Genomic DNA, 70,529 nt, shown 5'->3' on the forward strand with positions numbered 1-70,529 from the left:
GGAAGAGATGGAGGGGGGCTTCAGGTGGGCAAACATGGCAGTGCTGAGGAACAGGGAGACCACGGCCAGGTGAGGGAGGCAGGTGGAAAAGGCTTTGTGCCGTCCCTGCTCAGAGGGGATCCTCAGCACGGCCCTCAAGATCTGCACATAGGACACCACAATGAACACAAAACACGTAAAAAATAAACAGGCACTGAGCACAAGGAGCCCAAGTTCCCTGAGGTAGGAGTGTGAGCAGGAGAGCTTGAGGATCTGGGGGATTTCACAGAAGAACTGGCCCAGGGCATTGCCCTTGCACAGGGGCAGTGAAAATGTATTGGCCGTGTGCAGCAGAGCATTGAGAAACCCAGTGGCCCAGGCAGCTGCTGCCATGTGGACACAAGCTCTGCTGCCCAGGAGGGTCCCGTAGTGCAGGGGTTTGCAGATGGCAACGTAGCGGTCGTAGGACATGATGGTGAGAAGAAAATACTCTGCTGAAATGAAAAACACAAACAGAAAGAGTTGTGTAGCACATCCTGTGTAGGAAATGACCCTGGTATCCCACAGAGAGTTGGCCATGGATTTGGGGACAATGGTGGTGATGGAGCCCAGGTCGAGGAGGGAGAGGTTGAGCAGGAAGAAGTACATGGGGGTGTGGAGGTGCTGGTCCCAGGCTATGGTGGTGATGATGAGGCCGTTGCCCAGGAGGGCAGCCAGGTAGATGCCCAGGAAGAGCCAGAAGTGCAAGAGCTGCAGCTCCCGTGTGTCTGTGAACGCCAGGAGGAGGAACTGGGTGATAGAGCTGCTGTTGGACATTTGCTTTTCCTCAGCATAGGGCGCTGTAATGAGGAAAAAAAGAAGTGCCTGTGGGTCAGTGCAGAGTGAGGGCAGCTGCTCTGTCCCTCTGTCTTGCTCCAGCTGCCCTGGGCTGGCACCTTTCTGAGATGGGGGCTGATCACACTCCCATGTCACCCTGAAAAGCCACCAGGCACTGCTGAGAGCAGAGGGATCCACCTCAGACCATGACAGGTCTCACCCTTTCCTAAGGTCTCAGCACCCAACGTTTAGCCCAGGACACACTCAGCTCATTCCCCAGCCCCACAGACTGCATTGCCCACAGCCCACAGGTCAGAGCAAAGCTGGGACACGTGTGCCCATGGACACACCTGCAGGAAAGGACCCACAAGATCAGGCTGTGACTCTGCAGCTGAAACTGCCATCCCCAGAGAGCCTGACAGCAAGAACAAGATCCCAACAGCAGTGACCCAGAGCAGGGGAGCAAGAAGGAAAATGTGGTGAGGGTGGGTGTGAGAGAGGCCAGGGCAGAGGCAGCCGGGCACTCAGACAGCGTCACCCTTCCCCAGCTGTGCAGCACCTCCCAGACACCAACACTGCCGGGCAGCTGCTCTCAGCCCCTGTGCTCTGCAGAGGAACTGGAGCTCTGGCTGCACAGGAGCTGCTTCATGCCCTGGAGCCCCCGGCCCTGAGGGCAGAGGCTTTGCTGGGTGGGAGAGGAGGCCAGGGGGCTGCTCACAGGAGGGATCTGCACTGCAGGGGATCACAGGCACTTTTCTCTGTTCTCCCTCCCATAACCATTCCGGGTTTGGTTTCCTCTCATTTCTGATCATTTCCCTGCTGCCTGGAGATTCTCCCCTGGGAGGTGTTTCCCTGTCCATGTCTCTTCCCTGTCAGTGCTCACAGACCATCCCACCCTCTGTGCCCTCCCCCTGGCCCTACAGATCCTGCCTGTTCACAGGCACTGCCTGGGGGCATCTTCCTGTCTGCAGGCTGGAAAACAGGACAGGTCAGACTAAGGCTGACGGGTCCAGCCAAGGTGATGCAGGTGCTGTGCACAGACAGAGGGGTGGGGAAGGGATGTCATGAGCCTTCTGGCAGATGGACTGATCACTCACAGTTGCAGTTCAGGAGTCTCAGTGACTTGTTTAAGCATGAGAGCTCCTTTTCATTTTATCCTTTCCTGCACCCCCCACCCCTTGGGAGAGGAAACTGAAAAGACAGGCTCAGGAAAGCTCCCTATCTGTCTGGCAATCCTTGCATTGATCTTCTCCTTGAGGCATCCACTTGGAAAAATGCTGGGGGTGATCTGCATCTGTGTGAGCAACCCTGACCCACACAGCACCCTCTCCACAGCAGAGGCACCTTTCTTGCCCAATAGGGTTTGCTCCTCCACCACATCTTCTCCCCTCAGTGTTGCTGGGATCTCCCGGGCAGGCTGAGCGCTGACCCTGGCAGGCGGCAGAGTCCCTGCCCGGCACAGCCCTGGGGTGCAGGGACCCTGCTCTGCAGGACAGCCCTGGGCACCCCTGCCTGCACATTTACATTTACACCCCACAGCCACCCTGGGGAGAACGCAGCATTCACGTCTTGTCACTCTGACAGTGCAGAAGGCAATCCCTTCTCTGCAGCATATCCTCTCCTCTGATCAGAGAATCCCTGAGAGCTGTACTTACATCTCTCGCAGGCTCTGCAATGTGACAGCTTTTTGAGATCCTACCATGATTTGCAGATGCAATGCCCTGCAGCCACAGGCTTCATATCTGAGAGGATTTCATTTCCAGTGAACTCTCAGCATCCTCCCAGCCCAGGCTGCGTTTCCCTCTCTGTGCCTGGCTCCTGTGCCCTCGGTGCTGCAGGCAGAGCCCTCAGCCCTGCTGCGTGTGCAGAGGAGCTGCTCCTGGGCAGAGCTGTCTCTCTGCAGCGCTGCCGCTGCCATGAGCTCCCTGTGTCCCAGGAGCCCAGCCCAGCTCAGCAGCACAGGAGCAGCCCAAGGCGCTTTAATGACCCCTCTGCTGGGTTTGGTGCTGAGTCCATGGACCTCAGACCCTGGAGGAAGTTGATGAAACCTCTCAAGAAGTCAAAGTCAGATTCAAACTCCAAAGTTTATTGTACGGTTTATGTGTTACACTGAGGGACACTACTGAGAAACAATACTCAGGTTTGTTTAGAGCAGAAAACTGGAGGCAGAGATGACAGGTCAGGAAAAGCAAAGTAAAGGTCTCTCTGATGCTGAGTAAAGCTGGATGTGTTTCATTAACCAAAGGGCCAAGATCTGACCCCCAGCCCTGGGAACGCAGATCCTGTCCCTCCCGCATTGCCCAGGGCCCTTCCTGGAACAGTGTGATGTGGGGCTGTGCAAGACCAAGGGCAGGACTATGGTCCCACACCTCCCAGGTTCCTGGCTGGGGACAAGGAGGGTTTGGAGCTCATTGACAACGTTTCCTGACATGGGTGACTGAGGAGTCAGTGGGGTGAGGTGCCCTGTGGGACTTCACACTTACAAACCAGAAAGAGTTGGTCAGGATGGCACAGTCATGGATGGAAAGTGGAGCTGAGGCTCCTGGGAGATGAGAACAAGGCCAAGAGCAGGATTTCAGGAGAGCAAGATTTGGCCTGCTGAGGGACCTGCTTGGGTCCTATGGGATATGACCTTGGTGTCTGCAGTGCTTTTCTCTCCCATTTCCTCCCTCCTCTCTCCCACCTGCTGTTGTGCAGCGTTTTTTACCCTTTCTCAAATACAATATCCCAGAGGTGCTGCCAGCATCACTGAGTGGCTCAGGTTTGGCAAGGAGTGGGTCCATCTCGGAGCAGCTGAAATCGGCTCTGTCTGACATTGGTCAAACTCCTGTTGTCTTCCCAGAGAGGTGACAACTGTAGCACACCCACACCTACCCCCAGTTCCAAGAGTTTGTCATGTAAATCCAATAGAGAGTGACAATGTGTTGGGTGTTACAAACTACATGATCATGTAGAAGAAATGGACAAGATCTTCTGTCCGCAACTCAAGGAGGAAGTCACCAGTCAATGAGCAGGTTCCTATGGGGAACTGTAATTGCTCTGACATTAACTGGCCTGGCAAAGTGGCAAGTGCCATCAGTCCAAAGGATCTTGGGCCAACTGCTTAATGTGTCTGCATTGTGGGCCAATGAGAGTGATGCTCAACTGGATCTGGAACTGGGAAACAAGGAATAGCTGGTGAGGGATGTGAACATCAGTGTCCACCTTGGCTGTTGTGACCCGGACTCAGTGGGGTCCCAGGCACCAGAGGGGAGGGAGGAAGGCCAGCAGCAGAGCACAGGCTGGTGGGCTCCAGAGGAGAAGACTTTGTCAAACTGGGGGTGCTGATTCAGGTGGTGCCATGGGAAGCAGATCTGAAGGGTGAAGGAGCTCAGGAAATCTGATCAGCCTTTCAGGACAGGCTGCTCCAAGCACAAGAATGATCTATCTGAGAACCAGCGAAATGAAGCATTTATCTCGTGAGGGTGTATGTCTGAACCGATGGAGCTCAGGGCACAAAGGCAACACACAGAGGTGGAAGCAGGGGAAGCTGCAAAGGAGGAATTTAGAAACCTTGTCCACGGATGTGGGGATGATGCCAAAGCTGCCCTGGACTTGATACCTGTACCTGAAGGGCAGCAAGATGAGCTGACAGAGCTTAACTTGCAGTAAGAGAATAGACAGGGAGAATGTGGGCCTGCTGCTGAAATTCGTAAGAGTAGAATCAGACAGGACTGAGGTTCTTCATGGCTTCTTTGCCTCCATCTTCACCAGCAAGGTCTCCTGGGACTTTGTTCCTGAAGGCAGGAGTCTGGAGAACACCCAGCAGTGGATGGGGGTCAAGTCAGGGGTGACCTGAGCAAACTCAGACACCCTTACAGAACAGGAGATGGGTCACTTGACCAGCTCCCTGAACACAAGTATCGTTGTGCTGTGGCACCTGAGACTGCTAGGGACACCTACCTTTGATCCAGAGTTGTGTGATTCCTCCTGAGGTGTTCTGGACTATCTCCTCATTCAAGTGGTGATTTAGGCACCCACTTTTCTGACGTATTCAGTCTTTATCAGGAGACACTCCATATCGATATGAACTGGAGTCTGCTGATACCACCTGTTCTGGAAAGGGAGGGAAGAGCGAGCAGGGAAGGGAATAGAAGAAATTTGGCTTTATTGCTATTTATTATGCAAATGCTCTCTGTTTCGCTATTCTTGAAATGTCCCTAATCATCCACACCAGACTTGAAGCCTTTAGGATAATGATGCACAGACCCTTGTCTTGTAAGAGCATTTTAGATGTTAATGAGCCCTCTGGTGCCATGATCCTGAACTGCAGCTATATAGAGAATGAACAAACCTCTAATGAAGTGAAAGGCAGAAGCAAACCCCAAGTTTCTGAGGGTGTTTGGTCCCCATGAAGGGCCATCACTGACACAGCTGTGAAGGAAACAACCAGTGCAGTCCCTGTCCCTGGAGGATGGTGAAGGCAAGACTTGGAGACGCTGGTTACAGGCGGTGAGGGCCATGTGGAGGTGGCTCTGATGCCATGTCAGCCCTTGATGCTTGTTCATCACCAGAATGGCTGAGCCTTGACCCCTGGGACCTGGCAGATCTTTCTCCAATGTTTTTCAAGGCTTTTCCTGTGGTCAGTGTGAGTGTTTTGTGTTTTGGGGTGGGTTTTATGTCAAGTGCTGTTGCTTTAACTGCAAGACTCTGGTTTTCTGTGGAGTTGGAAATACCTGTGAGTTCCTCACAACACATTCAGCTTCTTTCATACACCTGGCAATGGTCACCAGTCACCTCAATGTCCCAATCCCAAACTTGCTTGAATCCTCTATTTGGATCCATAGCTCATCACTCCAGGAGGTTCATGGATCCACCAGGCTCATGGATGATTCCTGAGGACCATCCAAGTGTGGGCAGTATAAGAGAGGAGCAGAGCAGGGTCAGCTCATGGGCCATGACTGAGCACAGCCACCCCAGCAGCAGCCGTTCCCCATCTCCCAGGCACAGCCATGCCCACAGCATGCAAATGGCACTGCCATACATGATTAGCCCAAGAGAGGCCTTTCTTCCTTCCGTATTCCCAGGAAAATCTTCCTCCTGTTCCTCCTCCACCTGCAGACATCAACTGCTTTCCATTTCTGGGCTCAGACATGGCTGGAAGGGTTCACTGAAGCCATCAGCCATCTCATTGCTTCTCCCTGACATGCCCTGACCCTCTCCCACACCTACAATGGCCAATCACAGCTGCTCAGGCCTCCCGCTCTTCAGAAGAGGCCTCGAGCTTCTTCGTTCTTCCTGGTGCTTATTATGAACTTCCTCGCTCTCTGCAGAGTTCACGATGAGCTTTCTTGTCCATAACAGCCACTTTATCACCACGTCTCACTAAATGGTTGTGTTTGTATGATCATTTGTGCAGAAAGGGCAGTCACAGGACAGCACCCAATATGTCAAACTGATGCCGAGTGAAATGCCGTAAAGCCCTGATGAGTTCCCCCTGTGTCTGTGTCTCTCCTGGAAGGAGTCTGTCCCGAGAAGGGGATCCAGCTCCTGCCACTCTCTGCAGAGGCACATGAGCAGTGTCCATCACCTGGGGACACAAAGGGTGACGTTTGCCAGACACCCGTCATCTGAACCACTGAGATGTGTGCTTGTGGATGAGGTATGGAGCTTTATAGTGCAAATACCTATTCAATTGTCATTGCCAGAGGGGCGACCACAGATGCAGTGTACTATTTTACAAATATGTAAATATAAGCATATGCGACTGACATTCCTAGACATATTACACAATCACTTGAAGGATTATTCATGCCTTTTAACATGATTATCCACAGAAGCCCCACCAGCTTTCATCTCAGGAAATGGGATCCAGAGTCCAAGAGCAGGATGGTTTGGGCTCTGTGCTGGGATCTGGAAACTGAAACGTGCTCCCCTCTCCCAGCCCCCTGCCCTCCTCAGTGAGGGTGTGAGACATTCTGCCAGCGAGGGCTGAACTCACAGCCATGACCAGTATCTTATGTCCAACTGCAGCCAGTGGTGTCCTGCCAGCTCAGGATTGGAGCTTCCATTGCGGGAGGTGTTTAAAAGACTTGGAGATGTGGCGCTTTGGGACATGGTTTAGTGGTGAACTGGGCAGTGCTTGATTTACGGTTGGACTCCATGTTCTTAAGGGTCTTTTCCAGCCTCAATGATTCCATGATTCTCTGATTCTATTATTTGGGTTGAAACCATTTCAGTTCCATCACCTCCAGGTTCCCTCAGTGGCTGCTGTTGTGTGGCACAACTGTCCTGGCTCTCCAGGCAGGTTGGGCACTGGGTTGGTGTCTGCATTGGCAGTTTTCCCCTTCCTGGGGAAAAAGGCTGTTGAGCGGAGACAGTTGTAGAGATTTGGGTCACAGGGGTTTGCAGCAATCCTGTCAAACTCTGAGCAGGATTAGCTTTGGAGCCCAGGAACAATGGAGATGCTCTGAAGGATGTTTGTGAACAGTGGTGCTATCACTAGTAACAGTAACAGGGAACTCCTTATTCTCACTGATGATGATGATGAACTAAAGCTCTTTAATTTCATTCCTAACAGTCATTCTTGCTTTTCAAAACATCTACTACACCTCAGCAGTTGTGTCTTGAAATAATTTCTTAGAACAATGCTTTTTCTCTCACTTTTTTTTTGTTTTAATCATTTAAAGAGTACACCTCTTGGACAGAATTACCCCCAAATTGTGCTTCTTTCATTATTTTTCTACCTTTTAATTATTTCTTACGTGGTGTGATAGAGGTTGCATAGGAGAACAGTTTCTTTCTGAGACAAAGAAGGCCAAGGAACAGATCCCAGGTCAGTGCAAAGGCCCAAGGGAATCCAGAACCTTTATGTGTGTGCACTGACACACACTGTCACCTGCATTTCCAGTCTCTGCAGTCCCAACCGTGCAGCAGAGTCTGCAGTTCTGAGCTCCCTTCATCTGCCCTGTGTGACACGTGTAAAATGGAACTACCCCAGTCCAATGGCTGGTTTTGATTCTCTTCACAGCCTGAAGCACCACATGGGTCAGGAGACAAGCCAGGATACCCAACCAGGACTCACATGCTCTGCACTTACAGTTCAGGTGTTCCCGGGAATCTCAGCTGACATGTCACGCTGATATCTGGGTTCAAGGAGCTGGTCAAGTGCCTCATCTCCATTTATGTAACTGTGGCTTTGCTGCCTGGCTGATGTGCAGACTAGGTACATGGATGCTGACACCTCTTGAACAACATGCTCTGAAAGGATTAACAAGGAGGGTTGTTCTTTCTGCAAGGGCATTAGGAGAGCAAAAAAGACCCTGGATTGGGGCAAATGAAAAGGAATGCAAAAGTTGTGGTCAGGACTGTTTGGAGGCATTTGTAAAGCAGCCCTGCACATGTAAATTATTCCTTTGGTCAGGGAGAACCTGAGAGCTGTCCCTAAACTGAAAACATGAAGGGGAAGGAAGGACAGTGCCATTCAGGCTCAAAGGGACCTCGCCAGGTGTCTTGACCAACCTCCTGCTCACAGCAGGGTCAGACCAGATTGCTCAGGGCTTTATCCAAACACGTCTTGGTCACTTTCTGGGACAGAGTGGGTGCGCACTCCTGGGAAACAGCTTCCAGTGCTTGACTGTCCTCAGGACTGGAAAGTTTCTCCCTTTCTACAGCACCTTTCCAAGCCCAACCATCCAGATTGATTTTTCTCATCTACTTACACACTGACACAAAATATTGTGGGGGATGATGCTGAATGCCTTGCTGACTTCCAGGTAACGGGCCATTGTTGTTCTCCCCCCATCCAGCCACCCTGTCCTTTCCTCACAGAAAGCAAAGAGGATGGACAGACACAACCTGCCCTGGGTAAAGCCCGTCACCTTCTCTTCCAGACACCCAGAAATGGGGTCCCAGTGGACACGCTCTGGGGCACAGCCCTTAGTTCCCCTGCTCACCCATTGGCCATTTTGAAAAGTGCACACACTGTGTGAGAGCTGCCAGTGGTCAGGGAGTCCCCCCAGTCTCCATGAGCTTTCACAGATGGTCTAGAGTGGCCTCACTGTGACATCGTCCTGCTGTCCCAGCTCCTGGGATGCTGCCCCTGCTGTCCCATAGACTGGAGAGGATTGTGTTAGTTCCAGTGACCCCTGACTTGATCCACATCCACTGCTGTTTTTTCTGCAGATTCCTGTCTCAAGTCATAGAGGCCCTGGACATGTGGCTGGTGAAGAGGGAGGACAAGAGGACACAGGGATTCTCACCTCTTTCCCTAATTAAATTCATCAGTAGCTACAAACTGTCTTTGTTTGTCCTTTAACTATTCCTGTGGTAGGAACAGCTCATTATGGGGCCCTTGAATTGCCTTCCAGGTCTAGACTGAGTTCTGATCTGGACTGTTGGTGTGCTTGGTGGCTGCTGTCCTTGCAGACCAGATGAACTCACTCCTGCCACCCTGCCTGGCAGTTCATTCCATCCGTGTCACAGCTCTGTCTGCAGCACTGACAGCTCCAGCTCCCCCAGTCAGGTCCCTGGCTGAGGACATTGTCTCACATCTGGGCTGAACCACCCCAGCTGTGGCACCAGCCCAGCTCTGACCTGCCACAAGAAACCTGGTACCGAGTGTCCAAGAGCCCATGTGTGCAAAGGCTTTGAATCAGAGCACACATATGACATGGCCAAAGACTGATGAATGTCTCTCTAGACCTGGGAGTATAAAACCAGAATAAAATGCCTAAACTCATTCAACTGAAGATATTCCTCCCCTGGCTTGGAGGAATTAGATCCTTTGCTGTAATATTCCTGGTGTCCTGTCCAATGATGGGACAAGAAAAGTTGATTCTCATACTAATTCATTGTTTAATACAAAGAACACAATGATGTGTCTCTTCAGAGGAGAGAGAATCAACATCACTGATTACTTCGGGTTGTTTGAAAGGATGTGCCCCTGGAGCCCCAGGGACACCTGGAGGAGCCCAGAGAGGACAGAGAAAGGGACATCATGGGCTGCTCCTGTGCTGCTGAGCTGGGCTGGGCTCCTGGGACACAGGGAGCTCATGGCAGCGGCAGCGCTGCAGAGAGACAGCTCTGCCCAGGAGCAGCTCCTCTGCACACGCAGCAGGGCTGAGGGCTCTGCCTGCAGCACCGAGGGCACAGGAGCCGGGCAGAGAGAGGGAAACGCAGTCTGGGGTGGGAGGATGCTGAGAGGTCACTGGAGAGAAATTTCAGAGATATAAAGCCTGTGGCTACAGGGCATTGCATCTGCAAATCATGGTAGGATCTCATAAAGCTGTCACATTGCAGAGCCTGCAAGAGATGTAAGTACAGCTCTCAGAGGTTCTCTGATCAGAGGAGAGGATGTGCTGCAGAGCAGGGATTGCCTTCTGCACTGTCAGAGTGACAAGATGTGAATGCTGTGTTGTCCCCAGGGTGGCTGTGGGGTGTAAATGTAAATGTGCAGGCAGGGGTGCCCAGGGCTGTCCTGCAGAGCAGGGTCCCTGCACCCCAGGGCTGTGCCGGGCAGGGACTCTGCCGCCTGCCAGGGTCAGCGCTCAGCCTGCCCGGGAGATCCCAACAACACTGAGGGGAGAAGATGTGGTGGAGGAGCAAACCCTATTGGGCAAGAAATGTGCCTCTGCTGTGGAGAGGGTGCTGTGTGGGTCAGGGTTGCTCACACATCCAGATCAGCCCCAGCATTTTTCCAAGTGGATGCCTCAAGGAGAAGATCAATGCAAGGATTGCCAGACAGATAAGGAGCTTTCCTGAGCCTGTCTTTTCAGTTTCCTCTCCCAAGGGGTGGGGGGTGCAGGAAAGGATAAAATGAACATGAGCTCTCATGCTTAAACAAGTCACTGAGACACCTGAACTGCAACTCTGAGTGATCAGTCCATCTGCCAGAAGGCTCATGACATCCCTTCCCCACCCCTCTGCCTGTGCACAGCACCTGCATCACCTTGGCTGGACCCGTCAGCCTTAGTCTGACCTGTCCTGTTTTCCAGCCTGCAAACAGGAAGATGCCCCCAGGCAGTGCCCTGTGAACAGGCAGGATCTGTAGGGCCAGTGGGAGGGCACAGAGGGTGGGATGGTCTGTGAGCACTGACAGGGAAGAGACATGGACAGGGAAACACCTCCCAGGGGAGAATCTCCAGGCAGCAGGGAAATGATCAGAAATGAGAGGAAACCAAACCCGGAATGGTTATGGGAGGGAGAAGAGAGAAAAGTCCCTGTGACCCCCCGCAGTGCAGATCCCTCCTGTGAGCAGCCCCCTGGCCTCCTGTCCCACCCAGCAAAGCCTCTGCCCTCAGGGCCGGGGGCTCCAAGGCATGAAGCAGCTCCTGTGCAGCCAGAGCTCCAGTTCCTCTGCAGAGCACAGGGGCTGAGAGCAGCTGCCCGGCAGTGTTGGTGTCTGGGAGGTGCTGCACAGCTGGGGAAGGGTGACGCTGTCTGAGTGCCCGGCTGCCTCTGCCCTGGCCTCTCTCACACACACCCTCACCGCATTTTCCTTCTTGCTCCCCTGCTCTGGGTCACTGCTGTTGGGATCTTGTTCTTGCTGTCAGGGTCTCTGGGGATGGCAGTTTCAGCTGCAGAGTCACAGCCTGATCTTGTGGGTCCTTTCCTGAAGGTGTGTCCATGGGCACACGTGTCCCAGCTTTGCTCTGACCTGTGGGCTGTGGGCAATGCAGTCTGTGGGGCTGGGGAATGAGCTGTGTGTGTCCTGGGCTAAACGTTGGGTGCTGAGACCTTAGGGAAGGGTGAGACCTGTCATGGTCTGAGGTGGATTCCTCTGCTCTCAGCAGTGCCTGGTGGCTTTTCAGGGTGACATGGGAGTGTGATCAGCCCCCATCTCAGAAAGGTGCCAGCCCAGGGCAGCTGGAGCAAGACAGAGGGACAGAGCAGCTGCCCTCACTCTGCACTGACCCACAGGCATCCTCTGGTCTCGCAGGACTCGCTCTGTTCCCCCTGCATGCAGCAGAAATGCTGCTGGTTTCTGACATCCAAGAACATTCCCCAGGGTGGGAGGGGAGAAGGAGCTGTAAAAAACCCCAAACCTCTCAAGCCATCTCATTTCCTTATCCCTGGGAGTGCAGATGCTGACAGGTGTTTCTGGACCAGGAGCAGCTTCATGTGACAAAGCTGAACCCCAGGACTGGCCCCTGCCCCCTGTTCCCATGACCCCACTGCTGCAGAGCAGGGCTGACTCCTCAGCATCAGCGGGCACAGGCCCTGCTCCTCACTGCACCTCCAGCCAGCACCACCCAGGGCTCAGACAGGGAGCTGAGGGAAGGTCTGGAAAAGGACAAGGGGTATGGAGCAGGGGAGGGTGTGTGGGAAATGGCTTTGATTTTGCTCAGAGAAATGTCCCGTAACTTGTCACTGTCTTTTCTCCTTGCACAGGTCCTCATGCCCACAGGCAGCCAATGTCCAACAGCAGCTCCATCACCCAGTTCCTCCTCCTGCCGTTCACAGACACACAGGAGCTGCAGCTCTTGCACTTCTGGCTCTTCCTGGGCATCTACCTGGCTGCCCTCCTGGGCAACGGCCTCATCATCACCACCATAGGCTGGGACCAGCACCTCCACACCCCCATGTACTTCTTCCTGCTCAACCTCGCCCTCTTTGACATGGGCACCATCTCTACCATTCTCCCCAAGTCCATGGCAAATTCCCTCTGGGATTCCAGGGCCATCTCATACTTGGGATGTGCGACACAGCTCTTTTTGTTTCTCTTCTTGATCACAGCAGAGTTTTATCTTCTCACAGTCATGTCCTACGACCGCTACGTTGCCATCTGCAAACCCCTGCACTACGGGACCCTCCTGGGCAGCAGAGCTTGTGTCCACATGGCAGCAGCTGCCTGGGCCACTGGGTTTCTCAATGCTCTGCTGCACACGGCCAATACATTTTCACTGCCCCTGTGCAAGGGCAATGCCCTGGGCCAGTTCTTCTGCGAAATCCCCCAGATCCTCAAGCTCTCCTGCTCACACTCCTACCTCAGGGAACTTGGGCTTCTTGTGGTCAGTGCCTGTTTAGCTTTTATTTGTTTTGTGTTCATTGTGGTGTCCTATGTGCAGATCTTGAGGGCCGTGCTGAGGATCCCCTCTGAGCAGGGACGGCACAAAGCCTTTTCCACCTGCCTCCCTCACCTGGCCGTGGTCTCCTTGTTTGTCAGCACTGCCATTTTTGCCAACCTGAAGCCCCCCTCCATCTCCTCCCCATCCCTGGACCTGGTGGTGTCTGTTCTGTACTCAGTGGTTCCTCCAGCAGTGAACCCCCTCATCTACAGCATGAGGAACCAGGAGCTCAAGGATGCCCTGTGGAAACTCATATCTTAGTGTTTTCTGAAGCAATAAATCTAAATCACTGTCTGCTTTTATTTTATAACCACTGGTTGTGTAAATGAGGAGCCATGATCTGTGTGTATTTAAACAAAATAAAGGGTTCTGTAGTGACACTGTATCACTATGTCCTTCACTATATCCTTCCTGCAAGGCCTTTTGGATCTGCAGGAACAGTTTCTGTGATGGAAGGAGAAGAAAAGAGTCCATCCTGGCAGCCCTGCCAGGGAGCAGCAGCGCTTGTTCTTCCAGAGCTGTTCTGGTTCCACTCCACACTCTCCTTCTCATCCCTGGTGTTGGCGCAAGGCCTGAGTGCTCTGGCAGCTTGGTCACCGTCCTGCTGTGTGTCAGTGCTGTGAGCGCAGGCAGGGACAGGCAATGGGCACTGCTGTGACAGAGCTGGCCTCACAACAGCCTTTCCAGATGGAAAGGTGATCTCCTCAGGGCAGTGCATGATGGTTTATATCTTCTTGCAAAGTTTCTCTCAAGCATATTCCTACAAAAGTCACTCACAGATGAAACACCGGTGTGCAGCTGAACAGTGTGTGTGTGCAGGGCTGGCACACAGCAGTGTCCTCTCACAGCCAGGCTCCTGCCAGAGACCTGCAGGACCAGCAGAGCAGGGGCTGGGCTGTGCCCCTGTGCACTGGACACCCCAGGGAAGGAGCCTCAGGTCAATCACCTGGACTGGCCCCTCACAACCACCATTTTCAATACTGGCCTTTCACCCAGAGAATCTGTTCTTCCATACATGGATGGACACTCAATGAATAGTTCAGCAGTCTGTGTTGCTTTGTACAGATGAGATGTGAGCATGCACATCATGTATGTGAGGTGACATGAACACGAGTATGCACAAACACCATCAACTGTTCCTTGGGGTTCCATGAAAACCTGTGGCACACACAAAGTCCTGAGGTCACTTCCTGTTGGAAGTAACACCCCGCGGGAAACTGCCTGAATGCAGCACTGGCTTGTGCTTCCTTAATTGAGCTCCCCGTGTCCATTCCTCATGATGTAGGACATCTCAGATTAGTGCAGAGCAGGGTGACTCACCATAGCTGAGGTGTCTCCCACCCCTTTGGAGTGGCAACAAGAGGCCAGAGGGACAATGTGACTCCTGCCTCTGTGTGTAAAAGGGACAGATTCTGTCTCTGAGCATCCCTGGGTGCACAAGGAGTCCTGAGACCAACTCAGATCTGGATGCCTGATAGAACCCTGGCATTTCTGTGTGTGACTCCAGGAACAAACCTCGGTGGCCCAGTGAGATTCATCTCAGCTGCTGGGACAGGCTCATTGCAAGTGCTCCTGTCTGCTCTGTCACCCTTGCCTGTGATTCTGGGTTGTGCTCTCAAATGTAAGACAAAGTGGTAAAAGGGTTTCCGAGGTCTTTGGAAAAGGCAGATATCGAACCCATCTGCATGAAAAGCATGAAGGAGAATTAACAGCTGGTCAACCTGCCGCCATACCCGGAATTTTGCAGGGTCACAGACATGGTGTTCCTTGGTGTCCTAGTAGCCAGATCAGTGATCTCTGGGCTGGAGAATTGGAAGCTGGGTGGGAAGTTGGCTGGACAATTAAGCCAAATGTCATCAGCGGTACAAAGCCCTCCGTGCAGCCAGTTACTAGTAGCATCCCTCAGTGACCAGCACTTGGACCAGCACTGTTAAACATCTTTATTCTCCATCTGTATGATGTGACGAGTGCACTTTCAGCTTCTCTGTGGATGATGCATAGTTGTGAGGAACCCTTGAACAACCTCGCCTGGTTAACCCTGCCTGGAGCAGAACAGTGAGACAAGTGAGACAAGGGCTCTCTTCAAACCTGAAGTTATTCTGCAATTCAGTGAATCTTTCCCTTTGAGAGGATTTTGAAGGCAGAATAGGCAGAGGAAGAAGAAAAAGAATAAAAGACAGAAAAGGAGTTCTAAATGTTGTCAACAAAAACCAGCAGTTCCTCTGAAGAGTGTTTTTCAACTCAAATCTCTAGTAGGGAATATATTTGATAAATTTGATAAAACAAGTATACTTTTACCTGATCAGGTCCTGGGCCATAAAAAAGGTGATGGATAGTTATGGTATTATGAGTTCAGTTGTGTCTCGGACACTCATAATCCAGTCAGAATCCTGTGGCTGTGAAGGGGACAGTGAGGTCAGTTCTGTGTCTGGAGGTGACAGCCCAGCAGCAGGGACATGGCTGGGAAAGAACCTCAGCCTAAATATGACAGATCCTACCCAGGAAGAGATCTTGGAGACAGGTTGTCACATCCATCCCACCTGAGAACATGGTGGGACAGCAGCAGGGACATGGTCGTGTGTATCAGAGAAGCTGAAAGGCCAGCAGCACTCATGGGATTTAGGAGATCATGGTGAGGTTACTTCTCTCTGGTCAACTGCAAGACGACTAGAAGAATAACAGGTTGGGATCTCTGCTTGATGGGCAGTTTCTGAGGTGGTAAAGCTTTCTCACGTAGTGGGAAAAAGCAGCAGAGAAAAAAAAACAAAGCCACTAAGTGCAGATGGGGAAGTGGAGACTGGTTATCAGGAGTTAAAAATGTCACTGGAAGAGCAGTGCTGTGGAGCAAGAGGTGACCCAGAGGGAGCTGGATCAGCCCATGGTTTGTGTTCCAAAGAGCAGCCAGTGAGGGTGCAGACACAGCAGTGAAGGTGCAGAAATGCTGGGGTGAGAGCAGGTGGGGAAGCGAGATGGGTGTCTGCAGCCTGCAGGGAAAGAGGGGCAGGGGTAGCACCGTGTAGAACAGCCTGTGGTGGAGATGGCAAAGGGCGCTGTAAGGCTGGAAGGGACCCACAGAACCCAGGTCTGTGTCCCCTTGGCCAGAGCAGTTGTCTCTGCCACTGAGGCCCAGGAGAAGACATGTTGTCCTCATGGCACTGGGGCCTCGGTGCCTCCTTGCAGCCCCATGGGGAAGCTGGAAGTTGTTGTCCCAGTGTTGTCCTTCCCTGGGCCTTGCACACCCACATCCCACGGTCCCAGGAAGAGCCCTGAGCCGTGTGTGAGGGACAGGATCCCCCTTCCCATTGCCTGGAGGTCATGGCTCCTCCTTTCTGCTTCAGAAAACAAACCAAGGGGTTTCTGAGCATCAGAGCTGAAGAAAAGACTCAAAGGAGACCTCATGGTGGCTACAGCTTCCTCACAAGGGGAGAAGGAGGGGAAGGTACTGATCTCTTCTCTGTGGTGACCAATGGTAGAACCCGAGGGAATGGAAGAAGCATGTGCCAGTGGAGGGTCAGGTTGGACATGATGGAGAGGTTCTTCACCCAGAGGTGCTGGACACTGAACAGGCTCCCCAGGGAGGTGTCACGGCCCCAGTGTTCAAGAAGAGATTGGACAACGTCCGCAGACACACGAGGTGACCTGTGGGGTGTCCTGTGCAGGGACAGGAGTTGGACTTTGTGATCCTTGTGGGTCCCTTCCAACTCAGGACATTCTATGATTGTATGAAATACTAGGTCAAAAGTCCATGTTTCCGTTGTCCAGATGAGATGTAAACATACACATCATGTGCATGTCCAGTGTGTGCATGTGGTGAGTTGAACCCAAGTGAGCACAAATGCCATCAGCTATTCCTTGGGGTGCCATAAAAGCCAGTGGGACTAAGATGGTCTTCAGGGGTCTCTTCCAACCTGTGTTATTGTAGGATTCCATGAATCTTTTCCTTGGAGAGCTCTTTCATGTCAGAATAGACAGAGGAAGAAGAGAAAAAAATGAAGAGGCAGAAGCAGAGATGTAAAATGTCCCAAAGTAAATACAGCAGCTCCTCTGAGGAACGTTTCTCCACTCAAACCCTTGATAGGAAATCTATCAGATACATTTGATGAAAGCAGCTTAGTTTGATCTGCTCACACACTGGACCACAAGGAGGGTGATGGTGGGTACGATGTCGTGTGGTCACTTGTGTCTCAGGAACTCATAATCCAGTAGGAACCAATGGCTGTGGAGGGGACTGTGAGGTCACTTCTGCCTCTGCAGGGGATTGGCCAACAGAAGGAACAGGGCTGGGAAAGTACTGTGAGGTCACACAGACGAGACGAGCAATCGGGCCCAATCAGCATGGCTGGATGAAAGGCAGGTCCTGCTTGACCACCCTGATCTCTTCTGTGACAAGGTGACCGGCTGAGCAGATGAGGGAAAGTCTGTCGTGGGGAGTGAATCCGCCACACGGGCTGTGGGTGTTGTGTCCTTAGACTGCAGTAAAGCCTTTGACACCGTGTCCCACAGCATCTCCTGGAGAAGCTGCAGCTCATGGCCTGGATGGTGTATGTGCGATGGAGGGCTGGACCAAAAGAATTGTGGTGAACAGAACCAAATCCAGTTGGCGTCCAGTCACAAATGGTGTCCCCAGGGCTCCATATTTGACTCAGTTGTATTTAAGCTTTATCAGTGATGTGGATGAGGGGATCGAGTGCACCCTCATTAAGTTTGCAGATGACACCAGGTTGGGTGGGAGTGTTGATCTGCTGGAGGGTGGGAAGGCCATGCAGGGGGATCTGGACCCACTGGATCATTGGGCTGAGGCCATTTGTATGAGGTTTGACCAGACCAAGGGCCGGGTCCTGCACTTGGGTCACAACAACCCCAGGCTCAGGGAAGAGTGGCTGGAACATTGCCTGGTGGAAAGGGATCAGGGGGTGTTGATCGACAGCAGCTGAACATGAGCCTGTGTGTGCCCAGGTGGCCAAAAAGGCCACCAGCATCCTGGCTTGTATCAGCAATGGTGTGGCCAGCAGGAGTAGCGTGATTGTTCCACTGTTCTCAGTGCTGATGAGGTCGCATCTTGAATCCTGTGTTCAGGTTTGGGCCCTTTATCATAAGAAGGACATTGAGGCACCAGAGAGAGTGCAGAGGAGGGAACGGAGCTGGTGTGGGTCTGGAGCACAAGTGTGATGAGGAGCAGGTGAGGGAACTGGTGGGTTCAGCCTGGAGAACAGGAGGCTGAGGGGAGACCTTCTCGCTGTCCACAACTGCCTGAGAGGAGGTTGAACATGGAGGGTGTTGGTCTCTTCTCCCAAGTAGCAAGTGATAGGACAAGAGGAAATGGCCCCAAGTTATGCCAGGGGAGGTTTAGATTGGATATTAGGAAAACAATTCTTCCTAGAAAGCATTGTCATGTGGTGGAACCGGCTTCCCATGGCAGTGGTGGAGTCACCATCTCTGTAGGTGTTTTTAAGGCATTTAGAAGAGGTTCTTAGAAACACGGTTCAGTGTTAGATTTAGGTTGTGGTTGGACTCGATGGTCCTGAGGGTCTCTTCCAACTGAAATAATTCTATGATTCTCTATTATCAACTAGAATATTCTTCTACCACATCTTCTAAGTGCTCTTCACATATCTGCCTCTTCACCTACAGTCCTGACACTTATCTAATTAGATGCACAAGTGTTGAATACTAATTGTAAATGATGAAAGCACCATCGCTCTATCAGTCTGGTCTGATATCTGCCAGTCCCAGGCAAACACCTCAGGTACACGGGGCCTCTCGAGGTTTGCACTGAATGCTTATAGAGAGACCATGGAGCTCAGCCCGAAAACTTGAGAATTCCCCTCAAAACTGAAAACCAAACCAAAAACAACAAAAAGAACAAAAAATCCCACAATCTTTTTTTCATCAGGTGAAATAATTCCATTTTTCCAATAAAATGTCTGCGGAATTTCTATCCTGCCAAAATACAAATTTTCAGAATGTGTACAGACTGTGGGAGATGAAACGTTGGCCTTTCCCTGTGCTTGCAGTGCCAGGACTCTGTCTATCACTACGTGTATTTAATCCCCTGCACATCCAGGAGTTTCCACCTGTCCTTACCCAGCTCCCCGTGTCTGAACTCATCTCTTCAGAAGCCTGTCTGGACATTTGCACTTTCCATGGCTCCCCAGAGGTTCTTCACCTCTCACTCTCGGCTCATTCAGAGCCTCTCAGCTCTCACTCTGCTTTGAGCTTCAGGCAGGTCAAGTCTTTCAGCAGTTGCTCTCCTACTCCCTACAGGCAACTCTTCAATTATGGCAATGGACCTCGCTGGAAACTACTTAATTTAACCACAGAACTGAGAAACATAATTAAGTTCTATTGTGTTTTCTTTTTTTTTTTCCTTTTTGTTTCCTCTAATTAAAAATTCCCCGGTGCCTGTTTACATCCAGTTCTCTAAGGAAACATGAAGCAATCCTGCGAAGAAGCTGTAACAATCAGTGCAAACTTCAGTGCAGAATCTGATGTAAAGAAATGTGCTGTAAATCCCAGGGGCCAATGAGCAGAACAGGGAGTTTGGGGAGCTGGTTATAGATTTCCTGCTAACAGTTTGAGTAGAGCCACATTCTTCACAGAACTGCTCTGTTTATTTGGCACCTTTTAGGTCTCCTCCTCTGCCTGTATTTTTATTTTCTTGTTCCTCCACCTCTTCCTTCTTCCAAAACCTTTCCAAGGGAAAGATTCCTGGAATCAGAGAGCAACGCAGGCAGGGGGGTGGCACAATTCAGGAGGGGGTGGGAGGGCTGAACTGGCAAATGCCCCAGAGAAGAAAATACCGGTGAACAGCTGAAGTGTGTGAGTGTGCAGGGCTGGCACACAGCAGTGTCCCCTCCCAGCCAGGCCTCCTGGGAGAGCCCTGAAGCACCAGCAGAGCAGGGGCTGGTGTGTGCCCATGTTCATGGGACAACCTGGGGAAACTGGCCTAGCACAGTCACCACAGACCAGCCCTTCAAAACCACCTTTTCCTGCACTGGCCCTTCACCCCAGCTGAGAGAGGTTGTTCATCCCTCAACACAAGGACACTGAATGAGTCAGAAGCCAATGTTTCCACTGTATGGATGAGATATGAGCATGCATATCATGTACATAAGATGAACCCGACTCAGTACAGACACCATCAGCTATTCTTGCATGTTCCATGAAGGCCTGAATACAGCACTAGGATGTGCTGCCTTGAACTGAGGTCCCCATGTCCATTCCTCATGACGTGGGACATGAGGATGGCCATGCCTAAGGATCTGGACATGCTGGATCATGGGGCTGAGGCCTATTGGCTGAGGCTTAACAAGGCCAAGTGCTGGGTCCTGCACTTGGGTCACAACAACCCCAGGCAGGGCTAGAGGCTCAGGGAGGAGTGGCTGTAAAGCTGCCTGGTGGAAAGGGATGTGCGCGTGTTGAGCGATAGCTGGCTGAATATGAGCCAGAATGTTTCCAGGTGGCCAAAAAGGCCACAAGCATCCTGGCTTGTATCAGGAATAGTGTGGCCAGCAGGACTAGAGAAGTGATTGTGCCACTGTGCTCGGCACTGGTGAAGCTGCACCTTGAATCCAGTGTTCAGTTTGGGGCCCCTCATCTTAAGAAGGGCATTGAAGCACTAGAGAGAGTGCAGAGGAGGCGACAAAGCTGCTGAGGGGCTGGAGCACAAGTGTGATGAGGAGCGGCTGAGGGAGCTGGGGCTGTTCAGCCTGGAGAACAGGAGGTTGAGGGGAGACCTTCTCACTGTCCACAACTGCCTGATAGGAGGTTGGAATATGGCGGGTCTTGGTCTCTTCTCCCAAGCAGCAAGTGATAGGACAAGAGGAAATGTCCACAATTTCCACCAGGGGAGGTTTACATCGGATATTAGGAAAAAATATTTCCTCGAAAGGGTTGTCAGGCATTGGAACAGGCTGCCCAGGGCAGTGGGGGAGTCACCACCCCTGGAGAGGTTTAAAGGTATTTAGACAAGGTTCTCAAGGACGTGATTTAGTGCGAGAGCTGGGCTGTGGTTGGACTCAATGATCCCAAGGCTCTCTTCCTATGAGAGTATTCTATGATTCTATGATTCTGCCTCAGCTGAGAGTCCACAAAGCCAACTGAGTTATGGACACCTGGCACAACCCTGACATTTCTGTGTGTGACTCTGGGAACAAACCCCACTGACCCAGTGAGATTCACCTCAGTTGCCCTGTGATTCTGGATTGTGTTTTCAAAATGACAGTGCAATCGAGGAGGTCCTGGCATCCGTCAAACCCATCTTCAAGAAAGGCAGGAAGGAGAATGGGGAGAATCACAGGCTGGTCAGCTTGTCTCTGTCCCTGGGAAGGTGATGGGACAAGTCCTCCTGCAGCCATCTGCAGGCACTTGAAGGACAAGAAAGAGACTTGTGAACCAAACTGGGCAGGGGAAAGACAGGCATGTTGTGTGTATGAAATTGTGCCAAGCCTTGGACATGGTCTCTCGTGGTGTCCTTATAGCCCAATTGATGCTGTTTGGGCTGAAGAAGTGGATGCTTGGTAGGAAGTTCACTGAAACATCAAGCCCAAATATCATCTGCGATGCAGTGTCCTCTGTGCAGTTAGTGTGTCATCCCCCAATGACCAGCGTTTGGGCCAAAACTGCTGAAGGTCTTTACTCTCCCTCCTGTGCTGCGATGGAATTGACGCAAACCTGAGCGAAGACCTTGAAGAATCTCATCTGGTCACCCTGCTTTGGGAAGGAGAGTGAAACAAGATGTTCAGGGCTCTCTTCAAACCTGACTGACTCTAAGATTCAACAAATCTTTCCCCTGGACACGTTTTTGAATATAGAATATCTGCAGAAAAGAAAAAAAAAGAGAGGCAGAAGAGGAAATAGAAATTATGTCAACATAAAACCAAGAGTTACTGCAAAGAAAGTTTCTCCACTCAAACATTTAGAGGGAAATACATTTGTTTAATTTGATACAACAAGCACACTATTATCTGGTCAGGCCCTGGGCTATGGGTGAGGGGATGGATGGGTTCGGTATTATGAGGTCAGTTGTGTCTCAGACACTCATAATCCAGGCGGAATCCTGTGGCTGTGAAGGGGACAGTGGGGTCAGTTCTGTGTCTGGAGGTGCCAGCCCAGCAGCAGGGACATGGCTGGGAAAGAACCTCTGCCCAAGTGCCCACAGGTCTTACCCAGGAAGAGAGACAGGTTGTCACGTCCATCCCACCTGAGAACATGACGGGACATCAGCAGGGACATGGTCGTGTGTGTCAGAGAAGCTGAAAGGCCAGCAGCACTCATGGGATTTAGAAGATCATGGGGAGGTTACTTCTCTCTGGTCAGGTAAAAGACCACAAGAAGCCTAACGGGTTGGGTTCCCTGCATGAAGGGCAGTTTATGAGATGGTCGAGCTTTTCTTGATAGTGGGAAGAAGCAGGAAAGAGAAAAAAGAAGTCTATTTGGAAGGTGAGGAATGGATATGAGGAGGGAGAAATGTCACTGGAAGGGCAGTGCTGAGGGGAAAGAGGTGACCCAGAGGGAGCTGGATCAGCCCATGGTTTGTGTTCCAAAGAGCAGCCAGTGAGGGTGCAGACACAGCAGTGAAGGTGCAGAAATGCTGGGTGAGAGCAGGTGGGGAAGCGAGATGGGTGTCTGCAGCCTGCAGGGAAAAAGGGGCAGGGGTAGCACCGTGTGGAACAGCCTGTGGTGGAGATGGCAAAGGGCGCTGTAAGGCTGGAAGGGACCCACAGAACCCAGGTCTCTGTCCCCTTGGCCATGGCAGTTGTCTCTGCCACTGAGGCCCAGGAGAAGACATGTTGTCCTCATGGCACTGGGGCCTCGGTGCCTCCTTGCAGCCCCATGGGGAAGCTGGAAGTTGTTGTCCCAGTGTTGTCCTTCCCTGGGCCTTGCACACCCACATCCACGGTCCCAGGAAGAGCCCTGAGCCGTGTGTGAGGGACAGGATCCCCCTCCCCATTGCCTGGAGGTCATGGGTCTCCTTTCTGCTTCAGAAAACAAACCAAGGGGTTTCTGAGCATCAGAGCTGAAGAAAAGACTCAAAGGAGACCTCATGGTGGCTACAGCTTCCTCACAAGGGGAGAAGGAGGGGAAGGTACTGATCTCTTCTCTGTGGTGACCAATGGTAGAAACCAAGGGAATGGAAGAAGGATGTGCCAGGGGAGAGTCAGTGGGACATGAGGAAAAGGTTCTTCACCCAGAGGTGCTGGACACTGAAGAGGCTCCCCAGGGAGGTGTCACGGCCCAACCTGACAGTGATCAAGAAGAGATTGGACAACGTCCTCAGACACATGGGGTCAACTGTGGGGTGTCCTGTGCAGGGACAGGAGTTGGACTCCATGATCCTTGTGGGTCCTTACATCTCAGGACATTCTATGATTCTATGAAATACTATGTCAAAAGTCCCTGTTTTCATTGTACAGATGAGATGTAAACATACACATCATGTGCATGTCCACTGTGTGCATCTGGTGAGATGAACCCAAGTGAGCACAAATCCATCAGCTATTCCTTGGGGTGCCATAAATGTCAGTGGGACAGAGATGGTGTTCAGGGGTCTCTTCCAACCTGCGTTATTGTAGGATTCCATGAATCTTTTCCTTGGAGAGCTCTTTCACGTCAGAATAGACAGAGGAAGGAGAAGAAAAAATCAGAGGCAGAAGCAGAGATGTAAAATGCCCCAGAGTAAATACAGCAGCTCCTCTGAGGAACGTTTCTCCACTCAAACCCTTGACAGGAAATCTATCGGATACATTTGATGAAAGCAGCTCAGTTTGATCTGCTCACACACTGGACCACAAGGAGGGTGATGGTGGGTACGATGCCATGTGGTCACTTGTGTCTCAGGAACTCATAATCCAGTAGGAACCAATGGCTGTGGAGGGCACTGTGAGGTCACTTCTGCCTCTGCAGGGGATTGGCCAACAGCAGGAACACGGCTGGCAAAGGACTGTGAGGTCACACACACGAGACGAGCAATCGGGCCCAATCAGCATGGCTGGATGACAGGCAGGTCCTGCTTGACCACCCTGATCTTCTTCTGTGACAAGGTGACCGGCTGAGCAGATGAGGGAAAGTCTGTCGTGGGGAGTGAATCCGCCACACGGGCTGTGGGTGTTGTGTCCTTAGACTGCAGTAAAGCCTTTGACACCGTGTCCCACAGCATCTCCTGGAGAAGCTGCAGCTCATGGCCTGGATGGTATATGTGTGATGGAGGGCTGGACCAAAAGAATTGTGGTGAACAGAGCCAAATCCAGTTGGCGTCCGGTCACAAGTGGTGTCCCCAGGGCTCAGTATGTGACTCAGTTCTATTTAAGCTTTATCAGTGATGTGGATGAGGGGATCGAGTGCACCCTCATTAAGTTTGCAGATGACACCAGGTTGGGTGGGAGTGTTGATCTGCTGGAGGGTGGGAAGGCCATGCAGGGGGATCTGGACCCACTGGATCATTGGGCTGAGGCCATTTGTATGAGGTTTGACCAGACCAAGGGCCGGGTCCTGCACTTGGGTCACAACAACCCCAGGCTCAGGGAAGAGTGGCTGGAACATTGCCTGGTGGAAAGGGATCAGGGGGTGTTGATCGACAGCAGCTGAACATGAGCCTGTGTGTGCCCAGATGGCCAAAAGGGCCACCAGCATCCTGGCCTGTATCAGCAATGGTGTGGCCAGCAGGAGTAGCGTCATTGTGCCACTGTTCTCAGCGCTGATGAGGTCGCATCTTGAATCCTGTGTTCAGTTTTGGGCCCTTCATCATAAGAAGGACATTGAGGCACTAGAGAGAGTGCAGAGGAGGGAATGGAGCTGGTGAGGGTCTGGAGCACAAGTGTGATGAGGAGCGGTTGAGGGAACTGGTGGGTTCAGCCTGGAGAACAGGAGGCTGAGGGGAGACCTTCTCGCTGTCCAAACTGCCTGAAAGGAGGTTGAACATGGAGAGCGTTGGTCTCTTCTCCCAAGTAGCAAGTGATAGGACAAGAGGAAATGGCCCCAAATTATGCCAGGGGAGTTTTAGATTGGATATTACAAAAAAATTCTTCCTGGAAAGGGTTGTCAGGCATTGGAACAGGCAGCTCAGGGCAGTGGTGGAGTCACCATTCCTGCAGGGGTTTATAAGATGTTTAGACGAGGTTCTTAGGGACACGGTTTAGTTCTAGATTTAGGTTGTAGTTGGAATTCATGGTCCTGAGGGTCTCTTCCAACTGAAATAATTCTATGATTCTCTATTATCAATTGGAATATTCTTCTATCACATCTTCTAAGTGTTCTTCACATATCTGCCTCTTCACCTACAGTCCTGAAAATTATCTAATTAGATGCACAAGTGTTGAATAGTAATTGTAAATGATGAAAGCACCATCGCTCTATCAGTCTGGTCTGATACCTGCCAGTCCCAGGCAAACACCTCAGGTACACGGGGCCTCTCGAGGTTTGCACTGGGTGCTTATAGTGAGACCATGGAGCTCAGCCCAAAAACCTGAGAATTCCCCTCAAAACTTGAAAACCAAACTAAACCAACAACAAAAAGAACAAAAAAACCCACACTCTTTTTTTGATCAGATGAAATAATTCAATTTTTCCAATAAAATGTCTGTGGAATTTCTATCCTGCCAAAATATGAATTTTCAGAATGTGTGCGGACTGTGGGAGATGAAACGTTGGCCTTTCCCTGTGCTTGCAGTGCCAGAACTCTGTCTATCACTACGTGTATTTAATCCCCTGCACATCCAGGAGTTTCCACCTGTCCTTACCCAGCTCCCCGTGTCTGAACTCATCTCTTCAGAAGCCTGTCTGGACATTCGCACTTTCCATCGCTCCCCAGAGGTTCTTCACCTCTCACTCTTGGCTCATTCAGAGCCTCTCAGCTCTCACTCTGCTTTGAGCTTCAGGCAGGTCAAGTCTTTCAGCAGTTGCTCTCCTACTCCCTACAGGCAACTCTTCAATTATGGGATTGGACCTCGCTGGAAACTACTTAATTTAACCACAGAACTGAGAAACATCATTAAGTTCTATTGTGTTTTCTTTTTTTTTTTCCTTTGTTGTTTCCTCTAATTAAAAATTCCCCGGTGCCTGTTTACATCCAGTTCTCTAAGGAAACATGAAGCAATCCTGCGAAGAAGCTGTAACAATCAGTGCAAACTTCAGTGCAGAATCTGATGTAAAGAAATGTGCTGGAAATCCCAGGGGCCAATGAGCAGAACAGGGAGTTTGGGGAGCTGGTTATAGATTTCCTGCTAACAGTTTGAGCAGAGAAACATTCTTCACAGAACTGCTCTGTTTATTTGACACCTTTGAGGTCTCCTCCTCTGCCTGTATTTTTATTTTCTTGTTCCTCCACCTCTTCCTTCTTCCAAAACGTTTCCAAGGGAAAGATTCCTGGAATCACAGAGCAACTCAGGTGTGAACATCATCTTGTCTCACTGTCCTGCTCAGGGCAGGGTGACCCAGGTGAGCTTGTCCAAGGCCTCTGCCCAGCCTTGCACCATCCACTAAGGAGCTGAAGGTTCACTGTGTCACATCATACAGGGGGAGAACAGAGACGTTCAACAGTGTTGGCCCAAGTGCTGGTCCCTGAGGGATCCCACTGGTAACTGGCTCTGTGGGCACTTTGTACCACTGGTGACATTTGGGCTTCATCATCCAGCCAACTTCACACCAAACATCCACTTCTTCAGCCCAGAGGGCACCAATCGCATTATAAGGACACCACGGGAAACCATGTCTGACACCTTGCGAATTTCCATGTGCACAACGTGCCCTTCTTTCCCTGCACATTTGGGTTCAGCAATCCCTTCCTTGTTTTCCAAGTGTCTGGACATGGCTGCAGGAAGACTTGTCCCATTCCCTTCCCAGGGATGGAGCTGGGCTGAGTAGCCTGTAATTCTGACAATTCTCATTCCTGCCCTTCTTGAAGGCAGGTTTGACAACTGCCTTTTCCAAGGACCTCAGGACCTCTCTGATGGCTCTGGCATGTTTGAGACCACAATCCAGAGTCATGGGTAAGGATGGTGTAGCAAACAGGAGCAGGTGAGATAGATCTGCCAGGGCCAGTGGGGTTTGTTCCTGGAGTCACACACAGAAATGTCAGTGTCTGTCAGGCATCCATGTCTGAGCTGGCCTCATGGATTCTTTATGCACCCAGGGATGCTCAGAGACAGAGTCTGTTCCTTTCACACACAGAGGCAGGAGTCACAGTGTCCCTCTGGCCTCCTGAGGGAGGCACCTCAGCCCTGTGGTGTGTCACCCTGCTCTGCACTCATCTGAGATGTCCCACGTTATGGGGAATGGACACGGGGACATTGGTTAAAGGAAGCACAGCCCAGTGCTGCATTTAGTTTCCATGTGAGGTTCCTCCCAATGTAAAATGACCTCGGGACGCTGTCTGTCCCACAGGCCTTCATAGAATCATACAATGTCCTGAGCTGGAAGGGCCCCACAAGGACCATGGAGTCCAACTCCTGTCCTTACACAGGACACCCCACAGTTCACCCGGTGTGTCTGAGAACGTTGTCCAGTCTCTTCTTGAACACGGTCAGGTTGGGGCTGTGACACCTCCCTGGGGAGCCTGTTCAGTGTCCAGCACCTCTGGGGGAAGAACCTTTTCCTCATGTCTGACCCCGGCACATCTTCATGCCGTTCCCTTGGGTTCTGTCATTGGTCACCAGAGACAAGAGAGAAGAGCTCAGCTCCCTTCTGAGGAACCTGCAGCCCCATGAGCTCTGCCCTCAATCACATCTTCTCCAGCCTGAGCAAACCCAGGGACTTCAGCTGCTCCTAATACGGCTTTTCCTCCAAACCCTTCAACAAATTTGTAGCCTCTTTTGGGCACTCTCCAGTAGCTTTATCTTCTTTTACCCTGTGTCCCCATCCCTGCACACAGTGAATGCTGCAGGTGAGGCCACCCCAGCACAGAGCAGAGTGGGACAATCCCCTCCCTGCCCGGCTGGCCGTGCTGTGCTGGCTGCACCCAGGACACGGTCCCTCTTGGCTCCAGGGACACTGGTGGCTCATGTTCAACTTGCTGTTGACCAGACCCTCAGATCCCTCTCTGCAGAGCTGCTCTGCAGCATCTCATCTCCCAGTCTGTATGTACAGACAGGGTTGACGTGTCCCAGGTGCAAAATGGCACCCCTGAATACCTGACAGCATTGGCGCTCACTTCGGTTCATCTCACCTCACATACATGATGTTCACACCCACATCTCATCTGTACAATGCAAACATGGACATCTGACCTACTCATTCAGTGTCTTTACAGGTAAGGACAAAGAACCTCTCTGAACTGGGGCGAGAGGTCCGGGCTGGAAATGAAGGCTGTGAGGGATTAGTCCATGATGATTGGGGCAGATTTGATGGGGTGTCCAGTGCACAGGGGCACAGCCCAGCCCCTGCTCTGCTGGTCCTGCAGGTCTCTGGCAGGAGCCTGGCTGTGAGAGGACACTGCTGTGTGCCAGCCCTGCACACACACACTGTTTATCTATACACTGGTGTTTGAATCTGTGGGACACTATCGTAAGGATATGCTTGAAGGTATAAACCATCGTGTATTGCCCTGAGGAGATCACCTTTCTATCTGGAAAGGCTGTTGCGAGGCCAGCTCTGTCACAGCAGTGCCCATTGCCTGTCCCTGCCTGCGCTCACAGCACTGACACACAGCAGGACGGTGACCAAGCTGCCAGAGCACTCAGGCCTTGCACCAACACAAGGGATGAGAAGGAGAGTGTGGGAGTGGAACCAGAACAGCTCTGGAAGAACAAGCGCTGCTGCTCCCTGGCAGGGCTGCCACGCTGGACTCTTTTCCCCTCCTCTCATGAACACAGGAACCATCCCTGGAGCTCTAAAAATGGCCTTGCAGGAAGGATATAGTGAAAAACAAGTCACCAAAGAGACTTTTATTTTGTTTAGAGATAAGGAGAGCACAGCTTCTCGTTTACACAGCCAACAGCTATAAAAAAAAAGCCAACAGTGAATTAGAAAGGGCATGACAACATAAGAAAACAACTAATAACAACAAAAAATACAGATGACAGGCTGGACCTGTAATTAGCTACATTAAAACGCCTATGTAGAACCAGATGGGCAATTTATTGCTTTACAAAACAATAAGATATGAGTTTCCAGAGGGCATCCTTGAGCTCCTTGTTCCTCATGCTGTAGATGAGGGGGTTCACTGCTGGAGGCACCACCGAGTACAGAACAGACACCACCAGGTCCAGGGATGGGGAAGACGTGGAGGGGGTCTTCAGGTGGGCAAACATGATAGTGCTGAGGAACAGGGAGACCACGGCCAGGTGAGGGAGGCAGGTGGAAAAGGCTTTGTGCCGTCCCTGCTCAGAGGGGATCCTCAGCACGACCCTCAAGATCTGCACATAGGACACCACAATGAACACAAAACAGCCAAATGCTAAGCAGACACTGACCACAAGAAGCCCAAGTTCCCTGAGGTAGGAGTGTGAGCAGGAGAGCTTGAGGATCTGGGGGATTTCACAGAAGAACTGGCCCAGGGCATTGCCCTTGCACAGGGGCAGTGAAAATGTATTGGCCGTGTGCAGCAGAGCATTGAGAAACCCAGTGGCCCAGGCAGCTGCTGCCATGTGGACACAAGCTCTGCTGCCCAGGAGGGTCCCGTAGTGCAGGGGTTTGCAGATGGCAACGTAGCGGTCGTACGACATGATGGTGAGAAGGGAACACTCTGCACCAAGCAAGAAAAATACAAAGAAGACCTGGGCAGCACATCCTGCATAGGAAATGACCCTGGAATCCCACAGAGAGTTGGCCATGGACTTGGGGACAATGGTGGAGATGGAGCCCAGGTCGAGGAGGGTGAGGTTGAGCAGGAAGAAGTACATGGGGGTGTGGAGGTGCTGGTCCCAGGCTATGGTGGTGATGATGAGGCCGTTGCCCAGGAGGGCAGCCAGGTAGATGCCCAGGAAGAGCCAGAAGTGCAAGAGCTGCAGCTGCCGTGTGTCTGTGAACGGCAGGAGGAGGAACTGGGTGATGGAGCTGCTGTTGGACATTGGCTGCCTGTGGGTATGAGGACCTGTGCAAGGAAGAAAAGGCAGTGACAAATTAGAGGGGACTTCTCTGGGGAAAATAAACATGCTGTTTCTCAATGAAAACCTCTTGCCTAATAGAAGGATGTTTCAGCTCATTCTCTCTTCCTACCAGCTGAGAAAAACAGCTCATCACAGTTTAAAATGCAGCTTGGGCATCTCGTTTTCATGAACGCACATCTGGGGCAAGACCCCCTGAGTTGGTATCAGAACAAGAAGTGACCCACACTCCCACCCCAACCCCAGAGAGCAAGAGCACCAGGGACAGGTGGAGAAACAGGGAAGGACACTGCAGTGCTACCAGAAAATAAAGCAAGGACAGAAAGGCAGACGGGCATGCTGTGGAACCTTCTCCTTACCAGGCTGTGCTGCTGCCACTCACATGATGACACTGGAGAGCAAGTACTTTTAGCACCTTTTTTGTGTACCCCGTTCCAGGAACCCTTCACCTGGAGGTCCAGCTGCTGAGGTGGAGACTCGTGACCTGGACCCCATGGCTTTGGGGCAGAGGGTCTGCTGGGGAGGAGAGGAGACCAGGGGTTGCACTGCGAAATGTGTCTGCAATCGAGAGCATGTGAGAGAGGTTCCTAAATCCCATCCCCAGCATTTCTGGTAGCAGTTAACTCTCCCTGCCCATGTCTGTGCTGCCTGCAGCTGTGTCTCTGTCCCTGGTCTGCTCCCTGTCAGTGTCACAGACCCCGTCCCACCCGCTGTGTGCTCAGCTCTGTTCTGCTCACACCTCCTGGCACTGCCCAGGGGCAGCTCTGTGTGTGCAGGGGCTCAGGAGCAGCTCAGACAAGTCCTATTGAGAACTGGGGTCTCAGTGTCTGCTCCGCACTTGACATAAAACCCATCCCCAAAACACAAAACACCCACACTGACCACAGGAAAAGCCTTGAAAAACATTGGAGAAAGATCTACCAGGTCCCAGGGGTCAGGGCTCAGCCATTCTGGTGGTGAACAAGCATCAAGGGCTGACATGGCACCAGAGCCACCTCCACATGGCCCTCACCACCTGGAACCAGTGTCTCCAAGTCTTTCCTTCAGCAGCCTCCAGGGACAGGGACCTGCACTGGTTGTTTCCTTCACAGCTGTGTCAGTGATGGCCCTTCATGGGGTCCCAAACACCCTCAGAAACTTGGGGTTCGCTTCTGCCTTTCACTTCATTAGAAGTTTGTTCATTGTTTCAGTAGCTGCAGTTCAGGATCATGGCACCAGAGGGCTCATTAACATCTAAAATGCTCTTACAAGCCAAGGCTCTGTGCAGCATTTTTCTAAAGGCTTCAAGTCTGGTGTGGATGATTAGAGAAATTTCAGGAATAGCCAAACAGAGAGCATTTCTAAAATAAATAGCAAGAAAGCCAAATATCTTCTATTTCCTTCCCTGCTCGCCCTTCCCTCCCTTTCCAGAACAGGTGGCATCAGCAGCCTCTAGTTCATATTGGTGTGGAGCATCTCCTGATAAAGACTGAATATGTCACAAAATGGGTTGCCTAAAACACCATGTGCATGAGGAGATAATCCAGGATACCTCAAGAGGAATCACACTCCTCTGGACCAAGAGGTGGGTGTTCCTGGCAATCTCAGGTGCCACAGCACAGCGATACTTGTGTTCAGGAGCTGGTCAAGTGACCCATCTCCTGTTCTGTAACGGTGTCTGAGTTTGCTCAGGTCACCCCTGACTTGAGCCCCATCCACTGCTGGGTGTTCTCCAGACTCCTGCCTTCAGGAACAAAGGCCCAGGAGACCTTGGTGGTGAAGATGGAGGCAAAGAAGCCATGAAGAACCTCAGTCCTGTCTGATTCTACTCTTATGAAGTTCATCAGCAGGCCCACGTTCACCATGTCTATTCTCTTACTGCAAGTGAAGCTCTGTCAGCTCATCTTGCTGCCATTCCTGTGCAGGTATCAAGTCCAGGGCAGCTTTGGCATCATCCCCACATCCATGGACAAGGTTTCTAAATTCCTCCTTTGCAGCTCCCCCTGCTCCCACCTCCTGTGTGCTGCCTTTGTGCCCTGGAGCTCCATCAGTTCAGAGAAGCAGCCTCATGAGATAAATGCTTCTGTTCATGGGTACTTGGAGAGATCATTCTAGTTCTTAGAGCAGGATGTCCTGTAAGGATTATCAGATTTCCTGAGCTCCTTCACCCTTCAGATCTACTTCCATGGCACCATTTTGCCCACCATCCCCCAGTATGTCCAAGTCTTCTCCTCTGGAGCCCACCAGCCTGTGCTCTGCTGCTGGCCTTCCTCCCTCCCCTCTGGTGCCTGGGACCCCCCTGTGTCCTGGTCACAACAGCCAAGGTGGACACTGATGTTCACATCCCTCACCAGCTATTCCTTGTTTCCCAGTTCCAGATCCAGTTGAGCATCACTCTCATTGGCCCACAATGCAGACACGTTAAGCAGTTAACCCAAGATCCTTTGGACTGATGGCACTTGCCACTTTGCCAGGCCAGTTAAGGTCAGAGCAATTACAGTTCCCCATAGGAACCTGCTCATTGACTGGTGACTTCCTCCTTGAGTTGCTGACAGAAGATCTTGTCCATTTCTTCTACATGATCATGTAGTTTGTAACACCCAACACATTGTCACTCTCTATTGGGTTTACATGACAAACTCTTGGAACTGGGGGTGAGTGTGGGTGTGCTACAGTTGTCACCTCTCCGGGAAAACAACAGGAGTTTGACCAATGTCAGACAGAGCCGATTTCAGCTGCTCCATGATGGACCCACTCCTTGCCAAACCTGAGCCACTCAGTGATGCTGGCAGCACCTCTGGGATATTGTATTTGAGAAAGGGTAAAAAACGCTGCACAACAGCAGGTGGGAGAGAGGAGGGAGGAACTGGGAGAGAAAAGCACTGCAGACACCAAGGTCATATCCCATAGGACCCAAGCAGGTCCCTCAGCAGGCCAAAGCTTGCTCTCCTGAAATCCTGCTCTTGGCCTTGTTCTCATCTCCCAGGAGCCTCAGCTCCACTTTCCATCCCTGACTGTTCCATCCTGACCAACTCTTTCTGGTTTGTAAGTGTGAAGTCCCACAGGGCACCTCACCCCACTGACTCCTCAGTCACCCGTGTCAGGAAGATGTTGTCAATGAGCTCCAAACCCTCCTGGATGGCCGGTATCTTGCAGATATTGGGATATCTCAGATCTGCCACGAGGACATGGCCTGGAAACATGAGGCTTCTTTCATTTGTCTGAAGGAGGCCTCATCTCATTCCTCTTCCTCATCAGTGAGTCCTGATGTCCAGTCACCACAACATTGCCCATGTTGTTCTGCCCTCTCATGCTGACTCCTCAACCTTCAGCTGACATTGTCTGTCCCCAGGCAGAGCTCCACGCATTCCTGCTGCTCTCTCATATGAAGGGAAACTTCCCCTCAAAGTCCAGACCTCTGACATTATGAGTATCAGACGCCCAAGGCCCCACAGTTTCTGCAGGAGATGGTATTTGTAGTGCCCTTCAACTCCACATCCTGGTATCTTGGGAGAGACACCCTTATCAGGATAAGCCGTCTGCATGCAAACATTATGAGCTGAACAAATGGAGCTTCAGTCAAGGGAGAGTGCAGACCTTGAGAAAATCTGGTGTTCACCCATCACAAAGCTCTAAAGATTTAAAAAGGGAAGTGACCAGTTCTGTATTGGGGCAGGAGAACAACCCCATCCATCAGGACAGAGCAGGACCTGACACGCTGAGCAGTGACCCTGAGGAGAAGGGCCTGGGCACTACAAGGTCCCCACACCAGCCCGTGGTGCACGCTCACCATGAACAAGGCAGCTGCACACGGGGCTGCATGAGGAGGAGCGTGGGGACCCAGACACCTGCAGTTCTCATCCCATTCGGTTCAGCACTGGTGTGACCCACACACACGGGTGTGTGCCAGTGTGCGGCTTCCCAGTTTGGAGCAGCAGGGAGGAACTGGAGAGTGCAGGGCTGTGCCAAGGCAGGTTCAGCACCTTGTGCACATGGTGTGGGGTGCTGAGGGACCTGGGCTGCTTTGGCCCAGCAGCGCTGGGGAGGCTGCAGCAGTGCAGGAGTAGCCTGAGAGTGCTTGAAGGGCGGTTTCAGAGATGGTGGAGGTTTTCTGCGTAGTGGGAAAGAGCTTGAGAAAGAAATAATGGCCCAAAGTGCAGCTGGGGAGGTCCAGGCTGGACATGAGCAGAAAGGAATGTGATGGAAGGGCAGTGCTGTGGGGGAGCAGGTCAGCAGAGGGAGTCTGCATCAGCCCAAGGCTTTGTGCTTCAAGGACCAGCTGGGGAGGATGGAGAGATCTCAGCAAAGGAAGGAAGATGCTCAGACAAGAGCAAGGTGGGGCAGCAGGGGGGATGTCTCCAGCCTGCAGGGACAGAGGTGCAGGGGATGCCACAGCACAGGACAGGCTGTCGTGGAGATGATCACGGGATGGAAAGAGGCTGAAAGCCAGACCAGACATGAGCTCCTTCTCCCCTTGGCTCTGGCTGTTGTCTGCACCTCTGATGCCTGTGAGGAGACACCTTGTCCTTCCAGCACAGGGGCCTCATGGCTCCTTGTCCCCAGGCAGGAACCTGGGAGGTGTGGGACCATAGTCCTGCCCTTGGCCTTGCACAGCCCCACATCACACTGTCCCAGGAAGGGCCCTGGGCAACGTGGGAGGGACAGGACCTGATTTCTAAAGGGGAGTCAAGGCTTGGCCCTTTGGTTAATGAAACACATCCAAGTTTACTGATCATCAGAGAGACCTTTACTTTGCTTTTCCTTGCCTATCATCACTGCCTCCAGTTTTCTGCTGTCCAGACCCTGAGACAGATTCTCAGTTGTGTCCCTTAGTGGGACCAATTAACATTACAAGAAACTTTGGAGTTTGATTCTGACTTTGACTTCTTGGGAGGTTTCTCCAACTTCCTCCAGGGTCTGAGGTCCATGGACTCAGCACCAAACCCACCAGAGGGGTCATTAAAGCGCCTTGGGCTGCTCCTGTGCTGCTGAGCTGGGCTGGGCTCCTGGGACACAGGGAGCTCATGGCAGCGGCAGCGCTGCAGAGAGACAGCTCTGCCCAGGAGCAGCTCCTCTGCACACGCAGCAGGGCTGAGGGCTCTGCCTGGGGATCTCGGGAGACGAGCAAGGCAGAGAGAGATTAAAGGTGGTCAGGACTGGGAGGATGACTGAGAGCTCACTGGAGGAGAAACCTTTGCAGCCCTCACCATGGTAAGTCTCTGGGTGCAGGGCAGTGCAGCTGTAGCTGCTGGAGGCATCTCCTGAAACTGGCACAGGCACAGCTTGTGGGATCTGTAGGGACGCGGCTCTTGTCAGGCCATGTTGAACAGCTGTGAAGCCGGGTGAGCACCCAGGGGTGCCCAGGGCTGTCCTGCAGAGCAGGGTCCCTGCACCCCAGGGCTGTGCCGGGCAGGGACTCTGCCGCCTGCCAGGGTCAGCGCTCAGCCTGCCCGGGAGATCCCATGGCAGCAGCTGTGGGTGGAAGGAGCGACCCCCGGCAGGGCAGGCAGGGAGCTTGTGGGCTTGAAGGGGGCTGTGTGGGTCAGGGCTGCTCAGAGCTCCAGATCCCCCCACAGACATGGCAGAGGGTCCTTCTGAACAACAACATTGAGACAGGAACAGCTGCAAGGGAAGGAGTCTGTGCTTTCAGGTTTCCACTCTTGCTCATCTGGGTGTGCAGTGGGAGATGGGGATTTATTTCTCTCTTTGGAGCAGACACTGAGACCCCAGTTCTCGTTAGGACTGGTCTGAGCTGCTCCTGAGCCCCTGCACACACAGAGCTGCCCCTGGGCAGTGCCAGGAGGTGTGAGCAGGACAGAGCTGAGCACACAGTGGGTGGGACGGGGTCTGTGACACTGACAGGGAGCAGACCAGGGACAGACACACAGCTGCAGGCAGTACAGACGTGGGCAGGGAGAAGGAGCTCCTACCAGATATGCCAGGGACGGGATTTAGGAACCCCCTGCAATCACCCGCAGTGCAGACACATTTCCCAGTGCAACCCCTGGTCTCCTCTCCTCCCCAGCAGACCCTCTGCCCCAAAGCCATGGGGTCCAGGTCACGAGTCTCCACCTCAGCAGCTGGACCTCCAGGTGAAGGGTTCCTGGAACGTGGTACTCAAAAAAGGTGCTAAAAGTACTTGCTCCACAGTGTCATTATGTGAGTGGCAGCAGCACAGCCGGGTCAGGAGAAGGTTCCACAGCATGCCCGTCTGCCTTTCTGTCCTTGCTTTATTTTCTGGTAGCACTGCAGTGTTCTTCCCTGCTTCTCCACCTGTTGCTGGTGCTCTTGCTCTCTGGGGTTGGGGTGGGAGTGTGGGTCAGTTTTTGTTCTGACACCAACACAGGGGGTCTTGACCCAGAGGTGTGTTCATAGTATCTAGATGCCTAAGCTGCATTTTAAGCTGTGATGAACTGTTTTTTTCAGTTGGTAGAAACAGAATTGGCTGAAACGTCCTTCCATCAGGGAGGAGGTTTTCCATGAGAAACAGCATGTTTATTTTCCTCAGAGAAGTCACCCCTAACCTGTCACTGTCTTTTCCTCCTATAACAGGTCCTCATGCCCACAGGCAGCCAATGTCCAACAGCAGCTCCATCACCCAGTTCCTCCTCCTGCCGTTCACAGACACACGGGAGCTGCAGCTCTTGCACTTCTGGCTCTTCCTGGGCATCTACCTGGCTGCCCTCCTGGGCAACGGCCTCATCATCACCACCATAGCCTGGGACCAGCACCTCCACACCCCCATGTACTTCTTCCTGCCCAACCTCGCCCTCCTCGACCTGGGCTGTATCTCTACCATTGTCCATGGCCAACTCTCTGTGGGATTCCAGGGTCATTTCCTATGCAGGATGTGCTGCCCAGGTCTTCTCTTTTTGTTTCTTGCTTGGTTCAGAGTATTTTCTTCTCACCGTCATGTCCTACGACCGCTACGTTGCCATCTGCAAACCCCTGCACTACGGGACCCTCCTGGGCAGCAGAGCTTGTGTCCACATGGCAGCAGCTGCCTGGGCCACTGGGTTTCTCAATGCTCTGCTGCACACGGCCAATACATTTTCACTGCCCCTGTGCAAGGGCAATGCCCTGGGCCAGTTCTTCTGTGAAATCCCCCAGATCCTCAAGCTCTCCTGCTCACACTCCTACCTCAGGGAACTTGGGCTTATTGTGGTCACTGCCTGTTTAGTTTTCATGTGTTTTGTTTTCATCATCCTGTCCTATGTGCAGATCTTGAGGGCCGTGCTGAGGATCCCCTCTGAGCAGGGACGGCACAAAGCCTTTTCCACCTGCCTCCCTCACCTGGCCGTGGTCTCCCTGTTCCTCAGCAGTATCATGTTTGCCAACCTGAAGCCCCCCTCCACTTCTTCCCCATCCCTGGACCTGGTGGTGTCTGTTCTGTACTCAGTGGTGCCTCCAGCAGTGAACCCCCTCATCTACAGCATGAGGAACCAGGAGCTCAAGGATGCCCTGTGGAAACTCATATCCTAGTATTTTCTAAAGCAATAAATTACCCATCTGGTTCTACACAGGCATTTTAATGTAACTAATTACAGGTCCAGCCTGTCATCTGGATTTTTTGATTTTATTAGTTGCTTTCTTATTGTGATAATGTTGTCATTCCATTTCTAATTCACTATTGGATTTTCTTTTATAACTGTTGGCTGTGTAAATGAGAAGCCATGCTCTCCTTGTCTCTAAACAAAATAAAAGGTTCTTTAGTGACTTGTTTATCACTATATTCTTCCTGCAAGCCCATTTTTAGAGCTCCAGGGATGGTTCCTGTGTTCATGAGAGGAGGGGAAAAGAGCTCTCTCATGGCAGCCCTGCCAGGGAGCAGCAGCGCTTGTTCTTCCAGAGCTGTTCTGGTTCCACTCCCACACTCTCCTTCTCATCCCTGGTGTTGGTGCAAGGCCTGAGTGCTCTGGCAGCTTGGTCACCGTCCTGCTGTGTGTCAGTGCTGTGGGCGCAGGCAGGGACAGGCAATGGGCACTGCTGTGACAGAGCTGGCCTCACAACAGCCTTTCCAGGTAGAAAGGTGGTCTCCTTAGGGCAGAGAATGAAGGTTTAGTTCTTCTTACAAAGATTCTCTCAAGAACATGCCCAAGAAAGTGACCTACATATGAAACACCGTTGTACAGCTGAACAGTGTGTGTGTGCAGGGCTGGCACACAGCGGTGTCCTCTCACAGCCAGGCTCCTGCCAGAGACCCGCTTGACCAGCAGAGCAGGGGCTGGGCTGTGCCCCTGTGCACTGGACACCCCATCAAATCTGCCCCAATCATCATGGACTAATCCCTCACAGCCTTCATTTCCAGCCCGGACCTCTCGCCCCAGTTCAGAGAGTTTCTTTGTCCTTACCTGAAAAGACACTGAATGAGTAGGTCAGAAGTCCATGTTTGCATTGTACAGATGAGATGCGGGTGTGAACATCATGTATGTGAGGTGAGATGAACCGAAGTGAGCGCCAATGCTGTCAGGTATTCTGGGGTGCCATTTTGCACCTGGGACACGTCAGTCCTGTCTGTACATACAGACTGGGAGATGAGATGCTGCAGAGCAGCTCTGCAGAGAGGGATCTGAGGGTCTGGTCAACAGCAAGTTGAACATGAGCCACCAGTGTCCCTGGAATCAAGAGGGACCGTGTCCTGGGTGCAGCCACCAGAGCACAGCCAGCCGGGCAGGGAGGGGATTGTCCCGCTCTGCTCTGTGCTGGGGCGGCCTCACCTGCAGCATTCACTGTGTGCAGGGATGGGGACACAGTGGAATCCCTCAGGGACCAGCACTTGGGCCAACACTGTTGAACGTCTCTATTCTCCCCCTGTATGATGTGACGCAGTGAACCTTCAGCTCCTTAGTGGATGGTGCAAAGCTGGTCAGAGGCCTTGGACAAGCTCACCTGGGTCACCCTGCCCTGAGCAGGACAGTGAGACAAGATGATGTTCACACCTGAGTTGCTCTGTGATTCCAGGAATCTTTCCCTCGGAAACGTTTTGGAAGAAGGAAGAGGTGGAGGAACAAGAAAATAAAAATACAGGCAGAGGAGGAGACCTCAAAGGTGTCAAATAAACAGAGCAGTTCTGTGAAGAATGTTTCTCTGCTCAAACTGTTAGCAGGAAATCTATAACCAGCTCCCCAAACTCCCTGTTCTGCTCATTGGCCCCTGGGATTTACAGCACATTTCTTTACATCAGATTCTGCACTGAAGTTTGCACTGATGGTTTCAGCTTCTTCGCAGGGTTGCTTCATGTTTCCTTAGAGAACTGGATGTAAACAGGCACCGGGGAATTTTTAATTAGAGGAAACAAAAAAGGAAAAAAAAACACAAAACACCACAATAGAACTTAATGATGTTTCCCAGTTCTGTGGTTAAATTAAGTAGTTTCCAGCGAGGTCCATTGCCATAATTGAAGAGTTGCCTGTAGGGAGTAGGAGAGCAACTGCTGAAAGACTTGACCTGCCTGAAGCTCAAAGCAGAGTGAGAGCTGAGAGGCTCTGAATGAGCCAAGAGTGAGAGGTGAAGAACCTCTGGGGAGCGATGGAAAGTGCAAATGTCCAGACAGGCTTCTGAAGAGATGAGTTCAGACACGGGGAGCTGGGTAAGGACAGGTGGAAACTCCTGGATGTGCAGGGGATTAAATACACGTAGTGATAGACAGAGTTCTGGCACTGCAAGCACAGGGAAAGGCCAACGTTTCATCTCCCACAGTCCGTACACATTCTGAAAATTCATATTTTGGCAGGATAGAAATTCCGCAGATATTTTATTGGAAATATTGAATTATTTCATCTGATGAAAAAAAGAGTTGGGGTTTTTTTGTTCTTTTTGTTGTTGTTGGTTTGGTTTTTAAGTTTTGAGGGGAGTTCTCAAGTTTTCAGGCTGAGCTCCATGGTCTCAATATAAGCACCCAGTGCAAACCTCGAGAAGCCCCGTGTACCTGAGGTGTTTGCCTGGGACTGGCAAGTATCAGACCAGACTGATAGAGCGATGGTGCTTTCATCATTTACAATTAGTATTCAACACTTGTGCATCTAATTAGCTAAGTTTCAGGACTGTAGGTTAAGAGGCAGATATGTGAGGAGCACTTGGAAGATGTGATAGAAGAATATTCCAGTTGATAATAGAGAATCATAGAATTATTTCAGTTGGAAGAGACCCTCAGGAGCATTGAGTCCAACCACAACCTAAATCTAGAACTAAACCGTGTCCCTAAGAACCTCGTCTAAACATCTTATAAACCCCTGCAGGAATGCTGACTCCACCACTGCCCTGAGCTGCCTGTTCCAATGCCTGACAACCCTTTCCAGGAAGAATTTTTTCCTAATATCCAATCTGAACCTTCCCTGGTACAACTTGGGGCCATTTCCTCTTGTCCTATCACTTGCTACTTGGGAGAAGAGACCAACACCCTCCATGCTCCAAGCTCCTTTCAGGCAGTTTGGACAGCGAAAAGGTCTCCCCTCAGCCTCCTGTTCTCCAGACTGAACCCACCAGTTCCCTCACCTGCTCCTCATCACACTTGTGCTCCAGACCCACAGCAGCTCCGTTCCCTCCTCTGCACTCTCTCTAGTGCCTCAATGTCCTTCTTATGATGAAGGGCCCAAAACTGAACACAGGATTCAAGATGCAACCTCATCAGCGCTGAGAACAGTGGTACAATCACGCTAGTCCTGCTGGCCCCACCATTCCTGATAAAAGCCAGGATGCTGGTGGCCCTTTTGGCCATCTGGGCACACACAGGCTCATGTTCAGCTGCTGTCGATCAACACCCCCTGATCCCTTTCCACCAGGCAATTTTCCAGCCACTCTTCCCTGAGCCTGGGGTTGTTGTGACCCAAGTGCAGGACCCGGCACTTGGTCTGGTCAAAACTCATACAAATGGCCTCAGCCCAATGACCCAGCGGGTCCAGATCCCCCTGCATGGCCTTCCCACCCTCCAGCAGATCAACACTCCCACCCAACCTGGTGTCATCTGCAAACTCAATGAGGGTGCACGCGATCCCCTCATCCACATCACTGATAAAGCTTAAATAGAACTGAGTCAAATACTGAGCCCTGGGGACACCACTTGTGACCGGACGCCAACTGGATTTGGTTCTGTTCACCACAATTCTTTTGGTCCAGCCCTCCATAGCACATACACCATCCAGGCCACGAGCTGCAGCTTCTCCAGGAGATGCTGTGGGACACGGTGTCAAAGGCTTTACTGCAGTCTAAGGACACAACACCCACAGCCCGTGTGGCGGATTCACTCCCCACGACAGACTTTCCCTCATCTGCTCAGCCAGTCACCTTGTCACAGAAGGAGATCAGGCTGGTCAAGCAGGACCTGCCTTTCATCCAGCCATGCTGATTGGGCCCGATTGCTCGTCTCGTCTGTGTGACCTCACAGTCCTTTCCCAGCCATGTTCCTGCTGTTGGCCAATCCCCTGCAGAGGCAGAAGTGACCTCACAGTGCCCTCCACAGCCATTGGTTCCTACTGGACTATGAGTTCCTGAGACACAAGTGACCACATGGCATCGTACCCACCATCACCCTTCTTGTGGTCCAGTGTGTGAGCAGATCAAACTAAGCTGCTTTCATAAAATGTATCCAATAGATTTCCTATCAAGGGTTTGAGTGGAGAAACGTTCCTCAGACGAGCTGCTGTATTTACTCTGGGACATTTTATATCTCTGCTTCTGCCTGTGATTTTTTGTTCTCCTTCCTCTGTCTATTCTGATGTTAAAGAGCTCTCCAAGGCAAAGATTCATGGAATCCTACAATAACGCAGGTTAGAAGAGACCCCTGAACACCATCTCTGTCCCACTGACCTTTATGGCACCCCAAGGAACAGCTGATGGCATTTGTGCTCACTTGGGTTCATCTCACCACATGCACACACTGGACATGCACATGATGTGTGTGTTTACAACTCATCTGCACAACGAAAACATGGATGTTTCACCTAGTATTTCATAGAATCAATGAATGTCCTGAGTTGGAAGGACCCACAAGGATCATGGAGTCCAACTCCTGTCCCTGCACAGGACACCCCACAGGTCACCCCGTGTGTCTGAGGACGTTGTCCAGTCTCTTGTTGAAAACCGTCAGGTTGGGGCCGTGACACCTCCCTGGGGAGCCTGTTCAGTGTCCAGCACCTGTGGGGGAAGAATCTTTTCTTCACGTCCAGCTGATCCTTCACTGGCACATCTTCCTGCCATTCACTCGGGTTCCTTTACTGGTCACCACAGAGAAGAGATCAGTATCTTCCCTTCCTTCTCCCCTTGTGAGGAAGCTGTAGCCACCATGAGGTCTCCTTTGAGTCTTTTCTTCAGCTCTGATGCTCAGAAACCCCTTGGTTTGCTTTTGAAGCAGAAAGGAGGAGCCATGACCTGCAGGCAATGGGAAGGGGGATCCTGTCCCTCACACACGGCTCAGGGCTCTTCCTGGGACCGTGGGATGTGGGTGTGCAAGGCCCAGGGAAGGACAACACTGGGACAACAACTTCCAGCTTCCCCATGGGGCTGCAAGGAGGCACCGAGGCCCCAGTGCCATGAGGACAACATGTCTTGTCCTGGGCCTCAGTGGCAGAGACAACTGCCCTGGCCAAGGGGACACAGACCTGGGTTCTGTGGGTCCCTTCCAGCCTTACAGCGCCCTTTGCCATCTCCACCACAGACTGTTCCACACGGTGCTACCCCTGCCCCTCTTTCCCTGCAGGCTGCAGACACCCATCTCGCTTCCCCACCTGCTCTCACCCAGCATTTCTGCACCTTCACTGCTGTGTCTGCACCCTCACTGGCTGCTCTTTGGCACACAAACCATGGGCTGATCCAGCTCCCTCTGGGTCACCTCTTGCCCCACAGCACTGCTCTTACAGTGACATTTTTTCCTCCTGATAACCAGTCTCCACTTCCCCATCTGCACTTGGTGGCTTTGGTTTTTCTCTGCTGCTTTTTCCCACTACTTGAGAAAGCTTCACCACCTCAGAAACTGCCCATCAAGCAGAGATCCCAACCCGTTATTCTTCTAGTCGTCTTGCAGTCGACCAGAGAGAAGTAACCTCACCATGATTTCCTAAATCCCGTGAGTGCTGCTGGCCTTTCAGCTTCTCTGATACACACGACCATGTCCCTGCTGCTGTCCCACCATGTTCTCAGGTGGGATGGATGTGACAACCTGTCTCCAAGATCTCTTCCTGGGTAGGATCTGTCATACTTAGGCTGAGGTTCTTTCCCAACCATGTCCCTGCTGCTGGGTTGTCACCTCCAGAGACAAAACTGGCCTCACTGTCCCCTTCACAGCCACATGATTCTGACTGGATTATGAGTGTCTGAGACACAGCTGACCTCATAATACCATAACTATCCATCACCTTTTTTATGGCCCAGGACCCGATCAGATAAAAGTATACTTGTTTTATCAAATTTATCAAGTATATTCCCTACTAGAGATTTGAGTTGAAAAACACTCTTCAGAGGAACTGCTGTTTTTTTGTTGACAACATTTAGAACTCCTTTTCTGTCTTTTATTCTTTTTATTCTTCCTCTGCCTATTCTACCTTCAAAATCCTCTCCAAGGGAAAGACTCATTGAATCTCAGAATAACTTGAGGTTTGAAGAAAGCCCTTGTCTCACTTGTCTCACTGTCCTGCTCCAGGCAGGGTTAACCAGGCGAGGTTGTTCAAGGGTTCCTCACAACTATGCCTCACCACAGAGAAGCTGAAAGTGCACTCGTCACATCATAGAGAGGGAGAATAAAGACGTTTAACAGTGTTGGTCCAAGTGCTGGTCACTGAGGGATGCTACTAGTAACTGGCGGCACGGAGGGCTTTGTACCGCTGATGACATTTGGCTTGATTGTCCAGCCAACTTCCCACCCAGCTTCCAATTCTCCAGCCCAGAGATCACTGATCTGGTTACTAGGACACCAAGGAACACCATGTCTGTGACCCTGCAAAATTCCGGGTATGGCGGCAGGTTGACCAGCTGTTAATTCTCCTTCATGCTTTTCATGCAGATGGGTTTGATATCTGCCTTTCCAAAGACCTCGGAAACCCTTTTACCACTTTGTCTTGCTTTTGAGAGCACAACCCCGAATCACAGGCAAGGGTGACAGCAGACAGGAGCACTTGCAATGAGCCTGTCCCAGCAGCTGAGATGAATCTCACTGGGCCACTGAGGTTTGTTCCTGGAGTCACACACAGAAATGCCAGGGTTCCATCAGGCATCAATATCTCAGCTGGTCTCAGGGCTCATTATGCACCCAGGAATGCTCAGAGACAGTGTGTCCCTTTTACACACAGAGGCAGGAGTCACATTGTCCCTCTGGCCTCCCGTTGCCACTCCAAAGGGGTGGGAGACACCTCAGCTATGGTGAGTCACCCTGCTCTGCACTAATCTGAGATGTCCCACGTCATGAGGAATGGACAGGGGGAGCTCAATTAAGGAAGCACAACCCAGTGCTGCATTCAGGCAGTTTCCCGTGGGGTGTTACTTCCAACAGGAAGTGACCTCAGGACCTTGTGTGTGCCACAGGTTTTCATGGAACCCCAAGGAACAGTTGATGATGTTTGTGCTCACTCGTGTTCATGTCACACAGTATCACAGTATCACAGTATCACAGTATGTTTGGGATTGGAAGGAACCTCAAAAGATCATCCAGTCCAATCCCCCTGCTGGAGCAGGAACGCCCAGGTGAGGTCGCACAGGAACATGTCCAGGCGGGTTTTGAATGTCTGCAGAGAAGGAGACTCCACAACCCCCCTGGGCAGCCTGGGCCAGGCTCTGGCACCTTTACTGAGAAGAAGTTTCTTCTCAAATTTAAGCGGAACCTCTTGTGTTCCAGCTTGATCCCATTACCCCTTGTCCTATCATTGCTTGCCACCGAGAAGAGCCTGGCTCCATCCTTGTGGCACTCACCCTTTATATATTTATATAACATTAATAAGGTCATCCCTCAGTCTCCTCTTCTCCAAACTAAAGAGCCCCAGCGCCCTCAGCCTTTCTTCATAAGGGAGGTGCTCCACTCCCTTAATCATCTTCGTTGCCCTACTCCAGCAGTTCCCTGTCCTTCTGGAACTGAGGGACCCAGAACTGGACTCAGTATTCCAGATGGGGTCTCACCAGGGCGGAGTAGAGGGGAAGGAGGACCTCTCTCGATCTACTAACCACCCCCCTTGTAATACACCCCAGGATGCCACTGGCCTTCCTGGCCACAAGGGCACAGTGCTGGCTCATGGTCATGTCACCTCACATACATGATGTGCGTGCTCACATCTCATCTGTACAAAGCAAACCCAGACTGCTGAACTACTCATTCATTGTCCATCCATGGAGGGAAGAACAACCTCTGTGGGTGAGAGGCCAGTGCTGGAAATGGTGGTTGTGAGGGGCCAGTCCATGATGATTGACCTGAGGCTCCTTCTATAGGGTGTCCAGTGCACAGGGGCACAGCCCAGCCCCTGCTCTGCTGGTCCTGCAGGTCTCTGGCAGGAGCCTGGCTGTGAGAGGACACTGCTGTGTGCCAGCCCTGCACACACACACTGCTCAGCTGTACAATGGTGTTTCATATATAGGTCACTTTCTTGGGCATGTTCTTGGGAGAATCTCTGTAAGAAGAATTAAACCTTCAGTCCCTGCCCATAGGAGATCACCTTTCTATCTGGAAAGGCTGTTGTGAGTCCAGCTCTGTCACAGCAGTGCCCATTGCCTGTCCCTGCCTGCGCTCACAGCACTGACACACAGCAGGACGGTGACCAAGCTGCCAGAGCACTCAGGCCTTGCACCAACACCAGGGATGAGAAGGAGAGTGTGGGAGTGGAACCAGAACAGCTCTGGAAGAACAAGCGCTGCTGCTCCCTGGCAGGGCTGCCATGATGGACTCTTTTCCCTTCCACCCATCACAGGAACTGTCCCTGTGGCCCCATAAGGACTTGCAGGAAGGATATAGTGAAAAACAAGTCACTAAAGAGCCCTTTACTTTGTTTAGAGGCAAGGAGAGCACGGCTCCTCATTTACACAGCCAACAGTTATAAAAGAAAAGCAGACAGAGAATTAAGAAATGGGATGACAATATTATCACAATAAAAAAACTACCAACAACAACAGAAAATCCAGATGACAGGCTGGGCCTGTAATTAGTTACTCTAAAACTCCTATATAGAAGCAGATGGGCAGTTTATTGCTTCAGGAAATTGTAAGATATGAGTTTCCACAAGGCATCCTTGAGCTCCTGGTTCCTCATGCTGTAGATGAGGGGGTTCACTGCTGGAGGCACCACTGAGTACAGAACAGACACCACCAGGTCCAGGGATGGGGAGGAGATGGAGGGGGGCTTCAGGTAGGCAAACATGGCAGTGCTGACAAACAGGGAGACCACGGCCAGGTGAGGGAGGCAGGTGGAAAAGGCTTTGTGCCGTCCCTGCTCAGAGGGGATCCTCAGCACGGCCCTCAAGATCTGCACATAGGACACCACTATGAACACAAAAGAGCCAAAACCAATTAACAGACTAAATACAAGAAGCCCAAGTTCCCTGAGGTAGGAGTGTGAGCAGGAGAGCTTGAGGATCTGGGGGATTTCACAGAAGAACTGGCCCAGGGCATTGCCCTTGCACAGGGGCAGTGAAAATGTATTGGCCGTGTGCAGCAGAGAATAGAGAAACCCAGTGGCCCAGGCAGCTGCTGCCATGTGGACACAAGCTCTGCTGCCCAGGAGGGTCCCGTAGTGCAAGGGTTTGCAGATGGCAACGTAGCGGTCGTACGACATGATGGTGAGAAGGTAAAACTCTGCACCAAGCAAGAAAAATACAAAGAAGACCTGTGCAGCACATCCTGCATAGGAAATGACCCTGGAATCCCACAGAGAGTTGGCGATGGATTTGGGGACAATGGTGGAGATGGAGCCCAGGTCGAGGAGGGCGAGGTTGAGCAGGAAGAAGTACATGGGGGTGTGGAGGTGCTGGTCCCAGGCTATGGTGGTGATGATGAGGCCGTTGCCCAGGAGGGCAGCCAGGTAGATGCCCAGGAAGAGCCAGAAGTGCAAGAGCTGCAGCTCCCGTGTGTCTGTGAACGGCAGGAGGAGGAACTGGGTGATGGAGCTGCTGTTGGACATTGGCTGCCTGTGGGCATGAGGACCTGTCATAGGAGGAAAAGACAGTGAAAGTTTAGATGAGACTTCTCTGGGAATAATCAAACCCATTTCCCACAGACCCTCCCACCCTGTCACACAAAGAGACACTTTTCTTTTTCCAGGAGAACGTCCTGGCTGAGCCCTCGTCGGTGCTTGATGAGTGTGCAATGAAGAGCAGGGTCTCTGCCCAGGGGCTCCTGAGGAGTCAGCCTGACCCTGTGTGATCGGGTGGGCAGGGGCCAGTCCTGGGGTTCAGCTTTGTCAGCTGGAACCGCTCCTGGTGCAGAAGGGACTGTCAGCATCTGTACCCCCAGGCCTGAGAAACTGAGTTTGAGAGGTTTGCTGTTTCTACAGCTCCTTCTGCCCTCCCACCCTGGGGAGTGTTGTTGGGTGTCAGAAACCCGCAGCATTTCTGCTGCAGTCAGGGAGAACAGAGCGAGTCCTGTGAGACCAGAGGATGCCTGTGGGTCAGTGCAGAGTGAGGGCAGCTGCTCTGTCCCTCTGTCTTGCTCCAGCTGCCCTGGGCTGGCACCTTTCTGAGACGGGGGCTGATCACACTCCCATGTTACCCTGAAAAGCCACCAGGCACTGCTGAGAGCAGAGGGATCCACCTCAGACCATGACAGGTCTCACCCTTCTCTAAGGTCTCAGCACACAACGTTTAGCCCAGGACACAAACAGCTCATTCCCCAGCCCCACAGACTGCATTGCCCACAGCCCACAGGTCAGAGCAAAGCTGGGACACGTGTGCCCATGGACACACCTGCAGGAAAGGACCCACAAGCTCAGGCTGTGACTCTGCAGCTGAAACTGCCATCCCCAGAGAGCCTGACAGCAAGAACAAGATCCCAACAGCAGTGACCCAGAGCAGGGCAGCAAGAAGGAAAATGCGGTGAGGGTGGGTGTGAGAGAGGCCAGGGCAGTGGCAGCCGGGCACGCAGACAGCGTCACCCTTCCCCAGCTGTGCAGCCACCTCCCAGACACCAACACTGCCGGGCAGCTGCTCTCAGCCCCTGTGCTCTGCAGAGGAACTGGAGCTCTGGCTGCACAGGAGCTGCTTCATGCCTTGGAGCCCCCGGCCCTGAGGGCAGAGGCTTTGCTGGGTGGGACAGGAGGCCAGGGGGCTGCTCACAGGAGGGATCTGCACTGCAGGGGATCAATCAGAGATTTCTGTATTCTCGCTCCCACAACAGTTCTGGTTTGAGTTTCTCCTCCTTCCCAGATCACATTGCTGCTTCCCAGAGATTTTCCTCCTGGAAATTATTTCTCTGTCCCATGTCTTTTCCCTGTCAGCGCTCACAGACCCCATCCCAAAGTCTGTGTGCTCACCCTGGCCCTGCAGACACCTGCTTGTTTGCAGGGCACTGCCTGGGAGCATCTTCCTGTTTGCAGGCTTGAAAACAAAGACAGGTGAGACTGATCCTGCTGGGACCACCAAAGGTAATGTTGCATCTGTCTATAAGCAGAGGAGTCACTGGAGGCTCATCAGGAGGCTCCTATCAGACCTTACGGCTGAGTGGTCTCACTGACTTGTTCAAGCACGAGAGCTCCTTCTCCATTTCTCCTCCCAAATTCCCCAAGAGGAACAAATTGAAAACATAGACTCCGGAAAGCTCCTTAGCTTTACTGTAATACCTGCCTTTACCTTCTCTTTCTTTCAAAAAGCCCATTGGAAATATCCTGGGGATGATGTGTCCCTGATCCATGCAGGACCCTCTTGACAGCAGAACAACCCTCTCCAGCCAGGAGCTGCTTCTTCCACCCAGAGCTTCTTCTCTCAGTGTTGTTGGCATCTCCCGGGCAGGCTGAGCGCTGACCCTGGCAGGCGGCAGAGTCCCTGCCCGGCACAGCCCTGGGGTGCAGGGACCCTGCTCTGCAGGACAGCCCTGGGCACCCCTGGATGCACATCCAGCTTCACACTCTGCAGTCATCCCTGGGTGAAGGAAAGAGACATGCCCTGTCCCTCTGAAGGTACAGCAGAGAAGCTCAGCTCTCTATAACGTCTGTTTTTGCTACACTGGAGAAACTGCAAGGATCCTCCTGACAGATGCCATAGGCTGTGGGATGTGCCAGCTTTAGGATCTTTTTAGGAACTGCAGCTGAATTGGGCTATAGCCAGAAACTTACTCTTTTAAGGGCTGTGAAGATTTGTCTCTCAATGAGCTCTCAGCATCCTCCACCCCATGTTGTCTTTAACCTCTCTGTGCCTGGCTCCTGTGCCCTCGGTGCTGCAGGCAGAGCCCTCAGCCCTGCTGCGTGTGCAGAGGAGCTGCTCCTGGGCAGAGCTGTCTCTCTGCAGCGCTGCCGCTGCCATGAGCTCCCTGTGTCCCAGGAGCCCAGCCCAGCTCAGCAGCACAGGAGCAGCCCTTGATGTCCCTTGCTCTGTCCCCTCTGGGCTCCTCCAGGTGTCCCTAGAGCTCTAGGGCATCCTGCTGTGAAACAGTCCTCCAAGCACAGTCATGGTTCATATCAAAACACAACTGAAACTCCAAAAGGAATTGAAGGACACCAAGATAAGCTGTTACTACTTCATTAACAGCTGAAGAAGAATCCTAAATACTGTGAGACTACTACTGAACTTAGTAAGACAAGGTGTAGGTAGACCTGAGATGTCTCCGTGTCTTTGCATCAGTTGTCACCAGCAAAGTCTTCCAGGGCTTTGTGCTTTCAGGCAGGACTCTGGAGGACAACAACTGTGGTGGATGGGGATCAGTCCAGGGGTTTCATGAGCAAACTGCAGCCTTACCAGCCCTTGGGACCAGAGGGTTTGCATCCAAGAGTGCTGGGAGGGTGTTTTTCTCCAGTTGATGCTGATCTGTTATGATCCCAGTAAAAAATCAACTCAGAGTCTGTGAGGTACAGTTTAAAATGCTGTTTATTAGGTCTGGCACTACAAGAGGGGTATCACAGAGCCAATCTGTGTCCCTTTAGATAGTGGGATCCCAGGTGGTGTAGCACTGAACAGGCTTCTGAGCCAAATGCTCTACTATGGTGCCCCAGCTGAGGTACTGTGGTCCAAATGTGCACTTCCAGGAGGTGCCCCATGTCTTGTCAAAGCCCTGATGCTCACCTTGACCTGGTCCTGCCCAGCAAGCAAGAGCTGATCAGGGATGTGATAATCAGTGTCAGCCTTGGCTGTCATAACCAGGACATAGTGGGGTCCCAGGTGCCAAAGGGCAGCGAGTGAGGCCAGCAGCAGAGCACAGACCTGGGACTCCGGAGGAGGAGTCCTTGATGTACTTGGGAGACTCATACAAGCGGTGCCATGGGAAGCATTCATACACGCATCAGCCTTCGCCCCAAGCACTAAACAATTTAAGCCGCACTTTCTATCACCCATACACACATCAACCTTCACCCCAAACACTAACCAAGTTAAGCCGCACTTTCTATCATCCATACACACATCAACCTTCACCCCAAACACTAACCAATTTAAGCCGCACTTTCTATCATCCATACACACATCAACCTTCACCCCAAGCACTAACCAATTTAAGCCGCACTTTCTATCACCCATACACACATCAACCTTCACCCCAAGCACTAACCAATTTAAGCCGCACTTTCTATCATCCATACACACATCAACCTTCGCCCCAAACACTAACCAAGTTAAGCCGCACTTTCTATCATCCATACACACATCAACCTTCACCCCAAACACTAACCAAGTTAAGCCGCACTTTCTATCATCCATACACACATCAACCTTCACCCCAAACACTAACCAATTTAAGCCGCACTTTCTATCATCCATACACACATCAACCTTCGCCCCAAGCGCTAGCCAATTTTAAGCTACACAGACAACCAGTGAGCAACAAACACAAACAAACAGACAAACAAACAAACAAACAAAATGTCCCTGTAGCTTACAGTTAAAGCATGGCACTGAAGATGCCAAGACGGCCCCACACCCACCCAGGGACAAAAGACTTAGTCCTAACCTTACCATTAGTTCTCGCTAGACATATACATGCAAGTATCCGCACCCCACTGTAAATGCCCTTGACTCCTACACCGTAGGCAAAAGGAGCCGGCATCAGGCACGCCCATAGCAGCCCAAGACGCCTTGCTTAGCCACACCCCCACGGGTACTCAGCAGTAATCAACATTAAGCAATAAGTGTAAACTTGACCTAGTTATAGCAACTCAGGGTTGGTAAATCTTGTGCCAGCCACCATGGTCACACAAGAGACCCAAACTAATAGTTTGCGGCGTAAAGAGTGGACTCATGCTTATCACATTAATTAAGGTCAAAACGTAGCTGAGCTGTCGTAAGCTTAAGATACACTTAAAACCGCCCTATAGATGGCCCTAATTCGTATGACTTAATAAACTCCATGAAAGCCAGGGCACAAACTGGGATTAGATACCCCACTATGCCTGGCCCTAAATCTTGATGCTCTATACAACCAAAGCATCCGCCTGAGAACTACGAGCACAAACGCTTAAAACTCTAAGGACTTGGCGGTGCCCCAAACCCACCTAGAGGAGCCTGTTCTATAATCGATAACCCAAGATACACCTGACCACTTCTTGCCAAAAACAGCCCACATACCGCCGTCACCAGCTCACCTCTCTGAGAGTGCCACAGTGAGCACAATCGCCCTAAGCCCGCTAACAAGACAGGCCAAGGTATAGCCTATGAAGTGGAAGAAATGGGCTACATTTTCTAGCTTAGAAAATCTCACAAAAGGGGGCACGAAACAGCCCCTAGAAGGCGGATTTAGCAGTAAAGCGGGATAACATAAGCCCCCTTTAAGCTGGCTCTGAGGCACGTACATACCGCCCGTCACCCTCCTCACAAGCTCTAAACTATCAATAAATAATACGCCCACTTGCTAAAGATGAGGTAAGTCGTAACAAGGTAAGTGTACCAGAAGGTGCACTTAGCACACCAAGACGTAGCTATAATATGAAAGCATTCAGCTTACACCTGAAAGATGCCTGCCACGCATCAGGTCATCTTGAAGCCAACTCTAGCCCAATCCCCCACAACCAGACATGCATAAAAAAATCTACTAAATCTTCAAACTAAAACATTCTTCCAACTCAGTATAGGTGATAGAAAGGTCATTAGGCGCTATAGAGATCTGTACCGTAAGGGAAAGGTGAAATAACAGTGAACAAGCCAAGCAATAAACAGCAAAGATAAACCCTTGTACCTCTTGCATCATGATCTAGCCAGAACAACCAAGCAAAGCGGACTTAAGCTTGCCACCCCAAAACCTAAGCGAGCCACTTGTAAGCAGCTATCTCTGAGCAAACCCGTCTCTGTTGCAAAAGAGTGGGATGACTGGCTAGTAGAGGTGAAAAGCCTATTGAGCTGGGTGATAGCTGGTTACCTGTAAAACGAATCTAAGTTCAACCTTGATATCTCCTCCAGGAACCCTCAGCCACCCCAATGAAGATCATCAAGAGTAATTTAAAGGGGGTACAGCTCCTTTAAAAAAGGGTACAACCTCCCCTAGCGGATAATTAACAACCTTGTACATAACAATTGTGGGCCTTTAAGCAGCCACCAACAAAGAGTGTGTCAAATCTCCATTTCTACAAAAATCCTAAACCCGTATGACTCCCTTCTCACTAACAGGTCAACCTATATCCATAGGAGAGTTAATGCTAAAATGAGTAACTAGGGTAGACCCCCTCTCAAGCGCAAACTTACATCCACGCATTATTAACAGATAACTAATACTCCTACTACAACAAGATTTACATATTTCACTCTCTGTTACCCCGACCCAGGAGCACCTACTAGAAAGATTAAAATCTGTAAAAGGAACTAGGCAAATTTCAAGGCCCGACTGTTTACCAAAAACATAGCCTTCAGCCAAACCAAGTGTTGAAGGTGATGCCTGCCCAGTGACTCGATGTTCAACGGCCGCGGCATCCTAACCGTGCAAAGGTAGCGCAATCAATTGTCCCATAAATCGAGACTTGTATGAATGGCTAAACGAGGTCTTAACTGTCTCTTACAGATAATCAGTGAAACTGGTCTTCCTGTGCAAAAGCAGGAATGAATACATAAGACGAGAAGACCCTGTGGAACTTAAAAACCAGCAGCCACCTTGTAACAAAACTTAACCCACTAGGCTCACCGCTAACAAGATGCTGGCTCGCATTTTTTGGTTGGGGCGACCTTGGAGAAAAACAAACCCTCCAAAAACAAGACACCACCACCTCTTAACTAAGAGCAATGCCTCAATGTACTAACAGTAACCAGACCCAATATAATTGACCAATGGACCAAGCTACCCCAGGGATAACAGCGCAATCTCCTCCAAGAGCCCATATCGACGAGGAGGTTTATGACCTCGATGTTGGATCAGGACATCCTAATGGTGCAGACGCTATTAAGGGTTCGTTTGTTCAAAGATTAATAGTCCTCCGTGATCTGAGTTTGGACCGGAGTAATCCAGGTCGGTTTCTATCTATGTTGAAATTTTCCTAGTATGAAAGGACCAGAAAAGTGAGGCCAATGCTTCAACGCACGCCCCCTCCCTAAGTACTGAACTCAACTAAATTACAAAGAGATCCCACACGACACCCAATCCTAGAAAAAGGTCGCTAGCGTGGCAGAGTTCGGTAAATGCAAAAGGCTTAAGCCCTTTACCCAGAGGTTCAAGTCCTCTCCCTAGCTCACTATCCTCCATGATCATAGCCTACCTTATCAGATCACTATCATATGCAGTACCAAACCTAATCGCCGTAGCGTTCTTAACACTAGTAGAACGGAAAGAACTAAGCTATATACAAGCTCGAAAAGGCCCAAACATTGTAGGGCCTCTCGAACTTCTCCAACCAGTGGCAGATGGTGTTAAACTATTCATTACAGAGCCTATCCGCCCGTCTACCTCCTCTCCAATTCTTTTTATCATAACCCCTATACTAGCCCTCCTCCTAGCCATTACAATTTGAATTCCCCTCCCCCTCTCCCTTACCGAAAGTAACATAGGTCTCCTTGTTTTCTGGAGATCCAGCGTGTTACATCTAGGATCAGATTCACAGATTCATTTCCACCCGCAACTGGGTCAGTTGAGGCAAGGGGGGGTGTTATGAAAATACGATACACCCTCAAAAACCCCACAAAAATCTAAACCAGGCAGGTCTTTCACATCTCAAAATGGACAATTTAACTTGTGAACATTTTGATCATTGTCATGAGTCTGTACAGCTGCTGGAAATGGAAATAGGAATGTCCTTTTGTTTGCTCAGTATGGAAAGCCCCAGGCAACCCTGTGCACAGTCTGCATAAGCAAGTTACCTGACGGAAGTTGCATTATTGGTGGAAGAAGAAATGCTGAAAGGATCTACAGAAGCATGCTTTCGATTGGCAAAGTGTTTGCCAGTGTCTAGGATGAGGCTGATATTATGTAGGGTTTTTCTTGGCTCGAAGACAGAAGAGACTACTCTGTGGAGAGCACCTCTTGCTCGTCAGGATTAGCCCAGGTGCTTTGTCTTGCTTTGTGTCTTATGTTCTCAGGACTCACCTCAAGTGTTTTGATCTATAGAAAGTTCCTAGAGAAAGTGATTTGCTTGCTTGTGAGAGGCACTTATCTCAGCAAGTGCAAATCTCCTCCTCATAGAGGGTGGTGAATCGCGGCTGGGGCGTCTCCTAAACAGAGCAGCTGAGGGGTTGTTGAAGCTCTAAACCAGGCTGCTCAGGGGGAAGTGGGTTAATGTCCTCCTTTGGCCTGGGGAGGGGAAAATAGGTCTATTAAAAGTCAGATCTAGTGCAAGCACAGGGCAGTTTTCATTGGAAAAAAAGGACACTTTGCAGGCAGACACAGCAGAGGGTGTAACCCCAAGTTTTGCGCTATTGCTGAAAATTTTTTCCAGCACCTGATCAGCACATCAAGGTGAGTCCATATCTGTCATTAGTGAATGCACTAAAGGAGGAGCTTAAAAAATCACCACCCTGAAGTTAAAAATAAGACATATAAGAAAGGCAGTTGGTTTTCACTTTCCCACCCACTTGCAAGTTCTCTCGGTGAGCATGGAAGCAACACATTTGTAAGGAAAACAGAGATGCTTAGTTTTGTAATGATACGAACTGGAGGGAAATCACAAGTTATGTCGCGATGCATGATAGTATTGCAAGAACTGACCACACCATCTCAATTTTGGTTAGGAATTAGTCAACTCTGGACATCACTAAGTGAGAATGTAAATTGGGAATCAGTTTGGCAGCAATTTGGGAAGAGGATTTGTAAGGTTCACACTGTTCTCCTGCTTCTGTTCCCACTGCTGGGGGAAAAAATGTCCTTGTTGTCAATAACACTCAATAAATGGCATGTGATAGAAAAATAACCAACAGGATGAGCAGCCGCCCATGTTCTGGTTTTGGAGATTCATCTGCCTGGGGACTTTTAGGACAGTGGAACTGGCTGAGTAGACTGGGTAGGTTCTTACTTTGTTTCTAGGGAGAATTAAGCTAAGTCTAATTGGAGTCACTTTAATCCAGAACGTGAGGGCACAGGTTCACGGTGAGACCAAAGGATGTGAAGACCCTTTGCAGCAGAGGATCTGCCCATGGGCATGTCTTTACTCTTCTGCAGTTAATGAAGCGCTTCCAACACGGCACCACCTTGCATTACCCCAAGTGCTTGAATTAGGGATAATTACCATGTCTGAGCTGTCAGGCAGCCATCTGCCAGCCCACAGAACCTGGTGCCTGAGCCCAGAGGCTATGCCTATGCGTTCAAACCTATGCTTTCAATAGCAGGTGCCCTGGGGTTTAGCTGAGACCTGCTCCCCCGCCTGTTTTCCTACCTGGACATCTAGGAGGTGAGAGAGGCCACATGACAAACACATGGAGCCAGCACCAAAAGGTTGAGATTCTTTAATGGAATAGACGTAGGCTGGCAGGTTCCTGCACCTATGGCAGCACTTTCGCAGAGCAATTCATTACCATCATGTACTAGAGGATTGTTTTTCATAGTTGCTTTTAGTAACTTTAAAGGCAAAGAGAAGAAGTTCCTTTGTATGTGAATAACCTCCTCAGTAATTTCATGCCACCGCCATTCCCAGGTGGTTTCAGCCATGCCCAGTGCATGACCACCAAGAGCAGGGACAGCGCCCTGGGCCTCCTGGGCACAAGGACAGCCTGGGGGCCAGCAGCACCCCGAAGTCCTTCCTCCACAGAGTGCTGGGTGCATGGGCAGTGGGTGGGGTGGGACACTGGGGGCCCATGTCACCTCCATGTCACAATGCGACCACGGGGCAATGCTGATGTCACAATGCCCCGGGGCAGTATAAAAGGGAGCAGCGTCCCGTGTCTGCTGCCAGAGCTGGCCTGGAGGCAGCCTGAAGACATCGGAGAGGAAGTCCTTGAGGAGCCGGTGGAATCCCTTGACAGGGGCTGAAGGAGGAAGAGCTGGACGAGGCAGCTGGAGTTTCTCCGCTGCAAGGCCATCTCCCAGCAGGACAACCTTCCAGGTTCATCTGATGGATGATCATCCTTTTCAGCTGGATAGCAGTAGCCAAATGAAGGGAATGCCTTCTTGAGGAGCACTGCAGAGCTCACCGTCCTGATGGAGTGGGGAGCTAGGGTCAGCAGCTGTAGGAAGTGGAATGCAGAGTGGTTTGAAGGGGGCCCAGTGCTCTCATGGGCACCAGAAGGTACATGCGTCCTTTGCACAAGGTGATGGAGCGAATGGGTAAGCTGGGCAAGGTTATTAGTGTTTGTCATGGATTTCCCCAGCATGCACTGGTAGTGAAAGGAGGGGGAAGGAAAAGAGGGAGAGAGAAGAAGAGGGAGAGGGAGAGAGAGAGGGAAGAGGTGAAGCAAGAGGAGAAGAGAGAGAAGAGAGAAAAGAGTAGAGAGAAGAGAGAAGAGAGGAAGAGAGAAGAGAGAAGAGAGAAGAGAGAAGAGAGAAGAGAGGAAGAGAGAAGAGAGAAGAGAGGAAGAGAGAAGAGAGGAAGAGGAGGAAGAGGAAGAGGAGGAGGAAGAGGAGGAGGAAGAGGAGGAGGAAGAGGAAGAGGAAGAGGAAGAGGAAGAGGAGGAAGAGGAGGAGGAAGAGGAGGAGGAGGAAGAGGAAGAGGAAGAGGAACATCCTTTTCAGCTGAATAGCAGCAGCAAAATGAAGGGAATAACTTCTAGAGGAGCACTGCAGAGCTCACCATCCTGATGGAGTGGGGAGCTAGGGTCAGCAGCTGTAGGAAGTGGAATGCAGAGTGGTTTAAGGGGGCCCGGTGCTCTCCCGGCCACCAGAAGGTAGATGCGTCCTTTGCACAAGGTGATGGAGCGAATGGCTAATCTGGGCAAGGTTACAAGTGTTTGTCAGCAATTTCCTCAGCATGTACTGCTAGTGAAAGGAGGGAGAAGGAAAAGAAGGAGAGAGAAGAGGGAGAGGGAAGAGGTGAAGAAAGCAGGAGAGGAGAGGAGAGGAGAGGAGAGGAGAGGAGAGGAGAGGAGAGGAGAGGAGAGGAGAGGAGAGGAGATAGGAGGAGAGAAGAGAAGAGAAGAGAAGAGAAGAGAAGAGAAGAGAAGAGAAGAGAAGAGAAGAGAAGAGAAGAGAAGAGAAGAGAAGAGAAGAGAAGAGAAGAGAAGAGAAGAGAAGAGAAGAGAGAAGACATCATCATCCTATCATTCTATCCTTCTATTATTCTGTGGTCTTCTGGGAGGCATGACCAGCCTGTGGGCCGAGGAGCCAGGTCTCGCTCAAATGCTCAGGGAACAGCCGATCGCCAGTGTTGGGGTCAGGAAGGAATTTTCCCCTGGGGCAGACTGGCCCTGGTCCCATGGGTTTTTTTTGCCTTCCTCTGCAGCATTGAGCATGACCACCTGTCAGAGCTCCTCTGGGCCCTTTTGGCTCGGTTCATGCCCACTGCTCTTGCCCTCCAAGGCACCACTCGTGCCCTGGCTTTCTCGGGTTCTTTCTCCCAGGGCAAGTTTGCAGCAGGAGCCAGCTCTCCTCCTTCTCCTTCTTCTATTAACATTTGTAATTTTAAAAAAATAAATATAAATATTAAAAAAAAAATAATTCTGTTTTCAGTTGTATCCTTTGTGTACGTGTCCCTGAAACTGTTTTTGGATCTAAAACCTCTCTGGCATTTCAGTCGAACAGTCCCATCTTTATTGGACTCCTTGTGAGCGTACAGAATAGAGCAGCACAGCACAGCACAGCACAGCATGGTTGTGCTCAGTAGCTGTGCCTGGAGCACGATGAGCTCTGAGCCAGGCCTGAGGACTCCATCCAGGAGAGCCGCTCTCTGCAGGGCAGGGCCCAGGCCCGTCCAGGAGATGGGGCAGAGACAGGCACACACACCTACAACATGGCTCAGGCAGGCACCAGAGGTCCCAGGCTGAGCTGAGACACGGCCCCTGGGCCCCTGCAGGAGATGGTCCCCAGGGAGGCCGGTCCCAGCCACTGAGGCCTTTGAGCACCCCAAGACCCTGTAGACACGGATGGCTGGCAGCTTTGGAGACTGAGTCTTGGCCCAGATGGACCTTCTCTCTGATCAGGACTTTTGTTCTCAGATTCTTTTCTTTAGGTACGTTTTTTCCAAAGCAAAGATCTCAGGCATTACTAAAAAGGAGAACAAGGAGAAAAAGAAATCCATGTCACACAGCACACACTATCCCATGTGTGTATGAGTTTTGACGCAAATGTCCAAAATGGCAGTAGCTTCCTTACTCTTTCAGTACTCCAAAGAGTATCTCTTAAAGGCTTTCCAGAAGTTCTGAACCTCTTCCCACCAATCAAGGTAGGCAAATAACTCCGAGAAAGGTGCAAGTCACACAGGAGGTGTGGAAGGTTTACCCTGCGGCTGAAGTGCATTTTGCATCCCCTGTACAGATGGCCAACTGTGGATCTTGGTTTGGGTAGAAAAGGAAACATGACTGCAGTAGCAGCAATGGACTCTTTTTGCTCATTTGGGAAGAGTCATCATTTGCCTGGCTGTGCTTTGGGAATGGATTCAAAGCGAGTCTTATTTCCATGGCGGTCTGTTGGCACTGTCCAGCGCAGCCTATGGCTCTGGTCACACTGGGGATTTTCTCCACGCTGCAGTGGTTGAAACCATCCTGTTATCCCCTCAGAAAAGGCTTTGTGACCCTGGTCCTCCTCGCTGTGGGGCCTCATGGACATCAGCTCTGGTGCAGAGAGGGGACAGCTACCAGGGCTCTTCTCTTGGTTGCAGGGCTGGTTTCTGCCATGACTGGAGAGAAGAGCAGGAGCTTTGTCCTGGAGAGCCAAAGGGCAGAGAAGGCACCAGGGACAGCCAGCAGCTGTGCCCAGCACGTGGACACCAAGGGCAGGGACAGCCCCCTGGAACTCCTGGGCACCGGCACTGCCTTGGGACCAGCACCCCAAAGGCTTCCTGCAAAGGGTGCTGGGTGGGGCTGTGGTGGGGGGGCTTTGCAGCTTCCCCCTGCTAGGGAAAGTAGGAGAAAGGGAAGAAGGGAAGTGAGGTATAGTTCAGCTGTAAGGGACCTAGAATGACCATCTAGTCCCACTCCATGACCAATTCAAGGCTGATCTAAAGTTAAAACAGGGTAGTAAGTGCATTGGCCAAATGCCTCTTGAATGCTGAGGCTTGGGGCATCAACCAGCTATCACAGAATCACAGAATGGTTGGGCTTGAAAGGGACCTCTGGAGATCATCTAGCCCAGCCCACCTGCTAAAGCAGGTTCGCCCAGAGCAGATGGCACAGGAAGGTGTCCAGGCGGGTTTTGAATGTCTCCAGAGGAGGACACTCCACAACCTCTCTGGACAGCCTGTTCCAGTGATCAGGCACCCTCACAGTAAAGAGGTTTTTCCTCATATTCAGATGGGACCTCTTATGCTGTGCCCGTTGCCCCTCATCCTATCGTTCAGAAGGCTGTTCCAGTATTTGACCACACTCTCAGTAGAGGGTCAAGTCTGAACTTCCTCTGACCCAGGTTTGCACCATTCACACATGTCTTGTCACTGGATACCAGGGACAAGAGACCAGCACTTCCCTATACACGTCCCTCCTCGGGAACTTTTAGAGGGCAATGAGTTTGCTCATCAGCTTCCTTCTCTCCAAACCTGAGAAATCCAGATTGCTCAGCCACTCCTCAGAGGACATGCCTTCCGGTCGGTCACCAGCTTTGTTGCTCTCTGGACACATTGGAATACTTCAACATCCTTGTCAAATCGTGGGGCCCAGAACTGCACACAGCACTCAAGGTGAGGCCACAGCAACTCTGAATACAGCAGGATAATCACCTCCTTTGAGCGGTTGGTTCTGCTCTGTCTGATGTACCCCAGGATGGGATTTGCACTCTTGGCTGCCAGGGCACACACTGCTGACTCTTGTTGAGCCTCCTGTCAACCAGCGCCCCAAGGCTCCTTTCGGCAGGGCTGCTCTCCAGCCAATCCTCTCCCCATTTAGTCTTGTGCTTGGCATTACTTTATCCCAGGTGCAGAATCCGGCATGTGGACTTGTTAGATTTTATGCCGTTGATCATTGCCTAATGCTCCAATCTATCTAGATCATTCTGCAAGGCTCCTTGTCCCTCGGGATAGTCATCAGCACCTCCGAGGATGGTATGATCAGAAAATTTGCTACTGGTGCATTAAATTCCTGCATCCAGATTATTGATAAAAATATTGGACAGACCTGGCCCTACGACTGAGTCCTAAGGAACATCACTGGTGGTTTCCGTGAAGAATTTATTCCTCATATCCAATCTAAACCTCTCCGTGTGCAACTTGAGGCCATTTCCTCTTGTCCTGTCACTTGCTACTTGGGACAAGAGACCAACACCCTCCATGATGAAACCTCCTTTCAGGCAGCTGTAGAGAGTAATAAGGTCTCTCCTCAGCCTGCTGTTCTCAAGGCTGAACAGCCCCAGCTCCCTCAACCGCTCCTCGTCAGACTGGTGCTCCAGACCCTTCACCAGCCTTGTCATCCTCCTCTGAACTCTCTCCAGCACCTCAATGTCTTCCTTGCCATGAGCAGCCTAAAACTGCCCCCAGGATTCAAGGTGCAGCCTCACCAGTGCCCAGTACAAAGGGATGATCACTTCTCTAGTCCTGCTAAAGCTCTGATTGAATCAATGCTTGAACACCTTGGTGTCACCCAGTTGGTGACAGGTTGGACTGCAGACTCCTGAGGTCCCTTCAACCTCAGTTCTCTCATGATCCCATTGTGATGTTGGGCTCTGTTTCAGACTGGAGCAGAGCAGGCGATGATGGGGCAGGATCCACCTGTGCTGTAGGTGACCATCTAAACCAACATCTCAGCCAGGGAACCAGCCAACCCCTCAGTGTGACTCGCTCTGGGCAACGTGTGAGGAGTCCTGGGCAGGGAAGGTTCAGAGGGCATGGGGCGCTGTGCAAGACACAACATGATCTTGGCTTCATGCCTGCAGGCCCATCAGATGTCAGTTGATGTCAATGGATATTAAAATAAGAGGAACTGAAGACAAAGATCCAAAGCAGAGGTAGGTGTCAACATACTTTTTTTTTGTTTCTTTGGTGTGGTGTCTCTTCTTTAAAAAGGAAAGAGTTCTCCAGAACTGGGCATGGGTTTAGGACACAAATGTCTTCAGCTCCAGGGACACAAACACCTGGTGCCAGTGTAGATGCCCCGGGAACCCCTGCCCAGGCTCCACCTGCACTGCAAGGTGCTCTGGTCTCCCCAGGTCCTGTGTGATAGATGCCAATCCCAGGCCAGCACCTCAGGTACACTGGGCCCCTAAAATGGCCCTGGCTGTTTATGGTGAGACAGCTGATGAAAGATGTACTAAGGGTATGAGAAGAAATATTGGTCTTCCCCCGTACTTCTATTACCAACACTCTATGATTTCATCTCCCTCGTCATTCAGGAGTTCCCACCTCTCCTGATTAAATGTCCCTGCCCAAGGACAACTTTCCAGCACTGTCTGGACGTTTGCCCTTCCCAGTGCTCTCAGGTTTCTCCTCCACTTGCTCTTTGGTCATTCAGTGGCCTCTCAGCTGTCTGGTTTCTGCTTTGAGCTTCAGGGAGTTACAAACTTGCCCCATTCTTCAGAGCTCTAATTAACATGGCAGTCAACACGTTCATTGTGTTTATTTTGATCCTCTCCTATCTCTCTGTCTAAACCAGTTCTTGTGTGGGTGTCCCTTGTGGATGCTGGACCTCATCAGATCCAGCTTACACACACAGCTGAGGAAAGTGTTTTGCTGTTTATTAAACTGATGTAGGAAAAGTGATGCAATCTCTGGTGGCCAATGAGGGAACCGGCAGACTGGGGGTGGGGGTGAGGAGCCAGGTTGTCCATACAGTGTCCAGCCTCAAGGACTGTTCTCCTGCCTGTCCAGATGTCTTCAGGAGACCCTCGGGATCAATGTCCAGTGTAGAATGCTGCTGTCACTTCTTCTATACACTGAAAAATGATAGAAAACACCCTGGAAAGAAAAACCCTCCTTTATGAAATCTTCTTTGAAACCTTCATCAGCAAGTGTCCCATTGAAACCTCTCCAGTTAGTTCTACAAGTCTTGAAGATTTGAAGGAAATTACAGAAAGAAACATGGCTTGTTAGGGCTTTCTGTGTTTTAATGAGCCCCGTGGCGTGTTTGGTGCTGAGTCCATGAACCTCAGATACCAAGGACAGGCTGAAGAATCTGCTCAAGAAGTCCAAGTCAGGACAAACTCCAAAGTACCTTGAAGCATTAATGGGCCCCACTGAGGGCTGTTACTGACAAAGCCTCCCCAGGGACTCGTTAGAGCAGATAATTGGAGGCTGTGATTGCATCAGGCAAAGGCAAAGTGCAGCAGCTCTGATGCTGAGAAAGCCCTTGGTTTGTCTGATGAAGGACAATGGCCAAGCCTTGAGCCCCTGCCCCTGGGAAGGGAGATCCTGTCCCTCACAGGTGGCTCAGGTTCTTCCTGGGGCTGTGGGGAGTGCGATGCCCAGTGCAGGACAATGGTGTGACACTCCCTGGGGATGCAAGGAGGCAATGGGGAGCCATGGCCATGACAACCATGTGTCTCCTCTAAGACCTCACTGGCAGGGACATCAGCCATAGCCAAGGGGACAAAGACCTTGGCTCTTTCAGGGACATCCAGCCTTGCCAGTGCCCTTGGCCATCTCCACCACAGTCCATCCTGCACTGTCCCAGGCCTGTGGCTGTTTCCCCATAGGCTGCAGACACCCCATGCACTTCCCCACCTTGTTCTCAGCCCAGTGTGTCCCCACCTGTGCTGCTGTCTCTCCATCCTCACCAGCTGTTCCTGGAAACACAAAGCCATGGCTGATCCAGAGTCCTTCTGAATGACCACAGCACTGCGCTCAGAATGACATTTCTTTATCCTGAGCTCCACTCTGGACCTCCAGAGCTGCAGTGTCTGATGGTTTTCCTTTCTCATGCTGTTTCCCACTACAAAAAAAAAAAAAGTGCCATCATCTTGGAAAGTGATTTTCAAGAGTTCTTGAGCCACTATTATCCTTCCCTCTCAATGTTCTATCCCAGCCAGCAACTAAGACCACAATAGCTGCTCACGTATTCCTCCAACCTATTAAGTGCGATATGGAAGATAACCGAAGTGAATGGAGAAACCCGTGGGTTCAGAAACAGCATTTTAATAAGACAATAAAAATAGTATAATATACTACTACTATGTATATAATTAAATGAAATGAAACTTAAAAATTAAAATGATTCTATGAAACACTAGGTCAAAAATCTATGTTTTCATTGTACAGATGAGATGTAAACACATGGCTCAGGGCTCTTCCTGGGACCGTGGGATGTGGGTGTGCAAGGCCCAGGGAAGGACAACACTGGGACAACAACTTCCAGCTTCCCCATGGGGCTGCAAGGAGGCACCGAGGCCCCAGTGCCATGAGGACAACATGTCTTCTCCTGGGCCTCAGTGGCAGAGACAACTGCCCTGGCCAAGGGGACAGAGACCTGGGTTCTGTGGGTCCCTTCCAGCCTCACAGCGCCCTTTGCCATCTCCACCACAGGCTGTTGTACACGGTGCTACCCCTGCCCCTCTTTCCCTGCAGGCTGCAGACACCCATCTCGCTTCCCCACCTGCTCTCACCCAGCATTTCTGCACCTTCACTGCTGTGTCTGCACCCTCACTGGCTGCTCTTTGGCACACAAACCATGGGCTGATCCAGCTCCCTCTGGGTCACCTCTTGCCCCACAGCACTGCTCTTACAGTGACATTTTTAACTCCTGATATCCAGTCTCCACTTCCCCATCTGCACTTAGTGGCTTTGTTTTTTTTTCTCTGCTGCTTTTTCCCACTACTTGAGAAAGCTTCACCACCTCAGAAACTGCCCATCAAGCAGAGATCCCAACCTGTTATTCTTCTAGTCGTCTTGCAGTTGACCAGAGAGAAGTAATCTCACCATGATTTCCTAAATCCCATGAGTGCTGCTGGCCTTTCAGCTTCTCTGATACACACGACCATGTCCCTGCTGCTGTCCCACCATGTTCTCAGGTGGGATGGATGTGACAACCTGTCTCCAAGATCTCTTCCTGGGTAGGATCTGTCATACTTGGGCAGAGGTTCTTTCCCAGCCGTGTCCCTGCTGCTGGGCTGTCACCTCCAGAGACAAAACTGGCCTCACTGTCCCCTTCACAGCCACATGATTCTGACTGGATTATGAGTGTCTGAGACACAGCTGACCTCATAATACCATAACTATCCATCACCTTTTTTATGGCCCAGGACCCGATCAGATAAAAGTATACTTGTTTTATCAAATTTATCAAGTATATTCCCTACTAGAGATTTGAGTTGAAAAACACTCTTCAGAGGAACTGCTGTATTTTTGTTGACAACATTTAGAACTCCTTTTCTGTCTTTTATTCTTTTTATTCTTCCTCTGCCTATTCTACCTTCAAAATCCTCTCCAAGGGAAAGACTCATTGAATCTCAGAATAACTTGAGGTTTGAAGAAAGCCCTTATCTCACTTGTCTCACTGTCCTGCTCCAGGCAGGGTGAACCAGGCGAGGTTGTTCAAGGGTTCCTCACAACTATGCCTCACCACAGAGAAGCTGAAAGTGCACTCGTCACATCATAGAGAGGGAGAATAAAGACGTTTAACAGTGTTGGTCCAAGTGCTGGTCACTGAGGGATGCTACTAGTAACTGGCTGCACGGAGGGCTTTGTACCGCTGATGACATTTGGCTTGATTGTCCAGCCAACTTCCCACCCAGCTTCCAATTCTCCAGCCCAGAGATCACTGATCTGGCTACTAGGACACCAAGGAACACCATGTCTGTGACCCTGCAAAATTCCGGGTATGGCGGCAGGTTGACCAGCTGTTAATTCTCCTTCATGCTTTTCATGCAGATGGGTTCGATATCTGCCTTTCCAAAGACCTCGGAAACCCTTTTACCACTTTGTCTTGCTTTTGAGAGCACAACCCCGAATCACAGGCAAGGGTGACAGCAGACAGGAGCACTTGCAATGAGCCTGTCCCAGCAGCTGAGATGAATCTCACTGGGACATTGAGGTTTGTTCCTGGAGTCACACACAGAAATGCCAGGGTTCCATCAGGCATCCATATCTGAGTTGGTCTCAGGACCCCTTCTGCACCCAGGGATGCTCAGAGACAGTCTGTCCCTTTTACACACAGAGGCAGAAGTCACATTGTCCCTCTGGCCTCCCGTTGCCACTCCAAAGGGGTGGGAGACACCTCAGCTATGGTGAGTCACCCTGCTCTGCACTAATCTGATATGTCCCACATCATGAGGAATGGACACGGGGAGCTCAATTAAGGAAGCACAACCCAGTGCTGCATTCAGGCAGTTTCCCGTGGGGTGTTACTTCCAACAGGAAGTGACCTCAGGACCTTGTGTGTGCCACAGGTTTTCATGGAACCCCAAGGAACAGTTGATGGTGTTTGTGCTCACTCGTGTTCATGTCACCTCACATCCAAGATGTGCGTGCTCACATCCCATCTGTACAAAGCAACACAGACTGCTGAACTATTCATTGAGTGTCCATCCATGGAGGGAAGAACAGATTCTCTGGGTGAAAGGCCAGTATTGAAAATGGTGGTTGTGAGGGGCCAGTCCATGGTGATTGACCTGGGGCTCCTTCCATGGGGTGTCCAGCGCACAGGGGCACAGCCCAGCCCCTGCTCTGCTGGTCCTGCAGGTCTCTGGCAGGAGCCTGGCTGTGAGAGGACACTGCTGGGTGCCAGCCCTGCACACACACACTGTTCAGCTGCACACCGGTGTTTCATCTGTGAGTGACTTTTGTAGGAATATGCTTGAGAGAAACATTGCAAGAAGATATAAACCATCATGCACCACCCAAAAAAGATCACTTTTTCTTGTGGAAGTACTGTTACTGAGGCCAGCTCTGTCACAGCAGTGCCCATTGCCTGTCCCTGCCTGCGCCCACAGCACTGACACACAGCAGGACGGTGACCAAGCTGCCAGAGCACTCAGGCCTTGCACCAACACCAGGGATGAGAAGGAGAGTGTGGGAGTGGAACCAGAACAGCTCTGGAAGAACAAGCGCTGCTGCTCCCTCGCGGATGCTGCCATGCCAGAGCTGTTTTCCCCTCCACCCACGCACAGGAACTGTCCCTGAATGTGCAAAAAGGCCTTGCAGGAAGGATATAGTGAAAAACAAGTCACTACAGGAATCTTTATTTTGGTTAGAGACAAGAAGTGTACTGTTCCTCATTTAAACAGCCAGTGGCTATAAAAGAAAAGCAGACAGTGGATTAAAAAGGGGCTGAAAACATCATCGCAATAAGAAAATAACAAATAACAACAGAAAATCCAGATGACAGGTTGAGCCTGTAATTAGCTACATTAAAACTCCTGTGTAGAAGCAGATGGGCAGTACATTGCTTCAGAAAACACTAAGATATGAGTTTCCTCAGGGCATCCTTGATCTCCTTGTTCCTCATGCTGTAGATGAGGGGGTTCACTGCTGGAGGAACCACCAAGTACAGAACAGACACCACCAGGTCCAGGGAAGGAGAAGATATAGAGGGGGGCTTCAGGTAGGCAAACATGACAGTGCTGAGGAACAGGGAGACCACGGCCAGGTGAGGGAGGCAGGTGGAAAAGGCTTTGTGCCGTCCCTGCTCAGAGGGGATCCTCAGCACGGCCCTGAAGATCTGCACATAGGACACCACAATGAACACAAAACACGTAAAACCTAAACAGGCACTGACCACAAGAAGCCCAAGTTCCCTGAGGTAGGAGTGTGAGCAGGAGAGCTTGAGGATCTGGGGGATTTCACAGAAGAACTGGCCCAGGGCATTGCCCTTGCACAGGGGCAGTGAAAATGTATTGGCCGTGTGCAGCAGAGAATAGAGAAACCCAGTGGCCCAGGCAGCTGCTGCCATGTGGACACAAGCTCTGCTGCCCAGGAGGGTCCCGTAGTGCAGGGGTTTGCAGATGGCAACGTAGCGGTCGTACGACATGATAGTGAGGAGCCAGTATTCTGCTGAAGCTAAAAAGAGAAACAGAAACACTTGGGCAGCACATCCTGTGTAGGAGATGGCCCTGGTGTTCCAGAGGGAATTGGCCATGGATTTGGGGACAATGGTGGAGATGGAGCCCAGGTCAATGACAGAGAGGTTGAGCAGGAAGAAGTACATGGGGGTGTGGAGGTGCTGGTCCCAGGCTATGGTGGTGATGATGAGGCCGTTGCCCAGGAGGGCAGCCAGGTAGATGCCCAGGAAGAGCCAGAAGTGCAAGAGCTGCAGCTCCCGTGTGTCTGTGAACGGCAGGAGGAGGAACTGGCTGATGGAGCTGCTGTTGGACATTTGCTTTTCCTGAGCATGGGGCGCTGTCATGAGGAAAAAAAAATAAAGACAGTGAGAATCCAGGGCAGAGTTCTCTGACAAAAATGAAACCAACTCCCATAGACCCTCCCCTGTCACACACAGACACTCTTGTGTTTTTCTAGGAGTACCTTTTTCAGCACTGTGGCTGCAGCCTGGCTTGGGGCTGGAAAATGTGCAACCAAGAGCAGGGCCTCTGCCCATGGGCCGTCGATAAGTCAGCCCAGCTCTGCAGAAGTGGGGCCACAGGAACGGTGGGGACTGTCCTGGTTCTGCTAACACAGAAGGGCTGTCAGCACTTGCTTTCCCATTGAAAGGGAACAGAGAAGGTGAAGGCAGTTTAAGAGTTCCAGGTTTTTTTACACCTCCCCCCATATTCACTGCAGAGTGTTGCTGGGTGTCAGTAACCCTCAGCATTTCTGCTGCACTCAGGGAGAACAGAGCGAGTCCTGCGAGACCAGAGGGTGCCTGTGGGTCAGTGCAGAGTGAGGGCAGCTGCCCTGTCCCTCTGTCTTGCTCCAGCTGCCCTGGGCTGGCACCTTTCTGAGATGGAGCCTGATCACACTCCCATGTTACCCTGTAAAGCCACCAGGCAGTGCTGAGAGCAGAGGGATCCACCTCAGACCATGACAGGTCTCATCCTTTCCTAAGGTCTCAGCAAACCACATTTAGCCCAGGACACACTCAGCTCATTCCCCAGCCCCACAGACTGCATTGCCCACAGCCCACAGGTCAGAGCAAAGCTGGGACACGTGTGCCCATGGACACACCTGCAGGAAAGGACCCACAAGATCAGGCTGTGACTCTGCAGCTGAAACTGCCATCCCCAGAGAGCCTGACAGCAAGAACAAGATCCCAACAGCAGTGACCCAGAGCAGGGGAGAAAGAAGGAGAATGCGGTGAGGGTGGGTGTGAGAGAGGCCAGGGCAGAGGCAGCCGGGCACTCAGACAGCGTCACCCTTCCCCAGCTGTGCAGCCACCTCCCAGACACCAACACTGCCGGGCAGCTGCTCTCAGCCCCTGTGCTCTGCAGAGGAACTGGAGCTCTGGCTGCACAGGAGCTGCTTCATGCCTTGGAGCCCCCGGCCCTGAGGGCAGAGGCTTTGCTGGGTGGGACAGGAGGCCAGGGGGCTGCTCACAGGAGGGATCTGCACTGCGGGGGGTCACAGGGACTTTTCTCTCTTCTCCCTCCCATAACCATTCCGGGTTTGGTTTCCTCTCCTTTCTGATCATTTCCCTGCTGCCTGGAGATTCTCCCCTGGGAGGTGTTTCCCTGTCCATGTCTCTTCCCTGTCAGTGCTCACAGACCATCCCACCCTCTGTGCCCTCCCCCTGGCCCTACAGATCCTGCCTGTTCACAGGGCACTGCCTGGGGGCATCTTCCTGTTTGCAGGCTGGAAAACAGGACAGGTCAGACTAAGGCTGACGGGTCCAGCCAAGGTGATGCAGGTGCTGTGCACAGGCAGAGGGGAGGTGAAGGGATGTCATGAGCCTTCTGGCAGATGTACTGATCACTCACAGTTGCAGTTCAGGAGTCTCAGTGACGTGTTTAAGCATGAGAGCTCATTTTCATTTTATCCTTTCCTGCACCCCCCACCCCTTGGGAGAGGAAACTGAAAAGACAGGCTCAGGAAAGCTCCTTATCTGTCTGGCAATCCTTGCATTGATCTTCTCCTTGAGGCATCCCCTTGGAAAAATGCTGGGGGTGATCTGCATCTGTGTGAGCAACCCTGACCCACACAGCACCCTCTCCACAGCAGAGGCACCTTTCTTGCCCAATAGGGTTTGCTCCTCCACCACATCTTCTCCCCTCAGTGTTGTTGGGATCTCCCGGGCAGGCTGAGCGCTGACCCTGGCAGGCGGCAGAGTCCCTGCCCGGCACAGCCCTAGGGTGCAGGGACCCTGCTCTGCAGGACAGCCCTGGGCACCCCTGCCTGCACATTTACATTTACACCCCACAGCCACCCTGGGGAGAACGCAGCATTCACGTCTTGTCACTGAAAGTGCAGAAGGCAATCCCTGCTCTGCAGCACATCCTCTCCTCTGATCAGAGAACCTCTGAGAGCTGTACTTACATCTCTCACAGGCTCTGCAATATGACAGCTTTCTGAGATCCTACCAAGATTTGCAGATGTAATGCCCTGTAGCCACAGGCTTCATATCTATGAAGATTTCTCTCCAAGTGACATCTCAGCATCCTTCCACCCCAGACTGTGTTTCCTTCTCTGTGCCCGGCTCCTGTGCCCTCGGTGCTGCAGGCAGAGCCCTCAGCCCTGCTGCGTGTGCAGAGGAGCTGCTCCTGGGCAGAGCTGTCTCTCTGCAGCGCTGCCGCTGCCATGAGCTCCCTGTGTCCCAGGAGCCCAGCCCAGCTCAGCAGCACAGGAGCAGCCTTTGATGTCCCTTTCTCTGTCCCCTCTGGTCTCCTCCAGGTGTCCCTCAGGCTCCAGGGGCACATCCTTTGAGACAACCTATAGTAATCAGTAATGTTAGTTGTGTCTGCTCTGCAGAGATACTTCTTGCCAGCATTGTATTCTTGCTAGTAAAAAATAAATTGGTATGAGAATATTCCAGGTGTGGTCTCCCCAGGGCAGAGCAGATGGGCAGGAGAACCTCTCTGACCTACTGACCACCCCCTTCTAACCCCCCCCAGGTACCATTTGCCTTCCTGGCCACAAGGGCCCAGTGCTGGCTCATGGTCACCCTGCTGTCCCCAGGACCCCCAGGTCCCTTTCCCCTACACTGCTCTCCAACAGGTCCTTCCCCAACTTACACTGGAACCTGGGGTTGTTCCTGCCCAGATTCAAGACTCTACACTTGCCCTTGTT

The 70,529-nt window shown here is 51.4% G+C and overlaps 4 protein-coding genes across 4 annotated transcripts in view; 1 reads left to right on the forward strand and 3 right to left on the reverse strand.

The window, feature by feature from the left end:
* Positions 1–414, reverse strand: part of LOC135577800 (olfactory receptor 14J1-like) — a gene marked incomplete at its 5' end in the record, with an annotated part of 534 nt that extends 120 nt beyond the window's left edge. The window contains one exon of the mRNA XM_065047921.1: positions 1–414. This exon is cut by the window's left edge and continues 120 nt beyond it. Within this exon, the coding sequence (XP_064903993.1) occupies positions 1–414 (414 nt within the window).
* Positions 415–12,278: 11,864 nt separating this feature from the next.
* LOC135577801 (olfactory receptor 14A16-like) lies at positions 12,279–37,342 on the forward strand (the record flags this gene model as incomplete). Its single annotated transcript, XM_065047922.1, has 2 exons — positions 12,279–13,031; positions 37,082–37,342. Coding segments are annotated over 2 exons (1,014 nt in total), but the record flags the coding sequence as incomplete, so codon positions are not given.
* Positions 37,343–46,013: 8,671 nt separating this feature from the next.
* On the reverse strand, positions 46,014–46,946 carry LOC135577802 (olfactory receptor 14J1-like). The gene has a single exon (XM_065047923.1). The coding sequence runs from the start codon at positions 46,944–46,946 to the stop codon at positions 46,014–46,016; it is 933 nt and encodes a 310-aa protein (XP_064903995.1).
* A 19,560-nt stretch (positions 46,947–66,506) lies between these two features.
* On the reverse strand, positions 66,507–67,686 carry LOC135577774 (olfactory receptor 14J1-like). Its single transcript, XM_065047895.1, has one exon. It carries the CDS (start codon positions 67,684–67,686, stop codon positions 66,772–66,774), a length of 915 nt encoding a protein of 304 aa, XP_064903967.1. The 3' UTR covers positions 66,507–66,771.
* Between the last annotated feature and the right edge of the window lie 2,843 nt (positions 67,687–70,529).

This window comes from Columba livia, unplaced genomic scaffold, assembly GCF_036013475.1.
Source record: "Columba livia isolate bColLiv1 breed racing homer unplaced genomic scaffold, bColLiv1.pat.W.v2 Scaffold_140, whole genome shotgun sequence".
In the NCBI taxonomy this organism is placed as follows: Eukaryota; Metazoa; Chordata; class Aves; order Columbiformes; family Columbidae; genus Columba; species Columba livia.

What these genes read in the sequence shown, in the direction of transcription:
- LOC135577802 (XM_065047923.1), bottom strand. Translation starts at nt 46,946, where the DNA reads ATGTCCAACAGCAGCTCCATCACCCAGTTCCTCCTCCTGCCGTTCACA.
- LOC135577774 (XM_065047895.1), bottom strand. Translation starts at nt 67,686, where the DNA reads ATGTCCAACAGCAGCTCCATCAGCCAGTTCCTCCTCCTGCCGTTCACA.